Source organism: Carassius auratus, unplaced genomic scaffold (assembly GCF_003368295.1).
Source record: "Carassius auratus strain Wakin unplaced genomic scaffold, ASM336829v1 scaf_tig00005965, whole genome shotgun sequence".
NCBI classification, from domain to species: Eukaryota; Metazoa; Chordata; class Actinopteri; order Cypriniformes; family Cyprinidae; genus Carassius; species Carassius auratus.
The window spans coordinates 30,001-90,696 of NW_020523720.1; the positions used below are offsets into that span (position 1 = coordinate 30,001).

Here is a 60,696-nt window from a genome sequence, read left to right on the forward strand (position 1 = left end):
ACAGGAAAGGGAAACAGAAATATCAAACCATTGTTTTGGCCCAAAAATACAACAATTATTAAACTGTATAAAACTATTAGGACACATGGCCATGTTCTTTTTTTGAGTAAAGTTGAAAAATGTAAACAGTTTTTGTGGTATTTGGCCGTGAGTAAATTTATATCTTACTCAAGAATATCCTGTAAATAATGGTTGCACAATGTTAAAGCAGTAGCCACACAAACATCACACTACAATCTGTATTTTGCATTTAGTGCCTCCTTTGTGCAACTGCAGTGCAATGTGTGTAATTATATAAAAAATAAGGGTTTAGGGTTCTTGTTTGTTCAGTTATCACCTTTAGACTTTTTTTTTTACCAACGTCAAAACAAACGTATCATAGATAATTAAACGGTGTGACAGTAGCTTTTTATTAGTTTTAAATATCAACAAAATATTGATATTTTTATTATATGCTAATGCTATACTAGATTGAGTGAGATTAGTTGTAATAGTATCAAAGATATACAGAAACTTTATAATAAAATAGATTATAACACTAAAACAGTTCACCCAGAGAAAGCGAGTCACGCGCATCAGGCGCAGTTCAATCACAGGTCTGGCTCTCTAGTGCCATCTAGTGACACCGTTCACGCAGCGCGGAGGAAGGATTCATCAAACACGTGGAGAGAGGGAGAGCAGAAGCGGAAGGTCAGGTCAAAACCATTAACTACTTATTCTCACTGAGGTTCTGCTGCTCAGATATAGTAAATATGATTTGAAGTTATGGTCAGTGATGTTTCTTGCTGATGTTTAGCACTCGCAGACTGCAGTCTTCACATTGTTGTCTCCTCATCAAGTCCTCAAGGTAGGGAGTGAACTAAAGCCAGAAAAGAAACCGAGATAATAATACTCACAGTATCTAAAATGAGCTTGTTGGCCGTGTTATATGTGTTGTTAAACTATTAATGTTAATCTACATTTAAACCCCCTCTCTTTGAAATCCCTTACCAAAATATCAATGGCTTATGTAACTTAAAATGATTTGCTACCACTGTCAAAGGTAGAGCAGAACAACAAGTTTAAAAGTGTAAACAATTCCGAGGCAGCCATATACTGAACATGGTTTTACAATAATTCAAGACTCACTGCATCAGTTTCATCAGAATACACCTTTCTAAAAGATGAAGTTATTATATTTAAAGTTGTAAAAAAGGCTATGGGTTTCTATTTTTCTAACTGTATTTAAATCTCTCCTTCTACATGTTGAGACATGTATATACACAGACCACTTCACCTGAGCGAATTAGCGTCCAGAAACCTTGACCACGTGATTCCCCCCGCCCTCACAGTGACTGAAGATCAGTGCAGGGGGATACAGGTCGAAGCCTTAAGTTTCTTCATTATCATTGTTTCTGGACTGTTTAAAGATCGCCTTTTGGACAAAGTGTTGTGTGTGAATGCAAAAAAAAACCACAACCACGACCAAACCATCTGTTGAGTGGTGACAATAAATGGGTTATTCCCAGAAAAGTGCATCTTCATTTCGTCTCTAATCGGACAGTCTTTGGTGGGTCAGCACCCTGATCTGGCAACTTGTGTCTTATAACACTACCAAGCAAACAAACTAATTTACATGGTCCTTCGAGCCGGAGCCTGGACTTGCCAAAGAGATAGAAGATGTCACAACATGAAGAGGATGAGCCAACTGTGCGAGTCAGGAGGAAAACTGTCCTTCCCGCACGTTATGATGAGTATGATCTCACTGGATTCACCCTCCCTAAGCATGATACACAACCCATGTCACCACTCGTACATTCAAGCAGACTGGCTGAAGGCGACGAAGCAGAAGAAGGAGCAAGTGGCTTTACTCCATTGTTACCAGGTTATGAAGTAGACAGTCCGCTACAGTGGTCTGGTGACGAGTATGATTCTGCATCAGAGATCATAAGGAGAGAGAATAAGGATCTCCGCATAGCCCTGCAAATGATACAGCAGGAAAGAAACACATTCCAGAATGCAAATGACCAATACATAAAGGAGCTTTCTCAGCTCAAGCAACAGATGAAGCAGCTACAAATTCAGATGGATCAACAACGTCCAGGAAATCAGCCACCTTCACCTGTTGCCCTTCCAAGGAAGCATAGCTCCAGTCGTCCTATACCTGCACCACGTGTCCAGCCACAGGCACATTCTGTGGAAATGGGAAGCAAACCTGTACCAGCTCAACGCATTAGGCTACAAATGGAGCATCAGACTCAAAACAAGTTTCAAAGCTCAACTCCAGTATCCGCCCCCCTTACAAAACAGAGTGCCTCCTACAATTATATGCCACAAACGTGTCAGAGATCCGACGTGCAATATTCCCATGGAGAGGACCCATCTAATTCTCCATATAGGGACTCTCAAGACACTGCCAGGCATCCACAAATACAATGCCGCTCACTTACTCCATCACCTCCGCCTGAGCAAGAACTGATGTATCGAGGTCCAACTCCTACGATCCCTGACTTCATACATCCCAACCCAAGAGAGTTCTCGCGGCTGAAAATTGCTCTGGAGAATGTCCTCCCAGCTAATACAACAGAAAGATTCAAATTTCAGATACTGATGGACCATCTGAAGTTAGAGGAGGCTTTACTAATTGCTGACTCATACTGTCATTCTCAACATCCTTACACAAGAACAATGGCCGCTTTAGACCAACAGTATGGCCAGCCACATCAACTGGCTCTCCAGCGCATTGCCGAGTTAATGGATGGCCCAAGCATAGCTAGTGGAGATCAGAAGGCATTTCGTCTTTTCGCTCTTAAAGTCCGTTCACTAGTTGGCATGCTAGAGCAGTTAGGCAGGAAGGGCGCTCACGAGTTACAATGTGGTTCTCATGTGTCTCGGCTGCTTGGAAAGCTTCCCCACGACCTGAGATCAGGGTTTCGGAGGTTTGCACATCCACATCGTGTACCCATCCCTACTCTTCTGGATCTTGCAGAATGGCTGGAGTTCGAAATTGAAGTTCAAGAGGACACTACAAGGTTCGTAAGCAATCAACGCAAAGGACCCTCAACACGAACACGAGAGACTTTCAGAGACTCTAAGCCAGCCACTAAAGGCACCACAATTTTTCTGGGTACTGAGAAGGTGAATTCTGAGTCTACACTATCTACTCCACCATCTACCAGTTCTCTGAGGCCCTACTGCCCCTACTGTGACAACAGTAAGCACTCCCTTAACAACTGCAGCAACTTCAAACGGCTTACTAAGGAGCAAAAACAAAGTTGGGTCAAAGACAATAATAGATGCTGGCGTTGTGGCAGAACTCACAAGTCTGCAGAATGTAACCTGAAGATGCGCTGCAGACAGTGCAGCAGTCGACACCTTATGGTTCTGCATGACATCAGTGTTGGTAAGCCAGAGAATCCAAAGTTTGTTAAAGATGAAACTGCTGATACCAACAGCTGTCTATTCAATACCATGAATGAGATTCTCCTGATTCATAAACCGCCTACCAGCAGGAAGGTTCTACTTAAAATCAGCAAAGTGATTCTCAGAAATGGCAAGAAAAGGTTGAACGCATACGCAATCCAGGATGATGGATCGGAAAGAACTATCCTCCTTCACAGTGCAGCACAGCAGTTAGGCCTCAAAGGTCACCCTGAAGATCTCCCACTCAGAACAATCAGGCAGGAGCTACAAGTGCTCAGAGGAGCAGCAGTCTCATTTGTGATCTCACCAATTGCTCAGCCGACTAAAAGGTATTACATCAAAGGTGCTTTCACTGCTCAACAGTTAAGCTTAGCAGAACATTCACACCCAGTGAAGACTCTGAGGGAGAGATATCAGCACCTTAAAGGACTTCCACTGCATGACTTTGAAGCGGTCTGTCCTGTGTTGCTCATTGGTTCAGATTATCTCCATCTAATCACTCCTGTAGAACCAGTTAGGCTAGGACCACCAGGGGGACCAGCTGCCATAAAGACACGACTTGGCTGGACATTACAGGGTCCGATCCAACACTTACGGAAGGACATGACTGAACAACACTGTCTCTTTACTGCAGTCTCATTCCCGGAAGCTGATCTCTACAGGCAAGTAGAGAAATTATGGCAGATGGACTTACTACCCTGGCGTAACGAAAAGATGTGTCTCAGATCCAAACAGGACCAAGAGGCAGTGGAGCTTCTTGAAAGGAAGACAGTAAGGGTTGAAGTGGAGGGCGTCAAACGATATGCAACCCCTCTCCTGCGTGTCAAGAACATGCCTGAACTTAAAGCACCAAAAGAAGCCGTCTTGTCGCAGCTGAGGGCCACTGAAAGGAGACTAGCCAAAAATCCCCAGCAAGCAGCCACTTATACCAAAGAGATTGCAAAACTGGTACAAGCAGGATATGTTAACAATTTACCTCAAGATGCTGTAACAGACACATTTGGCTCCTGGTACATCCCACACCACATGGTGCAGCACAATGGGAAAAACAGGATAGTTTTCAACTGCTCGTTCCAATATCATGGACAAAACCTCAATGAGCTTCTGCTCCCAGGACCAGTGTTGGGGCCATCTCTACTTGCGGTGCTACTCAGATTCAGGGAACATTCCGTGGCAGTCAGCAGTGACATCAAGGGGATGTTCCACCAAGTTAGGCTGCTCCCGGAAGACAAACCACTATTGCGCTTCCTCTGGAGAGACCTAAATGCACAAGAACTACCCAGTGTGTACGAATGGCAAGTCCTTCCTTTCGGCACCACTTGCAGCCCCTGCTGCGCCGTCTTTGCACTCCAGAAACATGCCATTGATCATAGCCAGCCAGGAGATGATGTCCGTAATTCTGTGCTGAAATCCTTTTATGTAGATAACTGCTTACAAAGCTTCACTTCAGCAGAAGAGGCAAAATGCTTTGTTGACAGAATCAGGACCCTGCTGGCAGATGGAGGCTTTGAGTTGAGGCAGTGGTCCAGCAATGCCCCTTCAACGATAAGTCACCTGCCCCACGACACTATATCAGACAGTGCAGAACTCTGGATTTCGCAAGGCCGTACGGACATCCATGAATCAACCTTGGGGCTCCTCTGGAACCATCAGTCTGATACACTCTCCTACAAATACCGTGCTAAGGACAGTTGTGAGACCACCATGCGCAACATATATAAAGTGCTGGCCAGCCAGTACGACCCGTTAGGTTACCTCATCCCGTATACCACTCGCGCCAAGATCATTGTACAACATCTGTGGGATAAAAAACGGGATTGGGATGATCCACACTTGCCTGCAGATCTGTTACAAGCCTGGACTAAGTGGGAGGAGGAGCTACCAGCCCTACAAAATATTGTTCTTCCTCGGTGTTACTGTAGCCCCATCAAAGACACAGCAACGAGCCTAAGAGACATTCATGTTTTCTGTGATGCCTCTGAACGTGCATATGGCTCCGTGGCATATCTTCGAACAGAGGACCAACATGGGCAAACAGAGGTGGCTTTCCTAACAGCCAGATCCCGTGTAGCACCAAAAAAACAACAGTCTGTTCCACGACTGGAATTATGCGCTGCACTGACTGGAGCTCAACTTGCCAAAGTACTCCAAACCGAGTTGAACCTACCCATACGCCAAACGATCTTGTGGACTGACTCTACCACCGTCCTCACATGGTTACAATCCGATTCATGCCGGTTCAAAGTATTTGTGGGGACTCGGGTTGCAGAGATCCAGGATCTCACAGAGAAACACAGCTGGAGATATGTACCCTCCGCAAACAATCCAGCTGATGACATCACTCGGGGAAGGAGTCTTTGTGAGCTTGGCCCAGAAAGTCACTGGTACCAAGGACCACTCTTCCTGAAAAATCCACCTAATCTGTGGCCGGAATGCCCCACTTCAAAGGAGCTAGACAATAATGAGCTTCGTAAGGTTGGTACCTGCACTCTAGTATGTTTCACATATTCTGATTTCAGTCAGTTTAAGACTCTCGAGGAGCTAATCGAGTCCATAGCTCTTCAAGGGTCTACTGATAGTAATCCCACAGCTAGTGACTACAGAAGAGCTGAGATTAGTGTTCTGCAGCAAGCACAGCAGGAATGTTTTCCATCAGACTTAGAGCAACTGAGGACTGGTAAACCACTTGCGTGCAACAGCAGACTAAGAGCATTAGCCCCAGAACTTGATGGAGAATCCCAATTAATCCGAGTCGGTGGACGTTTACGACATAGTCCCTACCTGGAGCCCAACAACATGCACCCTATTGTACTGGATCCAAGACACCCAATCACGAAACTTATCATCCAAAATTGTGATTCTAAACTCTGTCATCCAGGACCTGAGAGGGTGTTCGCTGAACTCCGCCGTAAGTACTGGGTTCTGCGTGGAAGAGAGGCTATCAAGCGTTTGCAACAAGAGTGTGTGCAGTGTCAGAGATGGAGGAACAAACCAGAGGTGCCTAAAATGGCGGACCTTCCCCCAGCAAGACTGCGTCTTTTCAAGCCCGCCTTTTACTCCACTGGCGTGGACTGCTTCGGTCCTTACACTATTAGAACAGGTCGGCGCAGTGAGAAGAAATGGGGAATAATATTCAAATGCCTCACCACTAGAGCAGTCTACATCGACATCCTCCACAGTCTGGAAACTGACTCCTTCCTTATGGCTCTCAGGCGGTTCACAGCTAGACGGGGAAAACCCCATGAACTTCTGTCAGACCAAGGCACGAACTTCAGAGGAGGTGAGAGAGAGCTAAGGGAAGCCTTTACAGCTCTTGGCCCAGATCTGCAGAGACAATTGGCCAAACAGCAGATCAAATTCCAATTCAATCCACCAAATTCACCACACTTTGGAGGCTGTTGGGAGCGAGAAATTCGCTCTTTGAAAAACGCACTGATGGTTACTCTAGGAACTCAATCAGTAACCTTTGAGGTTCTTCAAACCGTGCTGGTAGAGATTGAGGGAATTTTGAATTCCAAACCACTGGGATATACATCATGTAATGCTTCAGATCCTGACCCTATTACTCCAAATTGCTTTCTAATGGGGCGGCCGGATGCATCACTCCCCCTGACAGTATACCCACAGTCGGAACTGATCAGTCGGCGTCGATGGCGCCACAGCCAAATTCTTGCGGACCAATTTTGGAGACATTATGTCAAATTCTACCTCCCTGGTCTTCAAGGTCGTCAAAAATGGCAAAGGGATACTCCAGACATCCAGGTTGGCACTGCGGTGCTGATCATTGACCCGCAGCTACCCAGAGCTCTCTGGCCCGTAGGGAAGGTGTCAGAAGTATACCCTGGAGCTGACACCAGAGTGAGGACAGCCAAAGTTCAAGTGGGAGATAGGGCTTACACTAGACCAGTCGCACGCCTTATACAATTACCTGCCATTCCTGATTCAAGTAATTGTAAATCCAACCAATAAAATAAGCCTTTTCGTATAAGTACATATTTCCTTATGGAAATCTGGGGGCGGCTGTAAAAAAGGCTATGGGTTTCTATTTTTCTAACTGTATTTAAATCTCTCCTTCTACATGTTGAGACATGTATATACACAGACCACTTCACCTGAGCGAATTAGCGTCCAGAAACCTTGACCACGTGATTCCCCCCGCCCTCACAGTGACTGAAGATCAGTGCAGGGGGATACAGGTCGAAGCCTTAAGTTTCTTCATTATCATTGTTTCTGGACTGTTTAAAGATCGCCTTTTGGACAAAGTGTTGTGTGTGAATGCAAAAAAAACCACAACCACGACCAAACCATCTGTTGAGTGGTGACAATAAATGGGTTATTCCCAGAAAAGTGCATCTTCATTTCGTCTCTAATCGGACAGTCTTTGGTGGGTCAGCACCCTGATCTGGCAACTTGTGTCTTATAACACTACCAAGCAAACAAACTAATTTACAAAAGTCATGTTATGTATTGCAAATAGTCATTTATGTACTACCTTAGTTTTCAGTGCTCTAATGAAAATTATTTTTAGGAATCACTTACATCATGCACAGCCTTTAGCACTGCGTCTTCATTGGCTCTGGAGCGAACACGCATGTGGAAGACTGTGATCATCATCCTGGTATTTTCTTAAAATTATAGACAATAAAAATATTTACAAATATTTATTCGAAGAAAATTCTGCATCATATAGCTACCATTTTGAATTTAGCCAGAATTCCATATTATACTGTGTCTATTCTGTTCTATTCTATTGAACTGAGCAATAAAATGTAAACAATATATAAACTTTAAAAACTGATTTGTCTAAGTTTTAAATTAAATTATTGGAACTAGGGATGTCAAATTTCGATTATTTCCATGATCGATCGTCGTTTAAATTAACGATCAATTAATCGATTAATCGTTAACCATAATACTGCAAAATGTGTCTATTGCAGGCACGCAGTCAGCGGTATGACAGGATGTGCAAAAGCCACACACACACACAAAACGCTTTCTCACTTGAATTAAAGAGGTTTTAGTCTGAATAAAATGCTAGTAGCAGGATTATAAAATGAATAGATGCGATTATGATCATTTGATAAAATGAAGAGAGCGCGCCATACTTTTGAGGTCATTTTACTTTGTTGACAGTTTCCAATCCCGCACGGAGAACGCTGAACGCGCCTCTTTAAATGGTTTTGTGGTGCTCGTTGTTGTATTTTAAAGCACAATTGCGATGTTTTCAACTGACATTATTGTATAAAATTATCCGAAATGTGGAGCGCGTGTGACTGCGCTGCACATTAAGTGAACTACATCGGCGCTGCTGCACCAAAACACAGTTGCTCACATTAATTTGATCCTGCTGGATTCTGTCCTAGAAAATGTCAGATTTTTTAAAATCCGGCATACAGCGCATTAGATCGTGACAGTGCATGCGTGCAGACGAGGATGAGCGAGCGCGGCTTAGGCTAGATTTATTTGGAGGTTATTGCTCATGTCTCATTCGGCACAAATCGAAATGTTTCCATATTCGCAATGTATTTGAATGTTAAACTATTAATTATAATGTAAACTAGGCTTGTAACACGCATTCGCAGACGGAAAAGATGATCCTCTTCAAATGAGCAAAAACGTCCTTGGCATAACAGCAGAGTGGACCGGTATACTACGGTATATTTAAACTGAATGCTCCAGGAATGTGTCGGTCACAGCGCCTATTAATCGCTGTTTTGAATCCAGCAATTATTTATTTAGAAATGATAAGATCTGATTATGACAAGTGTGGTATAAAAGCTTTGTTTATTAGAGGAATAATAGGTTAACTGGAGATGTTACATCGCGACCATGCTTTTGGACCCCATAGTCTTCATTTACGCGGCTTTGTTCTGGTTTGCCGGTTGGTCACGAATTTCCACAAATTCAGTATATTTAGGCATTGTTTCTTTTCCTAAATCTTCATAGTCTAACCCTCTTTTTTCCCAGGTTTATTTTATTATCTTTCGCTTTTAATAACGGTTTTCGCATCTCTTACTGTGGTAAAAATGGGAAGGGAAATTAAAGATTTCATGAATTAAGAATTCGTTCGATTTATTAATTTGTTCCCTTATTTCACTTAAATCATGGGTTATTTAGGGAACAAAATTAATGAAACATGGACAATTGCCACATTAATAATTCGTAGGAATGAATTAACAAGTTGTAGGAATGAATAGACTACCTGTCCTGTCACTGTGTCCCGCAGCCCTGCAAAGCGCACGATATAAAACAGTTATCTGATGAAATGATTAGTAACTACATTTCTATTGCATTTAATGTTGAAGAACTTTTATGTTGTTTCTATTTTAATGTACTTTAAAGTTTAAATCACATTAAAAGCTTAATTTGTACATTGTGAATGAATGATGATGCTTTTATATATCGTAACCGTCACTCACAGCCGCTCGCACGTGTTGAGTGCGCATGAGCCGCACGCAGCCCAACATTGAATCGGTTAACCGACCATCGATAGCCTTAATCGATTGCATCTCTTATCGACAATTAATCGATCATCGATTAATCGTTGACATCCCTAATTGGAACATGTTTTGCAAATTAAATTTTTTCTATTTTAAATTTTTTACCCTTACATCAGTGAGTTACTTTGCTGTGAAATGTATATATAATTTGAATTTGTATGCAGTCTGTATTTGCATAAATGATACTATAGCAAATGCTGAATGCAAATATTATTTAAGGAACTATTTATATAAAAATATGCAGTTTAGCTTTCTGATTTATGTGTGTCTTGTTTGCTGAGGTAAGTGAAGATGATGGAGAAGACGGTGGTGAGGTTGTTGGTCTTGATTGTAAGACGATGAAAATGATGGTGGTGGGGCAGATGATGAGGAAGATAAAGCTGGTGTGGTTTCTAAAGCTGATGATGGTGAAAGTGCTGGGATGGTTGATGAAGGTGAAGATGAGGATGTTGAAGAATATGCTAAGATAAAGGTTCAGTAAATATAAAAAAGAATTTATGCAGATGTAAAAATGTGTGAATTTTTATTTATTAAATTAAACATTAAAGTACAAATAAATTCCAGCAGCTTTTGGTTTGTACAATATTCATTCAAGTACAAGTAATTATGTGCTGATTTTTGTTGCTTAAGACTTTTTTATGTAAGTTACAAATTACTTAAGTTTACAATTGGAATTGCTGTTTTTTTATTGTCTTTTATGGAAATGATCTGGATGTGTCTTTTTTTTAGGCATGGTTGAGCTGGTATAGGGTGTATATTTTGTCTTATGTATAATACATGTTTGAATGTAGTCAGGACAGCAGAGACTTGCAGAATTTATCACAAAAACATGATCCTTGATGGCCTTGATTCGTCATTCCTGCCAGTACAGTAGAGCATTGTGTGTGCTGAAAACAGGGCTGAAATATACATGAACACATAGAAAGCTCACTTCACAAATATGTGTATCTAGGGTTATCCTTTTTAAATTACAGATCTGACACAACACAGCTACATTCCTCCGTCTAGACGTGTAACAGATGGTGTCAGATGTTTTTTGATGTTGTTGTCTGATGTTACTTTGGATGTGGTAATGTGTCATTTGAGACCTAACACACACCTGGATAGATTTGCACCCTGATTATGTTTAAAAGGGCAATTATTTACTGGAGTTTAAACCATTTCTGAAGACACAAAACAATATTTGCATTGTTTGATTGACTAATATACTTTTTTTTGTTAAGTAATTTATTTCTTATTTAACCTATTTTATTAATATTTAGTATTTGTATTGTAAATGAGTGCTTTTTAAAAATATTGAGCACCCCCTGAATGCAATCACACACACACACACATACACACACACACACACACACACACATATATATATTTCATTGTTAAGTATAAATGATTGGAATTAATCAACTTTTGTAGCATTTGTATTTTTATTAATCCACTTTTGCAGCATTTTATATCATCCTCATACACACCGTCACAAAAAATGGCTCAAAATAATGTACAAAATAAGATAATACAAGTTTGCTGTAGTTTCTCACAGAGTGAAGCACATGAAGCTCAGTATCCGTCTTACCTGGAACCTGGTTCCTGTCAGTTTGGACTAGGAACAGTAAGAGAAGCCAGGCATGAGTGCCTATACATGGTGGTTTGGGTGATCGTTTGTGAAACACACACCCCCACTGGCAGAAGTAGATTTAAATTCCTGTTACTAACTCATGTTTTGAGAGTGTATCTTTTTACATTTTATCTTGTCATCCAGGTTCATGTGTTTACAGTGAGGTATTTGACATTTACCAGTACTTCCTGTTTGTCCGAAGCATTTTTAAAGGTTTTGTTCCACAGAACACTTCCATAAAAATAATTTGAATCATAATTATTATCTTCATATATAAAGAAAAATGAAAGGGCATTCACAAAGTTTTATTAAACAAATGATAATTAAAATTAAGTCCAAAATATATATTTTTTTCTTTTACAGTTATTATTTTCTGCTTGATATATGCTAATACTGCTGTACTATTAAATACATTGGACAACAACAAACTCCAACACTTGTGTTTGAATTCAAAAAGGCCTATGACAATAAAAGTGACCTAATGTTAAAACTCTCCTTTTTTTGTGGGAAATCAGTTGGTTGTCATTTAATTGTATACTAATACTAATTTTATGCTATGGAAATAAAGATTCCTAATAATAATATTTGAGAAACAGGCAATTATTGTATTATTATGCTATCGATCCTATCTTTTGAAACAACATTTATGATATAATCATCCCAAGATCATTACATTCTAATATATATTGCTAAAATAAATCTAATTGAAATAAGAATATACTAAATTAATCAACATTTATAATAGCTCTGTATTAAGATTAAAATGAAGGTCAGATAGTGATTAGACAATCTTGTATGATTTCCTTTACAGGTTTAGTCATCTAGTGCCATCTAGTGACATCATTTCCACACCAGGGAGATCAGGTAATAATGATTAACTACTAAAACACTGGGGATTCTCAATCATTCTAATGTATTTGAGTTGCTGTTATCAGTGATATTTCTTGCTGATGTTTAGCACTCGCAGACTGCAGTCTTCACATTGCTGTCTCCTCATCAAGTCCTCGAGGTGGAGAATGAACTAAAGCCAGAAAGAGAGATAATACTCATAGTTCTCACTTACCAAAATGTACAATGTGCAAAGTAACAGCCAAAACAATTGCTACAGTTACTTGTATCTTACTTGAATAAATATGATAAAATAAATGAAATAAACAAATGACAGAAATCATCTCTTTTCAGACCAAGTCAAGACCTTTTTTAAAATATAATTCAAATTGCTGACCTCGTGGAACTGAGGGGAGAGAATATGCTTGTTGTATTCTACATTTCATTTTTTTGCATTTCAACATGATCTACAGTTACAGGAACTAAATGATTAACTCTGTTGATGCTTACTGTAAATGTGTTAACAGTTCAACTCACTAAGATTAGTGAAAAGCACAGTGGAAAAAAGTCACAACAGTTATTAGTATTAGTATTAGTATTCTAGTGAAAATTTATTTAAAAAAAAAATCACTTACATCCTGGACATCCTTCAGCATTGCCTCCTCATTGGCTCCTGAGTTAACACGCATGTGGAAGACTACGATTGCACTGATGTTTTCTGAAAAGATAGAAAGTATGCTATTTATTTACTCCAAGGAATTTGATGACATTATATCTTATCATCTACATTATTTTGTATATTCTATTCTATTCTATTCTATTCTATTCTATTCTAATAAACTGAAAATAAAAGAATGAAAATATATTCAATATCTATGCAAACAATATTTGCAGTTTAGCATTTTTGATAGCTGGTATAATCTACTTTTCTGCTGGGATGTTGATGAGGATGCAGAGGTTGGTGATTGGTTGGTTGTAGGCAGGGAGGATGAAGATGGTGATGTTGGTGATTGGTTGGTTGTAGGTAAGGAGGATGAAGATGGTGATGTTGGTGATTGGTTGGTTGTAGGCAGGGAGGATGAAGATGGTGATGTTGGTGATTGGTTGGTTGTAGGTAAGGAGGATGAAGATGGTGGTGAGGTTGGTGATGATGTTGGTGATTGGTTGGTTGTAGGCAGGGAGGATGAAGATAGTGATGTTGGTGATTGGTTGGTTGTAGGCAGGGAGGATGAAGATGGAGGTGAGGTTGGTGATGATGTTGTTGATTGGTTGGTTGTAGGCAGGGAGGATGAAGATGGTGATGTTGGTGATTGGTTGGTTGTAGGTAAGGAGGATGAAGATGGTGGTGAGGTTGGTGATGATGTTGGTGATTGGTTGGTTGTAGGCAGGGAGGATGAAGATAGTGATGTTGGTGATTGGTTGGTTGTAGGCAGGGAGGATGAAGATGGTTGTGAGGTTGGTGATGATGTTGGTGATTGGTTGGTTGTAGGTAAGGAGGATGAAGATGGTTGTGAGGTTGATGTTGATGAAGATAAACCTGGTGAGGTTTGTGATATTGAGGTTAATAAAGATGAACAGTTAATATGATAGTGTGGTTGATGAAGGTGATATAAAGGATGGTGGAGAATGTGCTAAGGTTGTTGATGAAGAATATGAAATAAATATGAAATATTTATTTATATTCAGGAATGTTTTAATTCCGGTTTGTCACAAAAGAATAAACAGATGCTGGATTGTAGTTTGTTTATCATTAATTCATCTAGTTATTTAGTTAGTTCATTCTTACCCTGAATGCATATCTGATTGTAGTCAGCACAGCAGTCCCTGTTTGTGACGCAGAACTCATCACAAAAACACCCACCACGGTTGCATTGGCTATTCGTTCCAGAACAGCAGAGTACTGTGGGTACTGCACACTGACCTGAAAGATACAAGACATGAACACAGAACACTCATTTAACAAAGATGTTCATCCTTTGCTTTTCTAGGGCTTTCCTTTTGTGAAACACAGATCTGATGCTCTGCAGCTGCATTCCCCCATCTAGTCATATACAGTGCAGTGTGTCAAATGGTCGTGTTTTTACTTTGTCTGACATTTCTTTGCATCTGGTAATGCATTATACAAATTGGAACAATCCTGGATAGATTTGCAGCTAACAGTTTGATTGTATTGAAAATAAATTTATTTATGAGTTTATTGAAGACATAATTTTTACATATTAAAAATACTGCATAAAAAATGAAATATTTGATGTGCAAATTTTCCCCTTGTTTTTGATCAATTGAAAACTACAAGTAGACCTGACAATATGTATGACTGTATTTGCATAAAAAAAATAAAAACAGAAATAATTTCATCTTTTCAGACATTAACCTTGTGATTGATGGTATGACTGTCTAACATGAAACAACTTAAAATTAATACTTTACATCATTTCACAATCTTAATATCCACTGCTCTCATTCATAAAAAACTATGTCCAGATTTGATAGTTTTGTGCTATTAATTTTTTTTTTTAATAGGCTGTTTAAAAGCATTTGTTTCCTTCGAAATATACTCCTCATACACATAAGCAGTGTCAAAAAAAAATAAAAAACACAAAATGTTGGATAGTTCTCCCCCAAATTTAAAGTTGTCATAATATTCTCACTCCCATGTTATTCCAAACCTATATGAATTTATTTCTTCAACTGAACACTAACTGAGACTTGTTATAGCACTTGCATATCATTGCTCTCTCGCTGATTTTGATTGCTTCCATTGTTCTCATTTGTAAGTCGCTTTGGATAAAAGCGTCTGCCAAATGTAAATCTACTGTAAATGAACACAAAATAAGATATTTTGAAAAATGTGGGTAACCAAACAGTTGTAGTCTTTATCGATTCGATTTCATACTTTTCTATCAATGGTTTGCTTTAAGCTCTTATAAATCTTTTGTTTGCTGTATTGTCTCACTAATGTTAACAGAAAGTTACACTCTTACACACAAATATATATATAGATTTAATTGTTTTGTTCTACTACTAATACAAATAAAAACATACTTATCATACACACAACCCACAAAAATAACACAAAATGATAGAGCACATGGTTTAAGTTCTTGAATTAAATTTTTCTTTGCTGAAGCATATTGTCGGTCTTACCTGAAACCTGGTTTCTGTCACTTTGGACCAGGAACAATAAAAAGAGCCAGCAGTGAGCACTTGAGACCTTCATCTTAGTTCAGCTGAGTGTGAACAGTGTAGTTTGAGTGTTTTTAAAGAAAAGCATTATTGAAATCCACACCCAGACACCAGCATAATTTCCTTGTATGACCCGTGTTTTAAACATTTAGCTTTTTATATATATCTTGTCATTCAGGTTCATCTGTGGCTGATGAGGAATTTAACATTTAACATGTTACTTCCTGTCTGTCTGAAGTGAAATACTAATCTTCCAAATAGAAGAAGAGTGCAGGAAAACTTTTCTATTGAACACTGCTGTAGAAATCAACAAATGCAATATATATATGTATTGTGCAATATATACCATTCCACATTCAAAGTCACTTAAATCACCTTTCTTCCCCATTCTGATGCTCGGTTTGAACTTCAGCAAGTCATCTTCACCACATCTAGATGTCTAAATGCATTGAGTTGCTGCCATGTGATTGGCTGATTAGCGATTTGTGTTACCAAGCAATTGAATAGGTGTACCTAATAAATTGGCCTGTGATTGTATATATCATTTTTAAATCGCTTCTTCTTACTGGCATCCGGAGAAGCATTTTTTGCTTTGACACTTGACATCAAGGGCAGAAAAAAATTTACCTAAAAAAAATTTTTTTTAAGTGGAATGCAGGAAAACAGTTCTGCTACAAAGATTGCAACACAAAAATGGTTTGTGTTATGTATATAATTCCAAATATTTTCCTTGAACAAAGTACACAAGCAGATGAAATTATAAAACTCAGAGGATACGCAGATTCAAATTTGAATAAATTGTTTTATTAACAAGGTTAGGGAGGAGCACGATCAGATAATCAATCAATTTGGCACAGTAGCAACTCGGTTAGCTAACCATCCTGATTAGCACAATACACACACACACACATATATATATATATTTGCAGCCTACCTACCTCTGTCCTGCTACAGTTTTCCGGCATCCAGCTTCATTCCACTGCCAAAATATATAAAAACTTGAGCTCTTCCCATCTAAAAACGAGCTGGACGCTCCATCGCAAACCACATGCTCTAAGGCACATCTCGATCAAGCCTCCGGCTCAAATGCAGCTCTCTCTGTCGGTTCCAAGGCACTTCCTCCTCAGCCTGTTTCCACCGCCGATCACACACACCTTGGCACACGGGTGGAGGCCTTCAAGGCCAGCTACTCACACACCTAAGCCATAAAGTCTCTGTTCACCTCCACCATCGAGACAACCATCACAATCCCTAACATCTTCATATGCCTTGGCTTCATCATCCTTCCCTCCTATTGGGAAATGGACCATTGCGGGATTGGTACAAGCGCTGTCAAACTCTGAAGTTGAGTTTTCTCGCTCAACTTTATGATCTGTACCTGTATCTCTCTGGAAAATGTAATTTCACCCACATCCAAAAAGATAACTAAAGCCCCCAACACTTAAAGTTATCATGTCTCTCTAATGTGGTCTTCTTCCAGTTCTGGCTCCTGTCATGCATCAAGACAAAGCAGGCCTTAAGTAAACATGGGCCGCGCACCAAACTTGGCCGCTGCTCACACTGCATTACCTCCTTCCTCTTCTCAACCAATCACTGTGGCACCTTCAACTACCGTGCCACATGCAGCATTGCCCACTGTCATGGTTTTACAACCTCCTATCCTTCCCACACTCTTTCTTCTATGTCCGGCTGCAGACGCTAGCGTGAGGCAGCGTCCGCTAATTCCTCAAGCTCATCCACGCTACCCTTACCCTTCTGCTACTCTTTGGGGAAGTCATGGCCTAATGGTTAGAGAGTCGGATTCGCAATCGAAAGGTTGTGAGTTCGAGTCTTGGGACGGAAGGAATTGTGGGTGGGGGGAGTGCATGTACAGTGCTCTCTACACCCTCAATACCACGACTTAGGTGCCCCATTAGCAAGGCAGCGAACCCCCAACTGCTCCCCATGTGCCGCAGCATAAATGGCTACCCACTGCTCCGGGTGTGTATTCACAGTATGTGTGTTCACTGCTCTGTGTGTGTGCGCTTTGGATGGGTTAAATGCAGAGCACGAATTCTGAGTATGGGTAACCATACTTGGCTGAATGTCACTTCACTCACTTCACTCTTTTTCCCTATCAATGGCCAGCAGCCCCCGCTGCAGATGTCCAAGTAGGGTATCATCAGCCAGCAACGCAAGCTTACTGGCCTCCATCTTTTCCTTCTACCTCTTCCTACAGGCTTCCCCAAGCACCAGGGGGCTAACATTAATCAGTGCATGAGGCTGCCACCACAAACGGTTATGGCCCCTCCATATCTTCCTTCTAACCCTTATATGCAATCTATACCTCAGTACACTTTATTCACAGCAATCCCTCTACCTACCCCACCGAATGCCACCACTCTGGAACCACCTCCGGATATATTTGAGATATACATGTACTCCTAGAATCTGTGTTTTCATTATTATACGGTAGAGGACGCTAGTACACATCTTCTGTTCAGATTTTGCAAAAAAATAAAAAAAAATTGTGAAGAAGAAAAAAGAAACATCGGATACTAACACATAACACTATCATCTGACATTCAACAGCATCAAAACTGTAACGTTATGGAATAAAATGTCGACCAATGAAGAGGTAATAATTACACTCAAGCTTTGGGGTGTTGATCGACTCCATCCACATTTTGATTAAACTCATTAAAGTTTAAAAAAAAGAATGCATGAAGCTAGAATAAAATGTTTTCATTTACAAGCAGATACTCTGTTCTTTCTTTGGATGTTTTGTATGTTCAGATATTCATGTAACAAAATGTATACACATTAAAACCTAAATAGGGACATAGTAGTACACTTAAAGTATGATGTAAAATTCACTTAAAGAAAACTTAGGAGTATACTTGAAGTATAAAACTACTAACATAGAGGTAAACTAGTAGTGAACTCAAAGGTTGCTACTGTTATACTTAAAGTATACTTAAAAGTACACTTTTATATACTAGAAAGATGGCCAATTTTTTCCCAAGGAGTATTGAAACTGTACACTTACAAGTATACTACTAGAACACTGATATTTGTATACTTGCTACACACTTGAAAAGTATACTTAATAAAATAAACTTGAAGTATACTACTTTTTCATAAGGGATGACAGGAATGCTGGAAAACATTTAGTAACATCTGAATAATGTGCAGAATCATAAAGTTACAAAGTTACAGAAATAACAGGACCTTCAGAAGGAGTTGCTGAATGAAATTAATGTTTATTAAATGAAAGAAAAAACATATCTGACATAAAATTAACATACATATACATAAAAAATTTGACAAAAAGAAGTTAACTCGTTTTTGAAATGATAAAACAATAGGTAAATTGTTGAAAATTAAAACAAGTATTTGGAAATCTTGTGGACATTTTTCAAACATTAATGTAACGTTATCATAGTTCACGTGATGTGGTTCCTCTGCAAGGAGACGTGTAAACTTCACTGACACTAGAGAAAAACACCTTTTAACATCTTTCTGTGGTGCAATATGAATATGTAATATGAAGTGTAATATGAAATGACTATGTTAGAGGTGATAAGAGTTACTTCCTAAGTGAACAACACTAACACACCAAATGATCTTGCTAAAACAAAGAGGTCCATATTGACAGATGACAGGTGCTTTCAGCTAATCGTTTGCCTCATATGAAGAAGTATCTGGCTCAAGCCCAGGAACGTTCCCTTAACAGCTGGGACCGCCTGCATACCAAAGATAAAAAGCAAATAATACAGATGTCAATCATGTTTGTAAAAAAAAAAAAACAAGCTAATATCAGTGGTTCTTAAACAATTGACATATATACATGACCTTTAATAAATTAATAATCATACCATATTATGCAATTAATGCAGTAAGTAAATTATCACACATTCATATACAGTATACACACACACACGCATATATATATATATATATATATATATATATACAGCATATATAAATAAATGATAAAAGGCTCTCTACCTCCGTCTATTTTTGCTAATGCTGTCAGAATATCCATGCGTGTCAGAGACCGTGATCTCTGCAGAGACAGAGAGATAGGTTTCACAGGCATGCTTTGGTACTAATGTTAGACGATATGTGTATTTAATTTATCTACAACTATTGAACACATTAGGTTGCTTATACTAAGGGCCGCATCAAAGTAGAAACATACCGCTACAGGCTCCTCTGTGCAGTGAAATGTCATCAATGGCAACATCTGACAAGGCTGAGCTACCTCTGCGTCCCTCAAAGATCACCTGATGGAACAATAACATGTTTTTTTTTTAAAAAAGATTGCTTTACATGTTTTAGTATGTTTAATATCTAATGTGTTCAATTAAAATAAATTACTGACCTGAAACTTAACATCTGGTCTCAGGTCCACCCGTGCAAGATGCCACATGTTACCCTGGTCATCGCTCTTCCTCCACACCTCTTTGGCCACATTGCCATATTGCAGCAGGTAGACACTCAGTCCCATGGTCCAGCTGGAGCCATACATGTGGTACCAGAACTGAAGACACTGAGGTTGAGGGTCAGCACATTCTGCACTGAGGAGACGAGCTGTGTCACCATGAGTTACACTGTCATCCTCAATGTACATATAAAAGCCACCTGGAAAAGGAAAAGGAGACATTTGGAAAATGGTCAAGAACTTGACCAGTATGTTATATAATCTGGGAAATTAACCTACTTCCTGTTGTGTGGTCAGAGGAGGGACCAGTCATTGAAGTGGGGGTGGAGCCGCTGTGTCTTGTCCAATCAAAAACATCAGTCACCATCTGAGTCCAACTGCAGATGTCGCTTTCAAAATCACAGTTTATTCTGCAAGCTGTCAAAAGAAAGCAATCGTATAATCATACCAAGCAGTTAACCATACTCTGATCCACAAAGATGATGCATGTGAGAGCATTTTTAAACATCAAAAACTATTGACCAATTTGGAGTGGACATCACAGTTATGTCACTTACAGCTGCGCAGTCATTGTGGTGGCAGAAAAACAGTGGAGGGAAAAGGGTAAAATCCATTAAATAAGAGAACAATTATATTGTTGGCTTTTGGGTGTCAGAATTGGAATATAAATAATTTTTATTTAACACTGTTGTCAAAGACACTATTTGAAGCTGAACGCAAACGTTTAAATCTGGATGAAACCTGCTGTTATTACCCTACTTTTAAAGCATTCATTTGATTTAAACAATAAATCTATATAATATTCACATAAGGGAAATTATTGTATGAGCCCTACAGTTATACTATTAAAAACTATGTTTTTTTAAACAATTTTGCATAACATTTACCTATTTTATATTACAATTCTGATCTTTTTCTTGCAAATGCAAGTTTTTATTTCCTTTCCTACCTTGACTCAACAATTGTGAGTTTGTCGATTCTGAGGTGTGTGATTATTAACTCATGATTCTGAGCCTAGTTGAAAAGAGAGAATAACGAGTTGTGAGATATAATTTCGGAATTGCAAGAAAAAAGTCAGAAGTCTGCGTTAAAACTGTTATATTGCCATCCGATAGACTTTTAGTGTTTGCAAACACTAAAATTGGTCTATAAAGTGATATCTGATATCTCCCAAATCCCTGTCCCCTTTTGTGTATAACTCCCAATTTTCACTATCCATCAACTTTATATTTTTATTCACAATTGCATTGAAGATATACTGTACATTTCATCAGTTCATGCATCCCATGACAATCAAACTCATGTTCTTTGCAGTCTGAACTACAAAAGCATGTACAGGAACAATGACTTACGAATACTGTGTCAATATCTGATGTCACTTGATAAGTCAACAGGTGATGAAAATAAATTGTGTTGTGAACAGTGTTTTACATCACTTGTACATTAATATTATTACAGGAAGTCTTACTTGGATGGGGGTCAATTAAGTTTGGAGTATATGGATGGGGTCCCAGAGTGGTCAAGTCCACATCTTCTTCAGACAAATCTGCCAATGTTTTGAGATCAAAGTAATTGGAGATCTTTTTAATCATAAATATTCAAAACGATTATATATATAATACACTTTAAATATAAATAAATATTCAGTTAACAATAGCATTTCTGAAGGAGAGTCTGAAGTAGTGAACTAGTATTTTTAAGATGAGCAAAGCTTAAAAAAAAAAAAAAAGCTGAAATTAGTCACAGAACATGCCACATTTATATCTACAACACTTACAGCCACATGCACCATGCATTATGGTCAAATCGTCTATGGACACATCTGAGCGAGGATCTGAGCCCCTGATGCCTTCTATGATGATCTGAAACAACAAACAATCACTCATCCATCATGTATAACATGTCTGCCTAGAGCACTTACACTTTTGTCCTCTGAATTCATTGACATCAATGCATTGCACAGTACTTGCAATGTACACATATAGTAATTTACCTGGAATGGCTGTTGTGGTTTGATTTCAACCTGGCCTTGGTACCATCTGTTTCCATGGTTGTTGGTTCTGGACCATATTTTTATGAAACGACTGTTCTCAAATATGTAGAGGTTGAGTGACATAGCAGTTGCCAGGCCGTACATGTGAAACCAGAAACTCAAACACTGCTTGCTGGAGGTGTGACAGACGGGACTCATTATTCGGGCTGAGTCGCCATGGACCACACTATCCCCCTCAATATACATGTAATAGCCACCTATATAAAACATTCAGAGAGTCAGAGAGACGAATAAGGCAGTCGACTCAGTTTTTTGAGGTATTTAAGTAAGTCTGCTCCACAGAGTGCCATGAGAATCCCATAGTCTACTTCAGATTGTATAAACCAGTTTGCCCAGCAAACCTACTTCCTGTGGTGTGGTCACCGGATGGCCCAGTAAAGTTTGATGGCGTTGATCCTGACCATCTGGTCCAATCAAAACTGTCTTGGATAAGTTGTTCCCACCCACATTCATCCTGGTCAAAGTTACAGCTCCATGGACAACCTGTGTGTTGACAAAATAATTAAAATAAAAGCAGAAAAAAAGACAGACAGACAGACAGATAGAAGATAGATTGCTTACTTTCAGATGGTTTAGTTGGTGTGGGGTCCTCTGTTGGCAGTGGATTGGCAACTGTATGGAAACGGAAAAATTGAATATACTGAAACACATCTCGGCTAAAAAAAATAGATTTGAATAAGACATCTGAATAATACAAATATGATATTATAATATTTTATGATAATGTTTTTCAGAAGCACTTACAACACAAGGTGTGATTCCTCCAGTCTGGCAGAAAGACCAGAGCTATTTCACAAGCAGACACATAGTCCTCCAAAGAGGTGCAGAACTTAGCTTTGTCACCTTTGGAAATACAGTAATCAAAAACACAGCTGCTGACATAAATCTGTGGCGGAACAAACCAGTGGCACTCTTTGAAAGCATCTTCAAACAGTTCACTGCACTTTGTATATGCTTCATCCTCCAGGTCTGGATGACACTTAGGGGGGTCCCGAAAGCCATTACTGCAACTGAAAAAACAAACAAACAGGACATTATGTATTTATTTGATATTACAGTGTTGTTTTTAATCATAAGAAATAGATTAATAATAGATTAATACATTAATAATAGATAAAAAATAACACATCATTTTAATAGTTTAACTTTTTGCCTCTTTGTACTTCACATTCGATTAATTAGATACTGTTACTTTATCATTTGATTACCACACTGGATCACCGAGTCAATGACTTGAAGTTGTTTCGGGAATGAACCTTGAATGATTCATGAATGAATCACTCAAAACATCTTTATGAACATGATCAGTCGTTGAAAAAATCTGACTCACAATAATGATCCATTCACGAAACGGCACTTCTTACATTAACAAGCCAAGAAGAGCAGGAGTGAATGTCATTTGGAGAGAATTGGTATTTCATTTGAAAACTTCACTTTAAGTCTCTTCATCTCACAAAACTATCATGGAATACAGAGCCCTTCTGTTCCCACTTTGTCAAAAAAAAAAAAAAACAAAAAAAAATTGAACTATCTTGTGACCTCAAGATACTAACTCGTGGCCTCATGATAAGTAACTCGTGGCCTCAAGATAAGTAACTGATGGCCTCAAAAATATGAAGAAGAATTATAAAGGACTATGCAAATGCAGCCTCAGTAAAGATGTACAGTACATTACTGTATTAACAGAATTGAATTGATTGTGATGAACAGTTCTAGTAAATAAATAGAAGCAGAACTGCAGCAAACTATATTACACTGAATATTAAAACAGAGAATATTGCACAGACTGTGAAGTATTACATTGCACTACAGTACAGGGTCCAGTGTAATAACAAAGGGTCCATGTGTCAGACACTTCACTATCTTGAGGCCACGAGTTACTATCTTGAGTATTTTTTGTGTATGTGTTTGTCTGAACGTTGAGTAAACAAATCTGTCAAGTGCAACATCTGTCAGTGTAATTGCGCAATACAATATAAATGGTCGGTCAATCAATTCAACTGAATATTTTAGGAATTACTATAATTTCTGTGAGGAGTCCGAGCTCTTACGGCCAGTCGCTGTCGTTGGTATTCCAGCTGCTGGCGAACTCGTGCGAATTCGCTACTGTGTTGCCGTCGGGTTTCAGAAAATCGTCAAACTGACTTCCGGAGTAGGTCCCGCACAGGCCGCACAACACTCCTCTGTAGCGCTCATCCACCTGGACGAACAGCCTGGCGTTTCCAAACAGCAGCCTCAGTCCGAAGTTTGTATTAACCTGAGCGTAAGGTCCCGACTGAAACACAGACACAGAGGAACCAAACTTCGCAGGGAGACGAACTTCACTACCGTTTGCCTGGAGTGAAAAAACAAAACAAAACAAACAATGAGTGAAGGTAAGGGACTTTCGAGTCTATCTCATCAGGCCTTCCAAGAAAATGAGGCGAAGATTGAGGACCGTTACGACTTAACGATTGCATGTATTTTATTATCTTATTTTTATGTTAATTAATTAATCAGCATGAAGTAGGCAGATTTTTTACACTTCGTTAATTTTTTGTTTTTGTGTTTATGTCCATCTTTACATTTACATTACTTGTAGCTTATTTTAAGTTCACTTTAATGTAATACTTTATTGTAGTTTGCCTAGTGTAATCTCCTTCAAACCAATGCTTTCAGAATCTTTGTCATTTTATTTTCTATGTTTCTGGCAGCTGATGCCAAATTGACATTTGTATTGTAGTAAAAATAACTGGAGTAAGTTGTGTATTTGATTATAATTCTAATCATTGCTGGTCATGAAAAAATGTGCTTAGGTCCAGAGAGTGTCACTTACTGATGACATGATGAATGCTTTGTTTAAAAATTGTTTAAAAAAATTGCTGCTTTAAAAAAAAATGCAATTTGATCTGAAGTATTATTGCAGCTATATATCATTGCCAGAGGCCTAATTATATGAAGCAGAAGTGACTATCAGGACACTCCTCAAATGTTATCACTGAAAGATAACATGTGGCGTCATAATCAAACACATATCTTATCACTTCCTTTTAAAATATGAACATTTTACTTACTGTTAACACTAATTATGGGTCATATATTTCAGATGGCAGCTCCTGCACGCATTTCTTCTTTTGAACTACCCATATATATCATGATTGATTAGTTACATAATGGAAGATTAGTGTTACATGGAAAACTGTGGAGGCATCACAAAAATCCCCTCAATGTACACTAACAAAGTAGTTTATTTGCTTGTCTTGTTCTTTGGGAATATTTCTTCCATTGTTTTTCTGATCACAAGTATAATCGCCAGATTGATGTGTAAATCTGGATGGTCATTTGTTGATCCATTTATCTGTTACAAGGTTGCTGAAATTGGTCATTTTTTGCATATTTTTTGGACTGGGCAGTTTTGAGTTCTTAAATGCGTGAAGGTGTTCATAGTATTCCAATGATATGATTCAAAAAGTTAATCAATCAATCAATCCATAAATAAATATTTATATTTGCATCGCATATTTGTGGTGTAGCTAAATACATTTCTCAGTATGCACATTGACAGTGTAGTTAAGTCCAAATGAATGACAAAAACAAGATACTCACATAAACCTGCTTGTTCTTCCCGATGACAATATGTAGGCCTTCCATGTCTAGAGCTACAGAGTTAAGGGAGGAAGTTGCAGAGTTGTTCTGTCCCTCATTTCGTGCTGTTATTGTGAACTGGGTTTCAGTTGGCCCACAGGTCTTTGCTATGGTGTAGTTGCAGGTGCCCCAGAAAGTGTAGGCCTTGCCATCGAAAGTGATGTAATGTGGGTCACCGTAGACACTGCATGTCACTGGGTTGGATGGGAAGCAACCCAAGACCCCGTCCTTAACCATGCACACTTCGTCTGACTTGCAGGCTGTAGGTGAACATTGGATGGTCCCATTGCCCAAACACTGGCACTGTTGCTCACATTCACCCTTCATAAATGTCTCTCTGATCTGGATAGGACAGGAAGAGAAAGATTAAAATATACAATTTTAGTAAAATATAATATGTATTAACAAACATTCTATTCTATTTACTGGTGCTTTGACTGAATCGTTTGTATATACATGCATAACATTTTAATATTTTAAATTAATTGAATTATTATATATTTTTTAAATAATAATAATAATAATATATATATATATTTAATATATAACACTTAAATTCTGAAAAGAAATGTTTGTAAATTTTAAAGTTAAATTAAGAGCTCAAACTCCATTTCACTGACCAAACTGAATGGAATCAAAATTTCTGCATTGACTTGTAATAAATAAATAAATAAAACTGATTACAAGTCATGATATGTGTGTGTGTGTGTGTGTGTGTGTGTGTGTATTTATGTACATTAGGGACGTATTGATTCACTCAACTTACGATACGATTCACACAATTTCACGATTCAATTGACTCACAATTTTTTTTTTTACAAAATGAAATTGCAGATATTATACAGTAAATGAAAAGGTGTCATTTTATTCGGCTATTGCTTCACGTTTCTTTGTGAAATTGCAATATAACAAGATTACATTTACATTTTTAAATAAACCCCAAGTCTATTGAGTAAGTTACACAAGTAAAATAAATCTCCTAATATGATCAAATTAAGGTGTTGTCTGTGCTCTTTCCATTTCAAATTAGAGGCAACTATTGTATTTTAATCATGATCCAAACAAAGATGCAGTATGAGTTTGCTTAAAAATTTGAAGCAAAAACAGAATGGTCTGACTTTATTTATGTGAAACTATACTAAATAATATAATAATATATAATATATGTGTGTGTGTGTGTGTGTGTGTGTGTGTGTAGCTAGATAGATATAAATAATGATGTGAGGATAACAATAAGAAGGCTAAGCTGCTGTACCGGAGAATGCTGTCCATTAGCCCAACATCCACAGTCTTTAGCTAGCACACATGATCCTCCGCTGAGCATGAAGCCATCGTCACACTCACAGCGTTCCTCACATATCCCACAAGACCCTGTACCGTCCTGGCTGGAGCAGGTCTTAGGGCAGCCGCTGGCACAGGCGTTATAGTGGCTGTGTAGGCCACATGCCACAGCTAAAACAGAAACCCAGAGAGTTAAACATAAATAGTAAGTACATTTGTGGTTTGTAATGGAAAGTTACGTGCCAGCTGGTGAAAATGTGGGAGATGATTAATTAATAACCAGTGACTATGTCTAGTACTTCTGTGTGGGTCGTTAGGAGGAGACTGGACTCCTGATTACAGAGAGGCCTTAATTTATATTCATGATTAACCTAATAATACTGGAAATACTTTAATTACTTGTCTCTGTTGTTTGATAGTTTTGGATGGAAATTAGAAACTAAGGCTTTAAACTTATATCCAAGGTCCGATGCATTTTTATAGAGTTCCAGTCTAATGTCTTTAATGTTGCTACGAGTGTAAAAATATTTTCAGTTCATTCAGTTATAAAACTGTGACAGACTGCTAGAGTCTGAATAATAATTGGGGTTCTAACTGGAGTTGTTAAAGGAAAAATCAGCACTTATCAGCATTCCCTTCTCTTGTTTATGAGTACTTATTTATTTTAATTTGAATATTATACCTTTTTCTATAGTAAATTTCAAAAGGAATATGTGTCTATATTATGTATTGTACATCAGAATGTGATGCCTAAATTCCTAAATGCATAATTTATTAAAATAAATTAATTTACAATATTGGCTAATTATCGGCCATCACCCAAAATAAATGACTGGCTTATCAGAATCAACCATAATTTTGGTAAATCAGGTATTGCATCAGTAATGCATAATGAAATATTCATTCACATTTTGAAGTCCACTTAAAATGACAACTTTACAGATCAAATAATAAACTTTTTTTTTTTAAACTGAATAAATCATGGCAAAAAAAAAAGCCTTATACATTTCCATTGTGGGATATATATATATATATATATATATATATATATATATATATATATATATATATATGTATGTATATATATGCTAAGTACATACGACAGAATGTTGAGTTCCTCCATGCCAGAACAGAGATTCCAACTTCGTTGCAGGTGGCATCAAAAGCCTCAATCGCATTGCAGAGGGCATCAGGATCTCCTTGAGTTGAACACATATCAAACATGCAGCTTTGGAAGAAACTATCTGCATTCAGAACAGATGAGCACATTGAGAAGGGCCCTTGTCTGGATGTTAGCATGCCACAGTAAGCCTCGCTGGCGTACTGCTGCTCCTCTGCGTCTGTACAGACCCTTGGCAGGGAGGGCTCCTCACACATGCTCTGACCTAAAACATGCCTGTCCTGCACCAGTGACCCTTCTGGGATCTTGAAGTCATCTTCTGTCTCATGGTTAAAGTTGCCACACATGCCACAGATTCTGTTTGAGTAATGGCTAGGGACGATCACCTGAATGGAACCGGATTGCATGTAGAAGATGGACAGTTTGAAGTCTGTCTGGAGTACCAAAGCATTTCTCTGGGCATTAACCGTAACTCTGTTTCCTTCCAGGAGTAGAGGGAGATTATTCCAAATCCCATTAACCTGATTAGGGCAATAATGGAAAATGGTTGAAGGAGTGGTTAACACAAAAAAATGGAAATTTGCTCACCTTCAGGCCATCCAAAATGTAGTCCAGTGGATCCCCTGCAGTGAATGGGTGCCGTCAAATCCATCAATTGGCACTTGTGAAGTGAAGTGAAACACTGTGTGTTTATAATAAATCCATCCCATGGACTCTCATTCTAACTGCACCCATTCACTGCAAAGAATCCATTAGTGAGCAAGTGATGTAATGCTAAAGTTCTCCAAATATGACCTGATGAACAAACAAACTCCTCTACATTTTTGATTGCCTGAGTGAGGACATTTTCAGTAAGTGTAAACTATTGCTTAAGATGAAAGACAAATGTTATATCTAATCATCATAAATTGTGGTTGATTGCTCACCATGACTTTTCTTCTCTCTGTCCTCATCATGGTCACTCTCAGACCGTGTACAATGATGTTCACTTGCTGAATGGAGGATACGTGCGAGTCCCCTTTATTTTCATTTTGCACCTCCACTGTGAACTTCGGAAGCAACCCTGACTCATCGCACACCTTTGACAAGACGTAGGTACAGGGACCCTCAAATTGTAAGCTGACCCCATCAAAAGTAGTGTAGTGTGGGTCAGAGGCCACATAGCAGGTGCCAAAAGTGTTGTTGGACCAAGAGATGTGAGAACAGATGAGTTGCTCATCAGTGCAAGTGCACCGAGTGCTTTTATTAGTCCAAAATATGCCTCCTCGCTGACATTGTGGCCCTATAGATGATATATTAACATTTTACTACTATTTTACTTAAAGGACAGTAAATGTGGTGAATTTAGCCTGAATATGTTTGTGTATTGGTAAGTGATGTACTAGGTCAACATAATGATAATCACATGTCACTCACCACATTGTCCCTTCCGAATTCCTATTCTATCAAAGGCAGTTGCTTCATCGCCATGCAGACCTTTTATTAGCTCAAAAACAACCTGCCAGAGAACACAATTAAGTTTCATCACTTGAGACACAAATGTTTTTAAATGCCTACAATTACATTTGTGCTCATTATTTTCAAAGATTTGTCTGTCTGTCTAACTAATGAAAAATAACTAGTAAGAAAATAATATTTTCTGCTATCTCTCACCATAAAGATGCCCAAAACCTAAATATGAATATTTAAATTGCTGTTCTGTACCTGTAAGTTGTCGCTGTCAGATTGCTTCGTCAGAGGGATGAAGACTTGTCTCCAGTCTCCACTGCTAGACGTCTCTGAGGTCCAAATCAGTGTCTGCTGAATGTCATCCACTAGCAAAACTCTGAGTTCAGAACTCTTCCTGTTAGGTCTATGGTACCAGAACTCCAAACAGGAGTCTTCCGAGATCTTAAGAAATCCACTCTTGAGACGAAATGCACCAGATGGATTCTCAGGATGGAAAGAAGTTTCCTCTGTAGCACACAGACAAAAAGGAAAAACAAGTATACATTTAAGGGATTTGCTGGAGAGCTTCTGAAATAATGTTAATATTGTCCGTTTTTATTTTCTGTGAACATTATTTCTCCTAAGGTTGTGATTTACAGTTTTATAATAACAAAAGTCGCTCAGTTTATGGTTAACACATGTATATTGATACATTGAGCATGCCCCTGTTCTTATAAGTAGTACAAAGCTGAAATAACAGTTTCATACAAAACTTAACTGCTATGAAGTTTATGTTCTCTAAACAAATTGAGTTTGTAATGAACAAGCAAAGCCTGTATTAGTAACATATGCTCTTTATATCATATACTTCATAGACTGACCTCTAATAGCATGCAGCCATAAATAATTATCAAATTACCTACTTGCAGACTCAGACAACATGCGCCACAAGTTAGACTCTGAACTTTGAGTTTTGTGAATTCTTACAGTGTACCGTGATGCCAAGTATTCACAAAAGTGCTTGAATGTGGTTCATAGTGTACTTGAAAGTTGAAGAACATAATTGGAGGAATGAGGAGTTAAAGAAGCTCTACATGCTGTTAGAAACCTGTTAACTGCAGGTGAATGGATTGGTGGTAAACACAAAGCAGCAACTGTTTCTGCAGCAATTCCGTCTCTGCAGTATAATTACCTGTTGCCGTCTGAGTGCTGATGGGTCCCTCAGAGGTCCAATCGCAGGATGCTGGCAAATCACTGCCAAAATCACACTTTGCGTAATAATCTACAGCTCAGGAGGGAAAAGTGATTAAGGGACAATAAAGTGGGGAATAAGAACCTAATCAAAAATGAGTAACAAACCAAAAACATAGTTCTGTTTATATATTTATAACGAATGTTAATGTCCCCAGTCACTCTTGCAAGAAATTGGTCGTACCAGTGTGAGTGCTTTTATTAGAGAAGTTGAAAAAGTTTTACAACTCATCAGAGTTAGCATGGTTTCTTACAGGTCCTCATTTCAGTAGTGCAGAAGTTGGTTTCACTTTACTCAAAGTTTTATACAGTATATATACTGCATTATAAAAGTAGTTTTATTGCATTAATTATGCTTTGTAATTCAGATTATAATACATTGCATGATCTCATGAATAATAGTAACCACAGTTAAAATACATTATAATACTTATCTATACATTGTTACACATTTAGAAAATATAATGCATTAAAACACAAACAAATCTTCAAATATTTTAATCCTTTTTAGTTAACAATTATTTATAAAAAAAAAATACAATGCATTACAACATTTCTCATTGATCATTTTATAATGCATTATACATAAAGGCTCTAAATCTTTATAGTAAACAGGGAACACATGATAGGAGAAAATTGTTAGCTTGAATGCATTGTAAGTCACTTTGGATAAAAGCGTCTGCTAAATGCATACATTTATTTATTAATTTAATTTATTTAGAATGCGTTATAATGGTTTAATAGGTTTAATAAAATGCATTATAAAAGGTGTAATAATTCATAGATAAATATTATAGTGCATGTGTATTTTGTAATATATTATAATGTAATTAAAACTTTAACACATTAATGACAACTAGTATTCATGACTTCATAGAAAACGTTTTATATTGTGCATTACAAGGCTAATGCTTTAATATATATATATATATATATATATATATATATATATATATATATATATATATATATATATATATATATATATGTAAATGCAAGTATATTTGAAGGTTTAAAGTGTAACTGCCCTAAATTTATAAACTTATAAAAGTTAGGCATCAGGATTTGTGCTAATAAAATGCTTACCTGCATTTAACCTCCAGTCAGGCAGAGCGAGTTGAATACTTCAGATGATGAATGGAGAAAGACTTGATGTTAACAAAAATGTAAAAGTCTCAGCTTTGTTAAGCACAATATAAGAGAAAGACAACCTACCCTGAATAAGCCTCGGTGTTGAAAGCACATAAATAGGCTACTACAGAGAGCAGCCCCAGGTGTGTGTCCCCTGGCATATTGTCTCTCCCAGTGTCCCGCTAATAAGTTCTGTAGTGTTGAGCTGATGTGGGTCTACCTCAGGACAATAAAAAGGGTTTAATGTTATGGCTGTTTTATGAAGGTGTTGAAAATGCACCATTTACCCTGAGAAGGTGAGGTGACGTTGATTGGGTCCCACTGAATTGGGAGGGGTTTTGATGTGTGTATATATAGTTACAGTAATAAAGATGAATCGAACGTTCATTGTACTTTATTTCATTCAGTTAAGTCCCAGTCATGTCCTTATCAAAGTCCAGTTATTGTCTTGCACCAACAACTTTAATTACTTCTGGCTTATGCAACATTGCTTTTGAAATATTAGATAACAATATCTCAAAGCAGGTTAATTTCTTGGGGAAAATAAAATCTCAACTAGCCCAAGCTGTTATATGCTGATCTCTTAGAATAGCCAAGGTGTTGTTTTTTTAGCTAGTTTCAGTAGTTGGCCTTTTTATTATTATATTATAATTATAATTATATTTTTACCAGTCTCTTCAGGTTATTTGAACCTTGCAAGGCCCTTTAAACTCTTACTGTTCTTCACTAAAAAATACATTTGTATAGATCAAACAAGAGAAAAACCATTGTTTAGATTGATGTCAGGCACTGAAACCTTGTCAATGTGATCCATAGCTGTACCCCTGACCGGTTTGCACAATTCTGTTTGGCTCAAACACTTTTTGTAGGATGATTAAATTTGAGCTGGAGCTAATCGAGTGCTGTAATCATGTCACAGTTTCCAAATGCCTCTCTTTTTTATTTTTTATTTCCCTGTTCTTCTCTTCAACCTTTCCGACAGATAAGATAAAGCCATCAACACTTTTTTATAAGATATGGACATATGCAATCCCAGACACTACTTTTCTTGATGTTTAATGATGTCATCTCCGGTGTACTGTATGTAAGTGCTCTGACTTCCAGAATGTGGGTATCAGACATCTGCTATCAACTAAACTCTTGGATTTCAGCAAACAACAAACAAACTTGAGATGTGAAACAGAGTGCAAGTGAAGAGAGCATGACATCAGATGTACAATATCAGAAAATGAATATTGCTTTTCTCCTGGTGCTTGGCTTTAATGAGAAAGTGTGCATGAATGATTTGAGATGAATGCCCCCAGAGAGGTTAGAAATAGCTCATCTTTGATGCTCAGGTATAAAATAACCAAGGTCAAAAGCAAGACCCTGTGTATAAAGAACTGTGGCCATTTGCACCATTATGTAGATCATGGCTTTGCCTAGTTATAACGTAAATGATTTACAACTTTCAGTTGTTTGCACTATTGCTAGAGCTTATTGCTAAATATTTGCACATAGCACCATTAAACTTCAAAACATAACCCAAACTACAAACCTTTATTTTTATTTTTATTTTTTTCCAGAAGCTTTTGACCAGGAGATGGCTGGAATAAAATGATAGGCTGATTGGATTATATTAGTATTAAATATTATTATATTTAATTATTTCTGATCTTTTGTGCCGTTTCTGATTTTTCTGATCATTACTTTTATTATGAAGTGTTTATATATCATTTTTTATTTATTTTTTTGTTAATGCGTTCTATAATTTGAGTGACAAATTTTCTGTAATCCATGTGCTCCGGCTCTACTCCACATTTTCCATTTCACATTTGCTCCACTTGCATCAACTAGCCTTACTATAAAAACAAAAAACAAAAAAAAACATTCCATCTTTTACCAAATAACTCCTTCCGTTCACCTGGAATCGGATCCACCATGGCTTACATAGATCATGGCCTATATTGAGTAATATTTTCCAGTTGAATGATCACTGAATACTACTTGAGATAAATACATTAAATGTTTAATTTATTGAGCCATTTTGTGACACAACACTTAAATGCAGAGACATTGTCACATTATGTAGCAGATTAATGGGAAGTGTACAGTCGTGGGATATGTACACAGAGCCCAGATAAAGGCTGGTTTCAATGAGAGTGTTAGTCAGAGAGTATTTGCCAACTGTCAGAGATAAGCCAAGCCTCTCTATGAGAGCTAAAGACTGGCAGCTGTAAATGCACATTCCCCCGGTAATTCCCTAACACTTCCTATACTCATTTGTGTCAATATGACTGAACTAAAAGAATATTACTCACTTCTGTTCCTCTTTCATCTCAAAAAGTCTCTCTCTGAGATTGTCTGTTTGCACACAGCGAGAGTTTGGCTCTCTTGTAATAGAAATGCTTATCGTAGTTTAATTTTACATTTTAATATTTTACATTTTGATGTGACAACTAGATGCCATTTTTGACTTTCCCTTTTTTGACACATGCCATGTGTTTTTTTTGTTTGTTTTTTTTTTTTTTTACACATTTTTGTTCTGAGCTCTGTTATGTGATTGATAAATAAAAATACAATTGTACTTATCATAACTATTTTTAAACATCAAAAACTTCCAATAAAAGTTCCAATAAAATGTAAATTAAATAACTAATAACATCAAATTTTTATAAATTATAATAAAAACATATATAGATATACTTTTAGTTTATGTATTAAATGCAGGCACATGTGCGCATGCTCAATGAGATTAGATGTGCTGTGTGTAGAGGATTTCTTAAAGGGGGGGTGAAATGCTATTTCATGCATACTGAGTTTTTTACCTTGTTAAAGAGTTGGATTCCCATGCTAAACATGGACAAAGTTTCAAAAATTAAGTTTGAAGGAGTATTTTTGTTCCAAAAATACTCCTTCCGGTTTGTCACAAGTTTCGGAAAGTTTTTTCCGAGTATGGCTCTGTGTGACGTTAGATGGAGCGGAATTTCCTTATATGGGTCCTAAGGCACTTCTGCCGGAAGAGCGCGCGCTCCCGTATAGCAGAGCAATGAGAGAGCACAGGCATTCACTGATCAGAGCGAGAGCGTCGCGAAATGTCACAAAAGGAGTGTGTTTTTGGTTGCCAGGGCAAGACAACCCTGCACAGATTAACAAAAAAAAAATTAAGGGACCAGTGGATGGAGTTTATTTTTACAGAGCATCAACGGAGTTGTGCAAGTGTTTGTGTTTGTTCCCTGCATTTCGAAGATGCTTGTTCACAAGGCCCAGTTTGACGCCGGATTTGCACATCGTTTATTTCTTAAGGATAATGCAGTCCCAACGAAAAAGGGTCACGATTGTGTGTTGGAACCGCATGCGGTGAGTAATAAAACTGCTTAAAATATCTCTGCCTCCTTGTTAGTGCGTCCCCCTCCCCTCCCAGGGACCCAGGTTCGAGACCAGCTTGGAGCGAGTCGTTGCTGCTGCTGCTCTCGTTCAGTTTCAGCCTTCACAGCTGTCACAGATTCCAAACACTCTCAACTCAAAAGCCTACTGGCTAGCTTTAGCTCCGCCCACACGTCACGCCTCCAGCCGCTCGTGTTTTTCCGGGAAAGATCGGTACAGACTATCTTTCTCTTATGAATATAATAAAACTAAAGACTTTTTGGAGTTATGAAGGATGCAGTACTACTCTATAGGTACTCAAGATTAACAGGATATTGAGTGAAAACGAGCATTTATCCACATTAGTATTTCTTTACCATTTACAATAAAATGATCAAAATGTTTTTGGGTATTAAAGATTTGACCACAGTTTTGGTTGTTCTTACACTGCCCTTAATTAGAGTTTCTGAAACTTTCTTTGCAGAGACCTTAGAAGTGTGAGCTGTTTGAGAAACTTGAGAGAGACGTGTTTGTGGTTTGTTGCTCAGCGAGGGATTTGTTCCGGAAGCCCTGGTGAGTTGAGATGAGAGCTGCTCTGTGTTTGAAGTGTAATGCTGGAGAGGTGATATATTGTGTGCTTTTCCAAACCATTTCCCCTGGACACCAAGTGGACAGAATGTACTCTTTCAAAGCTCCTAATCTGATCTGACCCATTTCAAAATGAGGCAAAGCCCCAAACTCAGAACTAGTTAGTAAGATGTTGTTCATTTAGGGCATTACTTTTTTTTTTTTTTTTTTTTTGAGAGTGCTGGTTAGGGAACATTACAGTTATGCAATATACATTTTCTTACACTAAGACTATATGAGGACATGTAAACAAAGTAGTTTACACATTTTAAGGTAATCTAGTTACCAAATCGCCATGCATTAGCGTGTAAATTCCAGCAGGGAGCGCCAAACCCCAATGTTTCTTTTCTTTCTGCTTTGTATTTAAATCTTGTGCAAGAAGTGTGAGAAACAGGAGCTAAAAAATTTTAATGCTTTAATGCCAAAAAAATAAATAAAAACACCTTTGGCGAATAGAGTATAAGACTGAGGGTTGCATTAGTACAGTTTAGTACACAGATCTGTAATGTGTGAAATTCACCTTTTCTTTATACACTTTAAGGCGCTTTATCACTGAAGTACTGTAGTTTGTAGATTTTGGTCCATGCACAGGCTGAGCGTGATCTAACCAAGCACAACATGTTCCTGGTCAACATCCTTGTTGATCCTGAAACAACATTCCAATCAACCAATCAGAATTGAGATATAACTTTTCAGGAAATATCTGTTGTACGCCTTACAATCAGAGTTAGGTGCCTCTACACCCTTGTTAATCAGCTGTCATTTCCCACTGATTTTAGGAATAAATTATGGGTAGGGTTAGGTTTAGGGGTAGGGATTGGGTTAAGTCTATATTTTTGGACAATAGTGTTGATTCAGGATCATCAAAAGATGTTGATCCAGGAACATGTCTTACTTGGCAAAATCACGGCGACCCCATGCACAGTTAGTCAACATTTGATAATTACTTCATTTGCATTTCCTGAAGTTAATAGCAGTGCAGTCCGCAAAAGAACCGTGAAAGGTTTAGGTGAGTTCTAGATTTGTCCCTGAGAAAATGTCTTGTCACATCAGAGTAGAGATGGACCAGATTTTAGTTAATTATCAACTAATTTGACAAATCAACTAATTGGCAACTATTTATTTAGCAACTAGTTTGATTTATTTTAAACGTAATTTATTATTTTTAAACCGTGATGTTTAAAGTGATGTTATTGAGCAGATATTGCCAGCCATCCCTATTAGCTGCACTTTGGATATGTTTTACATGATCTGCCATTGCATGTTGGCATCGGACATACTGAAGATGTTCTCTGAAGACTGATGCATGTATTTATATGTGATTTCCCAGTTTATTATTATTATTATTAATAATATTATTATGTGGTTGAAGTGTGGTTGAATCTCAATATTTCAGATCAACTTAACGCCCAAAATGGAAATACCACGTGTTTGGTCTGTCATTGCCTGTCTGAGATTGTGTGTGTTTGTGTGTTGGTGTTAGTGTCCAGACCTCGACAGGGTCATGCAGCTCTGCTCTCAAAGTCATTTCCCTGCCCTGCATGCCACCTCAGCACCACGCAAACCCATCAAAATTGAGAACAAATGCGAGGAAGTTTAAAAAAAGACTAAAAAGAAAGGGATGAAGAACTAACTCCTCTTCGTGCCTCCCTGGTCTCATCGATCGGGTGAACTTCAGAGAGCAGATGATCTTATGGCTGTGCCCTTCTGGATGGCCAAAGCAGAGGGTGTGTGTGTGTGGGGGGGGGGGGGGGGGCTAAGATCAAAGAGCTCTTCCTGTCTTCCTATCCCTCTGTCTCTGACTGTGAGTGGAGGAGAGGTGGGAATGAGAAAAGAGGAGAAGAGTTGGAAGATCAGTGCATGAAAGGAGGAAAGATCTCAGTGGATTTAGTGGATCTGAGGGGGCTGGCTTCCCGCTGTGTTCACCTTGCATATGTACACACATTGAAGTTCGACCGGACTGAGGGTGTCAAATAGTATAAAGGCGTTTGAGAAGGTAGCATGGGTCAATTAACAAGAACCAAGCAAACATGGCATAAAACAAGTACAGACCCATTCCCAAATTAATAATAAAATATTAATAATGATAAATTATTATAAACAATTTTATCCTATCTATCTATCTATCTATCTATCTATCTATCTATCTATCTATCTATCTATCTATCTATCTATCTATCTATCTATCTATCTATCTATCTATCTATCTATCTATCTATCTATCTATCTATCTACTTTGTGTGTGTGTCTGTGTGTGTGTATATATATATATATATATATATGCAGCCTTTGTAAGCGTAAGATACTCCATCAGCCTGCAAGAATACTCAGTTCCACGTGCAGGCTGATCCAGTTTATTCTGTAAAGCCGGGAACATGCTGCTGTCAGGCTGATTATGAAAGTCATTTGGGCTCAGGCAGTGTTTTCAGTCAGTCTTTAAAATCTTGTAGTGTGCAGTGTCTAAAGAATTTAAGACCAGCTGTTGCCAGTCGTCCTCACAAAGATTATTTTTTATACACTTTATTTTTGTAATATTTGTAACTGATGCTGGCAACTTACTGGACATGTTTTCAAATCATTTTTGAATGTGGACAGGTTGTAGCTACTGTAATCTGCAACAGTATTTAGGGATTGACAATGGGCACGTTCGTGATGGAGGCGTGGTAGTTTCACTATGCGTGTTTTCCAATGTGTTCTGTTGTTTATTTTTCAAAAGGATTAAAGAAAAGAAGACTGAAATATCCTGAATATTTATAGCCTAGACCTAAGACGTGTAGGGTCGCATATGTGTGTGTGTGTGTGTGTGTATGTATATATGCATGTATGTGTGTGTGTGTATATATATATACACACACACACAAACACACACACCCATATATATATATATATATACATACATAAAGAATCGCCCCCCTTTAAAATGTAAAATTGAATAATTAAGTTATTGAAATTTAAAATGCCATATCAATTAAATATTGAATGGTACACAAACCTACTGCATGGTACCAAACAAAATGGCCCCAAACACACACAGCATCAAGGGAGAAAACAACAAAAACAGTCCCAAACAAAGTCTCTCCCTAAATAAACACATTCCCGCTTCTTAGAGCCGAAACGAGAGTGAATCATGTCTCTTCTGCATTATGATTAATTGACTATATTAGCTGAGTGCACCAGTGACCTGACTGCATGACGAACAGCAGGGAATGGAGGGGAATGTCAAATGAAAGCCGGATGTAGAGAGATGAAAGAGGGAATGATTTCTGCACCAGTGTGCTTTACAGAATTCACAAACAACACACTCTGATTAAACTTTTGTTCCAGTGTTGTGCGTTTCTACCGGGGAGTCATATTCACTTAAACTACTTACCCAGACGGACCCAATCTAGTGCTGGTTAAATTAGAGAGATAGGCCAGACCAGTAGATTCTGCTTGTACTTGCTTGTATTTGTATGCTTTTCAACATCTTCTCTTTATATCATGGTTGCTTTCCACTCTTCTTATTTACTTGTTTACATTAATTTCAGAAGCCATAAATTCATTTCTGCAATTCTCCAAAGCACTTGTTGAAGTGTTGATTAGGGCTTGCACTAGTAATCAATTGTCCCTGCCATGTTCTGGATCAAACTAATGACTGATGGAGATTGGTAATGACTGTGTTACAGAATAAAAATGATTCAGTTTGATTAATTTAGCATTGGGTTAATGCTCTTTTCTAAGTCAGAATCCCTTCTCCAGAAAGTTGGAGGTTTCCTGTAAGTCTTTATACATTTTTGTTCATTTTAACCCTCTGAATATTACAGATCTGCACCTCACCCGTCCAGACAAGATGGATAGAGGGTCAAAAGTGCTGTTAGAGGAGTTCTCTGAAAGCAACCCGGACATATAGATGTTCTTTATCATTTCTGGTGGGTAATTCAGGTACAAAATCTGTTTTGATTGTTATGTTTTCCCCATCTGCTGTCTTTTGCATAATTGTACAGTTTTATTGTCATTTTGCAGTATATTTTATTTGTAATATCAGCTATAACATCTGTTGCACCTCATCCGCCAAACCCTCTTCTAGTTACGAATCGTGTTTGTTAGTAAGAGACTGTTCTGGATTCAGTGAGTAAGAACCATTTGGACTTTCTCAGTTTGTTTTGTGAACCAACTGTTCAGGGCTGTGTTCCCCCCCCCCAAAAAAGCGTCATAATACAAAGTTGATCGATACAGGTTTTGTGAATGGTTTTAAATTATTTATTGAAAAGAAATTACTCAAAAGAATGAATGAAGATTGGCCTGATTTGTTGGTTTTTAAAAGGGCTTGGGTCCTTCTGAGCTGATAGACCACCTGGTTGAAACCACAGAAAAACTCTTACTTTTCTTTTCTCTCCTTCTATTTGTTTGTCTAATCAGCAGTCCATATCAGATCTGGTCCTAAAGGTCAGCAGGTGGAGAGAATCAATCTATACCTTGCCCTTTTTAACTGAGAAACAGGTCACACCATGCAGTAGAGGAGAGGCTGTGTACTGCATTATCTTCCTGCTTCTCTCTCTCTCAGACAGACAGACAGACACACAGACAGACACACAGACAGACACACAGACACACAGACAGACAGACACACAGACACACAGACAGACAGACAGACAGACAGACAGACAGACAGACAGACAGACAGACAGACAGACAGACAGACAGACAGACAGACAGACAGACAGACAAAGAGACAGATTATCAAGTCAAGGTCATTGCTTTTGCTCCAAACTGTTGCAATCACTGACCTTTCGTGTTTTGGTCTGCAGTATCTGTCTGTAATCGGATTCCTCTCTCACTCTGAGTCTTATTTCATCTTCAGACCTTTTAAAAGCTTTTAAAAGTCAGGATAGAAATTCACTGTTTGCCCAGCATTTGGGAGGTTGCTGATAATAAGGGTCACCTTTGATGGCTCAGAAGTCTTTTTGGGAAGCACATGTGGCAGGAAAATCTCAGAAAACCTGGGTCATACTGATTGTATTCCAAAAATAAAAATAAAAAGTCTATCTTCAGTCTCGCTCTCTACATTTTTAACAGCATTTAATTAATTTATGTAAATGTGTATATACTTCCATTATTCCATTTATATTGTTTACATATGGTTGTTTCTATCAACTTTCATTTAATTCAGTTGTTTTTGTCTGCATTGTTTTGTGTAATATTTAACTTTTTTTAAATGAATGTATATCTGTCATGAAAGTCTCCATTAAACATAATAAAAATGACTAGAAAAGCCTTAAAAGAAAAACATCCAGACACATTAGTGATGGCTGTACAAGGAAAAATGTGCTTAACTGTCATAAAAGTAATGGCACAAAGCGAAACTTCTTAATGGTCCTAAATGGCTTAATTTTCTTTATGCAAAATACAGTTATTTATACTTGACTTTTATTTAAGGGGATGAAATGTGATGTTTTGCGAGATTCACAAGAACAAACGTTAAATGAGCAGCAGATATGGATCTTTAGATGGGCGTCTGTCTTGCGAGGGTGAATGGAGCAGGGGATTTATGGCTGAATGTGGCTCCTGTTGTTCTACATTGGCAGAGCAAGTGAATTGTGTTAGATATGATCAATAGATGTGAGCAGCCAGTTTAATTGCCTTTTGTTAACATGGAGGTGTTTGACAGAAGGAAAGCAAGTCCCCTAGGGCTGAGCAAGAGTGTGAGTGGATGCGAGAGAGAGTGTGTGTGCGTTCGCCATTCTCCAGTAGGACACACTTGAACCTTTGTTCCTGCTGATTCCACATTAATTGCAAATTCAACTCAAAAGCTCTGTAAATGTTTCCTGTTTTCTTTTCAAGGCCCGAAGCATGCAACTATGTTAACGAAAACGCTTTTAGCTACACAAACCTGTGTCAATGCGCTATTAAATGTGTCAGACTGCAGTTCATTCTGCAAGACAAGTACCTACTGTATTTAGAGTCCCACCGGGCATTAGTGTAAACTCATGTTTTATGGTCAGTTCTCTGTTTCAGGTCAACTATCTTCATGAATGCGCACAAGTTTGAAGAGAATGTTAAAACAGTTTTAAGTTATGTTTATAACAGCTATCTGAATAACAACAGCTATTTGAAAAGGTTTGTTAGCAAAGTAAAAACACAGCCAGCAGCAGGGCCAAAGATGAGCAGGTAGTGATGTAACTCTGTGGAAATTAGCTCATGAATATTCATATGTTGCTTGATTATCTTCATAGACCATTCAGTTACATTACCTAATTGATATTTGTAAGCCACACGAGTTCCATGCTGCATTGACTTTGGCATACAAGATCATGCCAGTTTACATTATCATTATATTTGCTTAGGGGTATTTTTAGTTCTATTTAAAATATGCATTTATATATTAAAATATATTTATAAAACTGTTTGTACATTTTAGCCTGTAGTAAAGCTCAAAATAACATAACAAATGTATTATTGTCATTTGTTTGGCTGTCTCTCCACACAAATGTAAGGTTTGTAAAGGAAATGTATACAACAATATTTTTCTTAGACCATCCAGTCATATTACCTAATTAATATTCATGAGCCACAGAAGTTCGTCAAGCCAGTTTTACGTTGTTATTTTAATTGAGATTTATAAGACTGATTTTTTATTCTAATTAAAATATAAAATATTTTATGCTAAAATAAATTTACTAAATATAAAATGGATATAATTTAAAATATTACAGTTAATTTTTAGCCTGTAGTAAAGCTCATAAAACAATTTCCGGAACTTACAGTTGTTAGTTGTTAGGCTATTTCTTAACAAAAATCTAAGAATTCTAAACAAATTTTATATGAAATGTACATGTTTAAGATTTATTTTCTGAAATGTAATTGGCATGAACAGTCATTCTTTTAACTTAATTCACAAAAGCATTTGACAGTTTGTTTAATAACTTTGTTGTTCTTTGAATAATGTTTGCTTAACGTGTATGCTGGATGTATTTTAGCAGAGCACTTTATCAGATTTTTTTTCCAACTGTTTGACCCTGCCAGTATCTCTCTCTGGGCTCTGAACAGAAATCTGTTCTGGCTAAGTGAAAGTGACATAACTGCTCCAAAAATTTAGTAGATCTGTGCACAGAGACTTTGATCTCTCTTTTTTCTTCTTTTCTTTCTTTCTAGTGCAAGGCCCAAAAGACACATGCACATATTTGAAATATCACCAGGTACTAAAACTATTGCAAATTATAGCCCACATCAGAAATTTGGTTTTAATGCAATCCAACAGCAGTAGATCATACATGCTACAATTAGCTAACAAGGATATTTGCTACACTTGTGTACATGGGGGTAAGCGCTCTTGCAATGTGTTGGCCGAGCCTTTGTGTTCGCGTATATGAAGAATCCATAAGCAAGGCACAAAACAAACACTGTTTGAGCCAAAAGACTGAGATGAAAAACAGGGTGCTTCATCACAAGAGAGAGGGAGGGAATGGAAATCTAGAGAACCAGCCAAGACTAGCTCAAATTATTTGTGCTGTGTGTGTAGGTGTGTGATGTCTTACATTGTCTAAATGAGGATACACACATACAGGGACTTCTGCGTATGTGTGTGACAATTTATTTTTTATTTTTTGGCATTGCAGTCATCATGCAGTGTGTGTGTGTGTGTGTGAGTGTATTTGTATAAATAAGGAAGCTTGCATGCAGGGCAGAGAGGACACATAGCTTTGAAGTGTAAATGACTGGCACAGGAAGTGTGTGTTTGTGGTGCTGCTGGGACACATTTCATTATGCTCCAGCCATTCTGTTTAGCATTTAGGCAGACCAGGTAAAATCAAAAAGTGTTTTGGTCACATAGTCTGTGCACGCCACCCGATGCCTATGAAACAGCATGATATACTCTAGAACTATTCAGCAATGGAGAAAAAGGATGAGTTTTGAGTTTTATTGTGTATGAATTACTATGATTCTTTTTTTTCGTGAACTTTACATATTGATGCATTGCTGAAATAAAAGTGATATCCTAGTGAAAATGTACACTTTAGAATTCCATTAAAAAGAGTACTTATTACTGAAATAATATACTTAAACAATATTAACTGTGTAAATTGTGTAAATATATAGTGTAAATTTTTCAGGAGTGCGATATTCTAATGATAATAGATTTCCAACCGTTACACCATTTGCATCACTCCACCTGCATTTTTTTCTCACAGTGAGTGTCATGGGGGATGCCCAAATCCACAAAAATTTTATAAATAATACTTTTCTGTTTCACGGAATATAGTTTTAAGAGTTTTTAGGCAAGAATGTAGTTGCGTTGACCTCAAATATGCAGTTTGTTAATAAAGAATAATGTCTGTCAAAAATGAGCTTCAACATTTTCAGAGATGTGAGCTCCAGGGCGTCAGCAGCCGACCGTTCAGCGCTCATGAACTCGCCGAGAGCTGCCTCACATCGCCCATAGCTTCTGGAATTTGCTGCAGGCTTTGATGTTTCTATAGTGGTTAAACTTGAGATATAATTCATTTTGTTTTAAACTAATGGTCTTTGGTCTAATTCATCTATTATTTGTTCCAGAGCAAATAGCTTTGGCTGATCGAGGGCACAATCTTTTCACATTATATTTTTACAACTTACAATATTTTACTTAAATATAACAACTTTTGGCTATTTTTAGACAATTAATCACCAGCCAAATTTCATAATCGTGACAGCCCTATGCACAGCTATGTGATATTGCACTGGATGCAAAAACTGTTGCCTGCGCTGTTGCTGCTTGTGTCGAGTGTAGACATGTTATTATTTTCAGAAGGCAATTTTGAGGGCTTCATTGACACATTAACTAATATCTCCTCATATTACACACAAGAGATTTGGAGCATTTTAACTGCTATTTTATAAATAAGTCAACATATTTACGGTTATAGGTTGCTTTTCTTTTTCTCTGTTGTCACACCGCTTGGTCTTTTCTTACCTTCTCAACTAATGGAACTTTTCAAGGTATATTTGTTTAAAATGATCTGAACCTGTTGCAAGTGTGAAAATGATATTTTCTGAAATTGTGACATATGTACATTTGGACAGTGGCTCTTAAAGGGCAAACCACACAATAAATAATGTGTCATATTTTTCCCGTAACGTTCTTGTGACCCGGTAGCAACTCTTCCCCTTTTCCGTTTAAGTTAACAAGGGTGCTGTCTTTTAATTTCATTAATATTATGTTATTTGCAAGTACAGTTTATTAAAAATGTGCTTTTATGATCTGAAGTACACATTCAATACAATTAATTGCGCTCTTTTTCAAAAGGAATAGCTCGTTCAAAAATGAAAATCTGGTCATCTTTGAATCGCCCCCAGGCCATTTTAAACTTGTATGACTGACTTTCTGCGGCAGAACAAAAAGAGGATATTTCACAGAAAGAAAAAAAAATGTTCTCAGAAAGTTTTTTATTTTCTTTCCATCATGCAATAAAAGTCAATTGGGTCCAGTTTTGTTTTGGACCCTACGGAATTTCATTGTATGGACAAACATAATCTCTGTTGTCTTCTTGCACAGAAGAATGAAAATCATATTGGTTTAGAACAACATGAATTTTCATTTTTGGGGGAGCTATCCTTTTAAAGGAACCCACCCAAGATGTAATTGAGTTTATTTCATTGCAACAGATTAAGCATTACCTAAAATTTGCTCAGCAATTGATCTTCTGCAGTGAATGGGTGCCGACAGAATGAGAGTCCAAACAGCCGATAAAAACATCACAATAAAGTAATCCAAACCACTCCAGTCCATCAATGAATGCCTTGTGAACTGAAAAGCTGCATGTTTGTAAGAAACAAATCTGTCATTAAGATGTTTTTTTTATTTCAAACCATTGTTTCTGTCTAAAATACAAGTATTCTATCCATAATATTGCTTTTTGCAGTCAAACTATTCATTATGCGGTGAACTATTACTTGAAGAACAATTGGTTTGAATTTCGTACAGAGTTTGTCTCTGTTTTATGTTGTGCTGCACTGGTGACATATTTCGTTTCTGTCTCTTTGAGTCTCTCAGGGTTTTGAACATCAGTATGACAACCAGCATGGCAAGACATCACGCTCTGTCAGCCTGAAAACACACGAACACACACTCTCTCTGCAGTGATCAGGCTTTTCTGTCTGCTTGGTGTGTGCCATTTCAAATGCGAAAGCATTTAAACTTGAGAATGTTGGAATCGATATTGTCCGACATCAAGAGGAGCCCTCTGCTGTAATTGCCAATGAGAATGTATACACACACACACACACACACACACACACCAAAAGCCTTGCTTAAGGACATTTATCAGCCGTTTGCCAGCAACAGAGACTTGCTGCACTTTGAGACTCTGTGTGAAATGCTAAGGAGATCTTTCTCCTCCCGCTTTTGTCCTAATGTCTCTTTTCCTCTCTCGCACCCCTGCCGTCTCTCCTCGCTGCGTTAGGAACACCGAGTCCTGACCTCTGACCTCCAGACTTCCTTCTGAGTGTGCGGCAGGCACAGATAACGCACCGTTCCTCAGTCTCACACAGGTACAGGGCACCTGAGAATGTCAAGCGTCAAATATCAAAAGTTTGCTGGGAAACGGCACACGTTTCCTATCAGTTCTCTCAGAATCTCTCTCGCTGAGAATAATAATAGCAGGAGTAAGGCATGAGATGTATTAAATGTATGAGTGTGATTTCTTTCCCTCAGATGGAGCGTGACTGATGTATTTTTCACTAAAGTGAATGGTTTTGTTGAATAAGGCATGAGTCAAAACACAGTGAACTTTATTGGGCAAAATGATGTGTCACTTTCCCTAAAATTTAGGAAAACATAGGACAATTTACCAGTTGTGTCAATATATTTCAAATGTATTTGTTATTTTGTAATTCCTATTATTATCAACATTTAATATTTAAGTTTAATAAAGTATTTTGAATGAAAAAAGTAATTTAATTTACAGTAAATAGTCATATATTTTTTGTACTTTACAGAAATTAGAAATTGGATGCATTTATTTAATAGTTTATTTGAGCAGAAACTGAGCACATTAATCAGAAATAAAAACTACTGTGTTTTCAGAAGAATTAACTGAGGCTATTCATTTTTCATTTGTAGTCTCTAACGTTAGAGTCACCCTAAAACGAAACTAAATGTAAATGATAAAACTATTAAAATTATGAACAAAACAAAATTAGTAAAAAAAAAAATGCACATGTATTAGACATAAATCTGTGCATAATTATCATGACAATAATTAAAATAATATCAGGATTATCAAAATGCAAAACAAATAAAATAAAATAAAACTTAATGGCTTTAAAAATTTAATTAATTTTAGTTATCTAAAAATTTTAAATATAGTACTTTTAAATTTGGGGGTAAGTAAACTATTATTGATCCTCAGTTACTGAATGAGGATATAAATAATATTTTGAATTGGAAATCTCTGCATGAAAGTTGAATACAGAAAGGAATGTTTTTGAGAGAAAGAAAAGGTTTTTCATGCTACTCTTGAGGTTCGTAGTCTGCTCTTTATAAATTGTTGATCTGATGTGAGAGATGACACAGTAAAGGAATGCTCATGGTGATTCTGGGACTGAAGTGACTCATCAGACATTACAGATGTTAGAGGGGAACTGAGATCAGACACACATTAGCATGAGACGCTCACCTTGGTCTTCCTCGAGCACACATTATTTGTCACATATAATAGGCCAGTTTTTGTGTAACAGGAGGATTTTCCACCCAGCTACCACTGCGAGTGTGGGAATCACTGAACACTAAATTATAGTATTTATTTTAATTGTTTAATTTTTTTTTTTTGCAGACAAGAATCCTTGACTAGTGTTATTACTGAGACAAAAAATAAAGTAGTGAAGAATATGGGCCATTTAACACATATGTAAATCCATCATTCTGGAGACAGATGATCATATCTGAGGTTTGGGTGAGGGCCGGTAAACAACACATACACTGACATAGTCGATAGTCCTGGATTTGTTCAAAATACATGCACTCTTTGATCCAGATGACTGACATGTGATCTCTGAAATGTCAGACAGTGGATTATTGACTGATGCCATTTCAGTGATATTCTTGAGTCGTTCTATATGAAATGGGTGCCTTTTCCATTTTAAAGGCTTTCTGTTGTGGTAGATTTTGGTCTGTGAGACAAAGACTTGTTTTTAAGTGCTATGTGCATTTGCATTTGAGTTAATAATAAATGAGTGTCTTGGGATATAAAAAAAAACTTGTGAACTTGCCAGGATCAGATTAATCATATAGGCATTTGGGCTCCTGCCCAGGGGCTAATGACCACCACATACTGTACGGTTGTATAAATGTTTTCAAACAGCAGGAGATGCAGTGCTAAAGGCCAGAGACGAGCCCCACCGGTCACCTGGTGATTGGCCACCAAATCAACATCACCGGGTGCCCCGTGATACCTTGATCCTGCCCTCTCCTAGCATTAACATTTAAGAGTCAGCAGTATGGGAAAATTATTTTATAATATAAAAAATATTTTATAATAATTCTAATATATGTGAGGAAATCAAATCTCGTGAACATAGATACATTTATTATATTTTATGATAAACTGAAGGAGAACCTTAATTATACTTTAATATATTGTTATATTTATAAAATGTAAAATTGCCTCCTTGAAAATATTTAAATACTTAAATACTTTATCAGATAAATTAAATTATATAAATATATTATAAATGATCAAATTTCTGTATTCTGAACAGTACAGCCAATACACAAAAAAACAGTTTTGAATAAGTTTTGGTGTTATTTTATTTCTAGATGTATGCAAAAAGGCCTCCTTTAAATATGTATTCAATTAAGTACTTCACCATAGTAATTACTATTAATTTAATATTTAAGCTTGCAAAACTGAAATTTTTGTATTTATTACAGTTTATTAGATGTTAAGGTTTCAAATACTTCTTTCATGCGGTGACTTCTGCTCTTGTCATGTAGAAAGACAATCTGAAAGTTAAGACATTTCTAATGGCTTATGAAATATCAAACGAATAGTCACAATGTGACCGATTCCCTGTGTGTATGAAGTTACATGGATTAGAGTGTAGCTGAGGGCTTGTATGTTTGTTACGGTTTCCCCACTGCTTTTCAGATGAACCTCTGAGTCTTTGAAGACAGCACGACTCAGGATTCAATCATCTCTAATCTTCCTCTCTCCCTGACGGCAGACCCCAGAGATCTGCTCTCAACCCCACATAGCCTCCAAGTTCTCAGGGAAGCCTGTCCCTCCTCTCAACTTTCTCCATATTTTCCTCTACCCTCAACCCATCTTTTTGCTTCTCTCTACTCCATTTCTCTGCATTTTAAATTTCATGCTAGAACTCTCTTTATCTTCAGCCCTGATATTATTTTCTCTTTTGTTGAATGGCTGGTTGGATGCTTCTCAAACCGTAGCTGGTGTAAAGTATTACAGTCCTCAAGACCACGTTTCTGAACTGTTGTACTTTATGCTAGGTTGTAAACTAAATGAGACCTTTTCATCATGTAAGGATTTCTTTATAATCGTGGTAAATTACTCTGTAAATGGTATCATTGAGTACAGTGTCAATCGCTGAACTACAATCTGGGAAACTGTGTGAACTAAAACAAATCATCTCCATACCTCACACTCCATTCAAGTTGCACAAACTCTCACTCTCTTCTCTTTTAATTCATATCAGGCAGAGAGTGAGGTAAAAATAAACTAGAATGAGATATAACAAGAAAGAAGTAAGACGAGATGAAAGCTGACCTGTCACTGCACTGACAAGTGAGCTGTTTGCATTTTCCTTTGATGTGCTTCCCTGGAAACAAAACTTATGGAAATTAGTCAGGTAAAGAATCATGTGGGGAAATCGCTACATTTGCATTTCTCCGTCTGCTTGACCTTTTGACCTCTCAGGAATGCAGGAAATACAAGTTGCTCAGAAGAAAGGTAAAGTGAATGATCAGTACAGACACAACTTAATTTAGTGAAATAATTTGAATGTAAAATGAAAGAAAAAAAAAATATATATATAGCAAGACCCAGTTATATCAGTTTTTTTTTCATAGAAAAATGCTTGATTTTTCTAGATTTACCTGTGTCTCTGCGTGTGTATAGGTACATCTAAAATTTTTGAATTCTATATATTTTTAGATCTAATTCTTAAAAATAATTTAATTTAATTTAACCTAAGAAAAATTCAGGCAAATCTAAAATGGCAATAAATAAATAAATTATATATTCATGCTATTAATTCTCTCTCTCTCTCTGAGACTGTCATCTGGTGCTGCTCATGTGTGCCCTATTTAGGCCACTCATGCAGTCTACCTCAGTCTTTTGCACCTTTTGTTGTCTGAACACCTGCTGGCCCTTTGTGCTCTTCAAAGATCACTGCATCTCAGATGAGTCACAGTGACGTGTCTAACATGTGATGAGTCTAATGATAGCAGCCCAGGCTGGACGTCTAAATGCAGTCAATCAGATTAATGATCATTTACAGATCCAAAACGAACATAATCAATAGATGAATGACTTCTGCTGGCACCATTGGGAGCCGGGAAGCCAAAGTAAACAGTCCATTAGCCAAGGTCAAAGGTCAGATCTGATAAATGCAGAGGAGCTCAATATAAACTAATTTCTCCTTCACCACCAATTTAACAGCATTTGCATGTTAGCTAGTAACCAGGTGAGATTTTATGACGGCAGGTAATGGCATCCCTCGCTGTTTGGCATCAATTAGCGGCTTTGCTGACTACAGAAAAGCGCTACACATGAGATCATAATTACCTGGTAAATTATAAAGCATAATCAGCACACACAGGTAAAAGAAAGTCATATACTTAGGCATATACTGTATGGTAAGTTATGCATCTTAATTTTAAAAAATTATAAAAACAATTTAACCCTAGATTAAGCTAGAATTAAATTATCTAAATTAAAAATCTCTTACCGCAATCTACTTTGCATTAGTTTAAAGCTCTCAGATTTCATCAAAAATATCTTAATTAAATAATCTTGCGGGTTTGATGAGTAAGTAATGACAGAATTTTCATTTTTGGGTGAACTATCTCTTTAACTACTATATAAGTTATAATATTTCTAGTTTATCCATAGTAAATGAGTACAAGTTGGTTTTGGTTCAGGTTAATCTAATATCAGTACCGTGAAGCATTGTACTGCTGCTGTTTGTTATGGTTCATATCATGTTTATTTTTGTCATCACGGGTGTTTGCTCATTCCTTCACCATGGTGCTCTATTTTAGGTGATTTCTCAGCCTGAAAATGTCATGTTGTCTAATGATCTTAGGTGACGTTCTGGATATCGCACTCCATGCGCGGTCGAATGCTCAGTCACACTCGCCATGGTATCAGACTCACGCCAACAATTTCAGTCACATTAACCTGCTGCCATGAAGAAACACTAACCGCGTTATGAAACAAGCATGAACGTTCTTAATTAAAATATCAGCTCAATGTGCAGGATGGAAGTTCCTTGAACCCAATGATGCATTTTAGCCATTTGGTTCTTTGAACAGCTATCTTGGCAGATGTAATCACGACATTCAGATGGTGTACAAGATAGCTTATGATTATTACCTGCCATTGTGGATGCTTCCTCTCGCTGCGCGTTGATGCTAATGTGATGGGAGTCGAGGGACACATTGTAATAGGATCCATCTTTCCTATGACATGGATTCATTAAACAAGCACAGGACGGAGATAGAAAGAGCCTCTATTTGTAGAATGTTACAGATATATTCCACTCTCCTGACAACACACTGGCAGGAAATGACAAATTTTAATGTAAGGACACACAGTACGAATAAAGGTTGAGCGCATTATCAGAAATACGGTGAAAAGGGGTGGCGACCGCTGTTGTAAGTATCTGTTTATGTAACTGCAACACATTTATACAAACTCCTCCCAATAAGGAACGCTTCAGCATTTGATCTGTGAGGAGAGAAGTAGGACTCTTTCAGCCTTTGTTTTGGCCACAGAAACATGGTAGCTGGCCTTAATTTGTTTTCGACTGAAGAAAGACGTAGAAAAGAAAGATCTTGGATGTCATGTGGGTGTGTAAATTATCAGGAAATTTTAATTTGAAAGTGAACTTATCTTTTAAGGAAAGATTGTGGTATACTGCCTCCCCCAGAGGATCCTGTACCCTTTGTGGTATCAGTCTCAGACAGATGTCACAAGAGGCCGACACCCACAGGGGTCCGAGAGATAGATTTGGAAAGCCAGGCTAGATGAGCTTTCCAACTGAGTAACAGCCAATAGCAAGGTAGCTTGTTGCCCAGTGGACCATCCTGTGGGCTGATCCACTCTCGCAGCTGTCTGGGGTCTGCAGTAGAGCCAGTCTCTTCGCCCGCAGTGGGGTTTCCCTGTCCCGTGTGACTGACTCTTTATCAGTGTGCGATAGGCTATTACTGTGCTAAGGTTCTGACACACCTGCTGATTAGCCTGGTAGCTCTGGATGTGCAGAGGCATCCTGGCCCTGCAGCAGGACTGAGCTGTTTTGCAATTCAATGGACGTTTTTACAGAGAAGACGAGGTGTAAATGGAAGGACTATCTAGCATCTTTGTTTTCAAGATCCTAAAGGGGTCACACGATGTTGCTAAAAATAACATAATTTTGTGTATTTGGTGTAATGAAATGTTTTTATGCGGTTTAAGGTTAAAAAAACACATTATTTTCCACATATACATTTTTGTTTCTCCACTATTCCCCGCCTTTCTGAAACGTGTTGATTTTTACCAAGCTCATCATTCCAAAAAGTGAGGTGTATGCTGATTGGCCAGCTATCAAGTGCGTTGTGATTGGCTTAATTCTTCAAGCGTGTGATGGAAATGTTATGCCCCTTGTCATACAGTGATGCATGATGCAGGTGCTGGATGAGAGTTTTCCTAGCCTCACTAGTTGCTGCCTGTATGTCAGGAAGCTGTTGATCCACTGACAGACAGAGGTAGGCATGGAGAACTGAGTTAGTTTGGGCAGAAGGAGGTTTGAGATGATAGTGTTAAAGGCTGAGTTGAAGTCCACAAATAAGATCCTCACATAAATCCCTGATCTGTCTAGATTTTGCAGAACAAAATGCAGCCCCATGTTGTCTGCATCGTCCACAGACCTGTTTACTCTGTAGGCAAACTGAAGAGGATCCGGCAAGGCTCCAGCAATGTCCTTCAGGTGGGCCAGCACCAGTTTTCGAATGACTTCATGACTACAGACGTTAGAGCCACAGGCCTGTAGTCATTTAGTCATGTAATTTTGGATTTCTTTGGGATGGGGATGATGGTAGAGCATTTGAAGCATGAATGGACTTTGCACAGCTCCAGTGATCTGTTAAAGTTCTGTGTGAAGATGGGGACCAGCTCATCAGCACAGAATTTCAGACAGGCTGGTGTAACATAATCTGGGCCTGGTGCTTTTTTCTTTTCTTTTCTGCTTCCGGATGACCATGATTGTTAGTTAATAAGCAGGGATTATGTTATGTTTGACTAGGATGCGCTTCTGTAATGTGCATTGTTTGTTCTTAGTTTAAACAGTTGTGTGGAGATCACAAAAACTTAAGTTAAACCAGAAAACAAGAATGAAAAAATTATTATAACCCATGGCCTCTTAGGACTACCGTATGAAACAGGTTTGTAAATAAAGAAGTTATTTGTACTTTCAACAAGTACTTTTAAGACGCTGCCAACAAATGCAGTGAGCAGTGCTGTCATCGGAAATCAAAACCATTATTAGATGAAAGGACAGTATGAATCAGATATCGCTCTCCTCAGTGGAAATTCAAATATTTTTTTTTTATTGTGAATATGAGATTGAGCTGAAGAATGACTGCTGTATCAGATGCAGGTAAACACACTCGCTCAGTCAATCTCTCTTTCTCTGATCTGTCTGTTCTGATCACATGTGATTGGATCTGGTATACAAGGTCTTTCCATCAAGCAAAAGACTTCCCTTGAGGACTTTAAATATATCACATAACTTGATTTTAAATAATCTACTGTTTCTGCTGGCCGATTTTCCGAAAGGTGCCACTCTTTTCTATATAATTTCTTATTATCACAACTGTATTGACAGGCTGGTTGGGAGAATGAAGTGTCAGTATGATCTCATTCAGGTTTACTCCATCCTTTTCCCCAGCTTCAGTCAGCTTCATTCAATACTTTTTCAGCCAACATTAAGACTTCATTGTGGTTTTGGGTGTGTTTAATCCATCTTAGTGAAATGTTGGATAATGGTCTCCAAACCCATTATTTATTGATAAGAAATCTCACAGTTTTATAGTAGAGGCTCAGTCGTCCTAATGATCCATCTCTCACACTACCATCCATTATTTAGCCGGAATCAATAAATTATTGACTACCTGTCACCAAGAATTGAAATCCCTCATGAAACTGTAATATGTATTAAAAAGTATTGCACAAAAAGATAATGATTGTGTAATGTCTATGTGCTTTAAGGGCTTTGACAAACTTATCCATGCCATCTATGGTGTTAATATGTATAATTACATTGGGTGCAATTTTTCAGTTTGTTATTGAAACGGATTAGATATTTGGCAAGTAAATTGTGCCAATGGATGCAAGTATATTTGACAGATAATATATAATATATAATATATATATATATATATATATGGTTGGCTTTAATGCACATGCTTTGTTTGTTCAATGTCTGATTTGAAATCTGATTTAAAAACTTGTTGCCTGTTTCTATAGTCTGAATTTGATGCGCACCAAACAATGCTCATCTTTTCTCATAAATATATAGTGCATCATCAAGCTCTGCTATTTTTTCTTTCGACCTGTCATTGTCTTGACACAAGGTCTCAATTATTTTCACTCTCAAGCATCAAAGCTAATTAGTGAGACGAGCACACAGGATGCTCTACACCCCCGTTTTTAAACAAAATGACAGTTTTCTGCACAGCTGCCAAGAATTAAACCCAAACAAATGGTAGCACGAGCACTTTTTTTTTTTTTTTTTATTAGTCACACAGCTTCTAAATTACCTGCTCTGGAAAGTGCAAAAACTTGCAATTGGGTATTTAATTAAAAAGAGCTGCTAATTGCCTACGCACTCACAGATAAATTCTGGAGTTCACAGAACCCCTGAAATCAACTCCTCAGCTTAATACAACACTCAGCACAAATGTTTAAGATGCTAATTACTAAGCCAGGATTAAATGTAATAAATTGCACATACTTGTGTAAGAATAAGCTGAAATATCTCATCACGTCCCCTGAATCTCTACTGCCTTACATTGATAATACATCCTCTACTCAATTGCTTGTTTTTGTGTTAGTATGATCTTCCTGCTTTGTCTCATTCTCTGTACAGAAACATTCACAGGCAGTTCATGTGGAAAAGCCTGAACATATCACCCAGATTTAATTAATGTACTATGAGGTCTTGATAACATAGCTTCATAGGATGCAGTTTTAACTGCTGCACTGATGTTTTAGTAGTTGGTTTTCTTACTTCATGGACCCATATAACATTTACTTTGTCACAACTGTAGCTTGTATTTTTCTGAACAGTGTTGGAAACATTACTAGAACTTCTTGTGTTTGTTGTTTATTGACCAATCATTTGTTTTTATTGATAAATAGTAAATTGATAGATTTCTTGTATATTTTATTTGTAAGTTGCTTTAAGGGAATAGATGTAAATATAAAATGTTTCTGTTTGTACATATTAAATTCTGGGCTGTTTAAAATGGCGACAAACACACAGCTGCAAGCACACTCTATTAATATGACAACACTTAAAGTTACAGTATGTTGATGATATATTATTTTGTGGAACATTTCAGTTCTTATAGTTAATAATTATAATTTAAGTTTTTTTCCCCTCTCACAACTGTGTGGTTTTCTTCAGTCTGTGTTTTCAACTGAACACTATGCTTTTACATAAAAAGTGAAGGAATGTTCTGACATCAGTTTTTTTTCCAGTGTCAGAATATGGTTTGTGTATTTTGTCCTTCTTTTTTCCTTTTCTTTTCTTTATCGAACAGTCATCGCTGTGTAAATGCAAGCTTAACATGTTATTCTCTAAATACATTATCATTGTAATGAGCTCATTTCAGTCGTTCTCCTATCAGTGCTGCCAATTAGTTCTTAATGCCATGCAATAAATAAGGATTAAATTACATTACTAATTAAGGTTTATTAGCCACTCTTTCACGGAGACACGTAAACATGTACATGACAGGTTTTGTGCATTTAAATGCACACTAATAACCTTAGAACCTGTATTGCAGCAGAGAAAAGAATTAGTGGAGGTGTAAATAACACCCAAAACCTAAAGCATTTAAATTGCATTGTAATGAATTAATTTAGTGGACAACTTAGTGTAAACCTTTACAAACTTCTATATAGCATATAGAAGATTGCAAAGGGCTTCATATTAAATTTAAGCAAAAAAGAAATAAAGCAGTCCATTGGTACTATCACTTAGAGAGGGTTTTGATTGTTTTTGAGAATAAAGAATGTAATACAATGAACACATTTGAGAGCAATCAATGAGGAGTGTAATTTTTGTGCAATCAAGCCGCAGAACATTCACAAGACAAGTGCTTTGATGAAGGGTAATGAGCTTGGGGGTTTAATGCAGGGACAGTCTGAAGTGTTTTTTTCAGCGTACACAGAGTCAGTGGTTGGGCAGATCCCATTGTAGTGTGTAGGCCAGAGCTCACAAACTGGATTTTAAGTCCATATATATATATTATATATATATATATATATATATATATATATATATATATATATATATATATATATATCAAAACGCTCTGATATCATCTGAAAAAGCTGCATTAATGACAGACATAATAAAGTCTTGATATTAGCCAAATATTCCACCAACCACCATCTTTTTATAAAGTAAATATTCTGTTACAATTGCAAAAAAGTTGCATTTGTGACCCTGGACCACAAAACCAAATTTAAGCCGCTAGGGTTTTATTTTTAGCAATGCAAAAAAAAAAAAAAAAGGTAAAAAAAAAATTGTATGGGTCAAAATTATAGATTTTTCTTTTATGCCAAAAATCATTCGGATATTGAGTAAAATGTTTAGATATTTTGTCTATTTCCTACAGTAAATATATCAAAACATAATTTTGATTAGTAATATGCATTAAGTACTTCATTTGGACAATTTTAAATACGATTTTCTTAGTAGTTAGATTTTTTTTCAGATTCCAGATTCCAGACCTTTTTTGTGGTCCATGGTCACATTTATCTTTCACAACATTGTTAAAGTGAATAGCAGATGCAACAATGCCGGTAGTCATACTTGTATATGGGTACAATGTGTATCATGTGACTAAACGTGTCATTAAATTTATCCAGTTGGGAGAGTGTCTTCAAAAAGCTGTTTTTGCTGGTCAAAAATGCCATCAAGTAAAAAATAAATATTCATGATTAGTAGAATATCTATCACCAAAGCAATAATCATTTGAACATGTCATTTATAACTATTATTTACAGAAAACAATGTATTTACATAACTTTGAATAGTGAATATATGATTGTTTAAAACCTGGTGATGAAAACCAGTATTTGGGCAAAGATTTTTTTTTAAGTGATTTATTCCATAGAGCTGTCTGAATGAACTGATTCACTCAAATGAATCAGACTTCATAATTAACATTTCAGAAGGGTGTTTGGGTTTACTTCACTTATGTTATCTTTACACCTCAGTGTGGACATTTTATTCATTTATGTAGATGTAACTTAACATTATCTGAAAGAAATATGCCCATGCAAAACTAGATATACTATGATAGGATGTTATGGGTGGTTGCTTACTGGCCCAAGTCTATTTGAATAAAATATTTAGTTTTAAAAAGATGAGTTGTCTGTTCCATTTTTATATAGCTTTATAAAAGCACTGGAAAAACACGATTTGTTTATTCATAGTGTCTTTTCAACTGTCAAATGTTTGAGTCTCATTTTCTGAATGCATTTTTTCTGAATACTAAATACTTTTATCAGTGTTTCTGTATTTAGATTGTTATTCACATCAGTTTTATTGGATCTCTGAACAAAATCAATCCATTGGAATGCTGTCGGAAAACACACTAATGTCCATGTACAGACATACTAAATCAGTGCACATTACAGCTGTGTGGACATTATAGTAGCAGGTAAACCAATCACTGTCGCTCACAAACCGGCGAGAGCTCTTGAGAGGCATGCTGGGTAAATACAATCTCTCATCCCATTAGTCCAACAGGCGTGTCACTACGACATCGGATGTATAATGCATGTCATTGCTCGTTCCAATTTGTCTGTGTAAATGCTGGTAACGGTGGGACTGAGGGTCGAGACCCTCTTTTATTTCATGCCACTCCTCTCTCTTAACCACTCACACTTCCTTTTTGCACTCTATACAGTGACTGGAGTTGATTTGTTACTCAGTGACTTTGTACACTTGCGTAGTCCATTTTAATGCTAAGGGGAATTGAGTTCCTAAGTCTATAATAGTATATACATATATATTCACATATACAAGTATACATAAGGAGTTATATACTTATTGTTATATACTTAATTTTTTTTATAGAATCTATTCATCTGTCTATCTATCCCAACTATTTAATTTATATATTTATTTATTTGTGAATTTCCTCTCTGTTGTGACCTTGTGTGCATGAGCACCTCAATCTCAGTCATAAATGCATGAAAGAATCGGGGAGCACAAAAAACAGTGGAAGACTTTGACTCTGTCATGACTACATGGAAACTCCAAGCTGTAAAACTCTCCAGAATCCATCTCTCATTCGCTTAGATCCTCCTCTTCATCAACTCTCTCCATATGCCGATTCCCTGTGTATTTAGACATCTTTCATCTGAAAGCTGGGCCAGTGGTAATTAGAGAATTTACTACAGCGGAAATAACCAAACTGTCATCCTCTGGTGGAATTACATCTGTTTTGATCACCTAAATATTCCTGTGTTAGTCAGACTGTATGCAAGACTTGTAGTCATTACTGTAATTAAATATGATTAGTAGCTTTACATTAACGAAGGTGCTGCAGTTTAGTGAAAGTTGAGCTTCAGTGTGTTCTCTCTAACAAACACGGCTGTAGATCATTTTATGTGTACTCTTTGATTACTAACAAACTGCATGTTTCATGTAATTGTAACAATTTACTGAATGATGTACCATGAAATCTGAAATTTGTTAAATGTTCAGTGAAATTATTTAATTTTTTGTAACTATCAAATTTGTAACACACCAAGATAATATAAAAAATAAAATAAATAATAATAATAAAGATTTCACTGAAGATTTCACTGAACATTTAACAAATTTCAGATTTCATGGTGCATCATACGGTAAATAATTTGACTTTTTTTGTCTTTTTCATTGTATTTTTGAATAAATAAACAATTATCCATTTATTTATTTATTTGTTGTATTTTATTTTTTATCAGTAGTTTTAATATTGGTTCTCAATTGGTTTTGCTTTCAGTCACAGATACGAATATGCATGTATTATTATTATTAGTAGTAGTAGTAGTACAGTAAATAAAGTGTTTGCCATCATCTTCAATGCCTTTTCAAATAAAGAAATTTTATTTATTTAGTAAGTTAGCAGCAGCAGCAGCAGTAATATTTTTAGGACTGTACAGCATTGGTTCTCATCTGGTTTTGCTTTAGGCCACAAATATGAATATGAACATAAAGTGGCGACCCAAAATAGTACCAAAGTTATTTGCCATGCAGAAGTAAGCCAAAATGACAATAATAATTAATAACAATAATAATAATAATTATTATTATTTTCCCATTATTTATCATTTTCAAAGATAATGGTATATCTTTTATTTACCTTATGGCAAACATATTATTATTAGTTCTCTTAGATAATAGGTTTGACACGTTTATCGCTGATCTGAGACCTGCTATGGCATTTCTATTCATGTTTAGTGTTGTGCTTTGGCTGGAGGAGGCTGAGCCTTTTTTAGCTACGTCCCAGAGCAGCCTGAGGAACTGATAGATGGGAGCACAGAAATGAAGGAAACAAAAAGCTTCTACACTAATCGATTGTTGGCAATGGTTGCTGACATGAGAGAAGATTGAGTTTTGACACGTTTATGTCTTCCATTTATCGAGTGTCAAGGCTGCTTACTGCCAGGTGACACAACCCCTTGAACCCTGTGTTGATTTCTGCCCCACTGTCTAATTACACAGGATCCTACACAGGATACAATTCTTTAATCGTCAGAATGAGAAGAAATACTTTTACACCGAGAACGAACACTAGTCACCCTGCTGCTATAGGGTCTGTCAGATGCTTTAAAAGCCATTTTAATTTTTTGCTTTATATAGCATGTATGTTTATGGTGTTGTCGCAAAACAATTTCATTGGAGTAATCAAATGTTCAGTGGGATTTTTTTTTCAAGTCATTATTTTACATTTGTAACTTACGCCAGGATATTAATAAAAAACAAAAATAACATTTTGAATAAGAAATTAGCATGTAAATGCAAAATAGTCTATTATTAAGTAAGCAATGCATTTTTGATTTGCTTGAATTAATAAAAAGTTCTGGTTAGAAAGAAGATATAAAAAGTTTAAAATAGGTCAAAATATATAATTGTAATTTGTAGTTTTGCTTTAGGACATTTATACTTGAGTGTAAATTTAATATTGACTATTAATATATGAAGTAGCAACCTAAATCAGTGCAAAAGTTATTTATCATATAGAAGTAAGGGACCAAAAGTTATCAAAAAGCATGTTTGTATTTTAGTATTCTATTTTCATTCTGGGATTGCTATGTCTTCTAAATATATACATGCGACGCTGCCTTAAAATAAGGCTAAAATAAAGTGTTCTTAAAAATATAGCATAATTTTAGTTAATTTACTCAAAAAATTTATTGT

General features: G+C 37.0%; 1 protein-coding gene across 1 annotated transcript; it reads right to left on the reverse strand.

Annotated features, from left to right (window-relative positions):
* Positions 1-19,044: 19,044 nt before the first annotated feature.
* LOC113071113 (zonadhesin-like) lies at positions 19,045-32,136 on the reverse strand. The gene is made up of 21 exons (XM_026244476.1): positions 31,927-32,136; positions 31,798-31,835; positions 30,653-30,742; positions 29,737-29,987; positions 29,449-29,530; positions 28,959-29,314; positions 28,013-28,553; positions 26,887-27,083; positions 25,593-25,973; positions 24,059-24,342; positions 22,752-23,017; positions 22,569-22,619; positions 22,353-22,490; positions 21,948-22,204; positions 21,732-21,816; positions 21,423-21,500; positions 20,234-20,386; positions 19,895-20,154; positions 19,712-19,796; positions 19,519-19,576; positions 19,045-19,253 (listed from the first exon to the last, which is right to left on the reverse strand). Exons 1-21 carry the CDS (start codon positions 32,001-32,003, stop codon positions 19,217-19,219), a joined length of 3,765 nt encoding a protein of 1,254 aa, XP_026100261.1. The 5' UTR covers positions 32,004-32,136; the 3' UTR covers positions 19,045-19,216.
* Between the last annotated feature and the right edge of the window lie 28,560 nt (positions 32,137-60,696).

Excerpts from the sequence above, each read along its gene's own strand:
- LOC113071113 (XM_026244476.1), bottom strand. The coding sequence starts at position 32,003 with ATGCCAGGGGACACACACCTGGGGCTGCTCTCTGTAGTAGCCTATTTA. Across the intron at positions 31,836-31,926 it reads AACACCGAGGCTTATTCAGG|TATTCAACTCGCTCTGCCTG; the intron begins GTAGGTTGTCTT and ends CATCATCTGAAG. Across the intron at positions 29,988-30,652 it reads CAGCACTCAGACGGCAACAG|AGGAAACTTCTTTCCATCCT; the intron begins GTAATTATACTG and ends TGTGTGCTACAG.